At 42.3% G+C, this 72089-nt stretch overlaps 1 long non-coding RNA gene across 1 annotated transcript; it reads left to right on the forward strand.

Annotated features, from left to right (window-relative positions):
* Positions 1-6847: 6847 nt before the first annotated feature.
* LOC120247939 lies at positions 6848-33343 on the forward strand. The gene is made up of 4 exons (XR_005532448.1): positions 6848-7017; positions 18762-18932; positions 20496-20611; positions 33195-33343. It is a non-coding gene; the product is annotated as an uncharacterized LOC120247939 (long non-coding RNA).
* The last annotated feature ends 38746 nt before the right edge of the window (positions 33344-72089 follow it).

Genomic DNA, 72089 nt, shown 5'->3' on the forward strand with positions numbered 1-72089 from the left:
CACAATTTGCACCAGTTTGTATTCCCACCAAGAGTGCAAAAAGGTTTTTTTTCTCTGAGGTCTCACCAATCACTTGTTGTTTCTTGTGTTTTTTATTCTAAGCAATCTGACAGGTATGAGGTGATATCTCATTGTAGTTTTGATTGGTATTTCCCTGATCATGAGTGATGTTGAGCATCTTTTCATGGGTCTCCTGGCCATCTTGAATGTCTTCTTTTGGGAAATCTGTGTTCTGGCCTTCTGCTTATTTTTTAAATGTGTTTTAGTATTTTGATAGAGAGAGAATGAGTGGGGAGAGGGCAGAGAGAAATAGAGAATCCCAAGCCAGCTCTGCATCACAGTGCAGAGCCCGATGTAGGGCTCTAACTCTCAAATCCCGAGATCATGACCTGAGCCAAAACCAAGGGTCAGACGCTCAACGGACTAAGTCGCCCAGGTGCTCCTTCTGTTTATTTATTAATTAGATTATTTGGTTTTTGGGGTGTTGAGTTTTATAAGTTCTTTTATATTTTGGATACTAACCCTTTAGCAGATACATCACTTGCAATTATCTTTTCTTGTTCTGTAGGTTGCCTTTTAGTCTTGTTCATTGTTTCCTTTGTTGTGCAGAAGCTTTTTATTTTAAAAAAAATTTTTTAATGTTTTATTTATTTCTGAGAGAGAGAGAGAACATGAGCAGGGGAGGGCCAGAGAGAGAGGGAGTCACAGACTCTGAAACAGGCTCCAGGCTCTGAGCTAGCTGTCAGCACAGAGCCCAACGTGGGGCTCGAACCCATGAACTGTGAGATCATGACCTGAGCTGAAGTTGGATGCTTAACTAACTGAGCCACCCAGGTGCCCCAGAAGCTTTTTATTTTGATGTATTCCCAATAGTTTATTTTTGCTTTTGTTCTCCTTGCCTCAGGAGACATATCTAGAAAAAAGTTTAGGTGGCTGATGTCAGAGACATTATTGCCTGTGCTCTCTTCTAGAGTTTCTACGGTTTCAGGTCACACATTTAGGCCTTAAATCGGATTATTTTTGTGTATAATCTAAGAAAGTGATCCATTTTCATTCTTCTCCTTGTAGATGTCCAGTTTTCCCAGCACCATTTGTGGAAGAGACTTTTTCCCATAGGATATTCTTTCCTGCTTCATCAAAGATTAATTGGCCATATAATTGTGGGTTTATTTCTGGGTTTTCTATTCTGTTGCATTGATTACTGCAAGTCGAGAATTGTGATACCTCCAGTTTTGTTCTTCTTTTTCAAGATTGCTTTAGCTATTTGGGATCTTTCAGAGTTCCATGGAAATTTTAGGATTGTTTGTTCTAGTTCCTTGAAAAAATACTACTAGATTTTGATAGGGATTGCATTAAATGTGTGGATTTCTTTGGATAGTATGAACTTTTGTGCTATCTTCAATTTCTTTCATCAGTGTTTTATAGTTTTCAGAGCACAGGTCTTTCACCTCTTTGGTTAAGTTTATTCCCAGCTATTTCATTGTTTTGGGCACAATTGAAAATGGAATCATTTTCTTAATCTCACTTTCTGCTGCTTCATTACTAGTTTATAGGAATACAGCAGGTTTCTGTACATTGATTTTGTGTCTTTCAACTTTACTGAATCATTTATCCGTTCTAGTAGTTTTTTGGTGGAGATATATAGATATATATTCATTTTTTGGGTTTTATATATAGTATCTTGTCATCTGCAAATAGTAAAAGTTGTACTTCTTCGTTACCAATTCAGATGCCTTTTATTCCTTTTCTTTGATTGCTGAGGCTAGGACTTCCAGTACTATGTTGAATACAAGTGGTGAGAGTGAACATCTTTGTCTTTTTTTGACTTTAGAGGGAAATCTTTCAGCTTTTACCCATTGAGTATGATGTTATCTGTGGCTTTTTCATATAAGGACTTTATTATTTTGAGGTGTGTTCCCTCTAAACCTACTTTGTGGAGGGTTTTTATCATGAATGGGTGTTGTACCTTGTCAAATACTTTTTCTGCATCTGCTCAAATGATCACATGGTTTTTATCCTTCCTATTAATGTGATGTATCACATAAATTGATTTGTGAATACTGAACAACACATCTTGAAAATAAATCCTATTTGATCATGGTGAATCATTTTTTTAATGTATTATTGAACTCATTTGCTAGTATTTTTTGAAAGATTTTTGCACCTATGTTTATCAGAGAGATTGGCCGCTAATTTTTTTTGTGGTGTCTTTATCTGGTTTTGATATCAGGGTGATACTGGTCTCTTAGAATGAATTTGGAAGTTTTTCTTTCTCTTCTATATTTTTGAATAGTTTGAGAAAAATAAGTATTAACTCTTTTTTAAGTATTTGCTAGAAGTCACCTGTGAAACCATCTGGTCCTGGAATTTTTTATTGGGAGTTCTTTGATTATTGATTCAATTTAATTATTAATAATCAGTCTGTTCAAATTTTCTATTTTTGCTTCAGTTATGATAGGTTACATGTTTCTAGGAATTTATACATTTTTTTCTAGGTTGTCCAATTTGTCGACATATAATTTTTCATATTTTTTATAATATTCTCTTACAATCGTTTTTATTTCTGTGGTATAGGCTGTTATTTCTCCTTTTTCATTTCTGATTTTGTTTATCTGGGTCCTTTTTTTAAGTGAGTCTGGCTAGAGATTTATTTTATTGATGTTTTCAAAAAAACAGCTCCTGGTTTCATTGATCTATTTTATTTTTTTACTTTCTAAATCATTTATTTCTGCTCTAATCTTTATTTACTTCCTTTTTTCTATTGGTTTGGGGTTTTGTATCATTTCTTCTAGCTCCTTTAGATTTAAAGTTAGGTTATTTGAGATTTTTCTTGCTTCTTGAGGTAGGCCTGTGTTGCTATAAACTTCTCTCTTAGAACCATTTTTTCTGCATCCCAAAGATTTTGGACCATTGGGTTTTCAATTTCTCCTTTATTTCTTTGTTGACCTATTCATTGTTTAGTAGCATATTATTTAACTTTCATGTATTTGTGCTCTGTCCAGATTTTTTCTTATGATTGATATCTAGTTTCATAGCATTGTGGTCAACACTATGATTTTGATCTTTTTGAATTTGTTGCACCTTGTTATGTGGTCTACTATATGATCTTTTCTGGAGACTGTTCAATGTGAACTTGAAAAGAACATGTATTCTTCTTCTTTAGGGTGGAATATTCTGAATAGATCTGTTAAATCCATCTGGCCCACTGTCATTCAAAGCCACTATTTACTTGTTGATTTTCTGTTTAGGTGATCTGCTCATCAATATAAATGAAGTGTTAAAAGTCCCCACTATTATTGTATTACTATCATTTATTTCCTTTATGTTTGTTATTAACTGTTTTATGTATCTGGGTAGTTCATGTTAGGTGCATAAATATTGCTATATCTTCTTGTACGATTATTCCTTTACTATTATATAGTGCTTCACCGCCTTTTTTTGTGGTCTCTTGTTACAGTATTTGTTTTAAAGTCTATTTTGTCACATATAAGTCTTGATACTCCAGCATTCTTTTGACATACATTTGCATTATAAACGTTTCTCCATGCTCTCAATCTCAATCTGCAGGTGTGTTTAGGTCTGAAATGAGTCTCTTACGGGCAGAATACAGATGGGACTTATTTTTTTCATCTACTCTGTCACCCTGTGTTTTTTGATTAGAGAATTCAGCCCATTCCCATTCATAGATAGGCATTTATTGCCATTTTGTTCTTTGTTTCAGTTCAAAATATTTCTCATTTCCCTCATGATTTCCATTTTAATCCATGGATTGTTTAGAAAATCTACTGCTAAATTTCAAAAAAATATATTGCATATTATAGTTACCTTTTTTGTTATTGATTTCTAATTTAATTATGTTTTGGTAAAAGAACATACATACAATCATTTAAAATGTATTGAGACTTAATATTGCTAACAATGTGTCTGTATCGTTCCAGGAATACTTGAAAAGAATGTGAACTCTAAGTGTTAGATGAGTGTTCTATAAATATCAATTAGATTAAGTTAGCTGACTGGATTATTCAAATCTCTTATAATCAGTAAACCTATACTGTCAAGGGCTGTTTCCAGTTTTGTAGGCTGTATACTCTCTGTGACAACTACTCAACGCTGCCTCCTTAGTGCAAAATAGCTATAAACCATACATAAACAAATAGGATGGCCAAATTTAGCCAAAAGGCTGTAGTTTGCCAACTCCTGTTCTGTACTGTTGCTATTTTTCAATCTACTTGTTCTTTGACTTACTGAGACAAGAGTATTAAAAACTGCTAATTATGGATTTGTTTAGTTATTAATCCTGACTTCTTAATGAATTGACTTTTATTATAAACATCTCCCTTTATTCTTATTATTGCTATTTGACTTGAAGTTTATCTTGTCAGATATTAATAATATCAGCTTTTCATAATTAGTGTTTACATTATATAATTCTTCCATCCTTTTATGTCAACATTTTTGTGACTTTATATTTAAAATGCTTCTCTCATAAACAACATATGGTTGGATTTTAACTTTTTATTCCATCTAATGTTCTCTACCTTTCAATGGGAGCATATAGTCCATTTACATTTAATTGTGTGGTTGGATTTAATTTTATCATCTTGCTACTTATTACATACCTTCTTTCTTGATTCTTTTATTTTTATTTGCCTCCTCTGGATTGAGAATTTTTTATATTTCATTTTACCTCACCTATAGGCTTTTCAGCTGTACGCCTTTGTTCTATATTGTTAGAAGTTGCTCTAGGAAATACAATGTCCATCCTTAACCCATTTTATCTTGATTAATTTAAATCACTTCATATGTAATGAAAGACATTTTAACAGTGCTAGTTTGGGCTCTTTGAAAAGCAGACACCAACATAGGATTATATGTACAATATTGTAGGGAACATCTGTGAAGGATAAAGGAGGAGAGATCGGGATGAGGTAGAGATATCCTTCAGGATGTGAAAGGAGAATGGATAAGAAGAATTGTGGAGGTAGAGTCTCAGATTGCAACACATTTCTAAGAAAGCTAAGCTGCTGTGTCTGGCATTAGGCCAAAATGCCTTTAGTACTCTTCATGATGCTGAGTCATTGGCTAGTAGCAGCCAGAGAAAGTACGACTTTGGCATGAAAACTACAGTAGATAGGAAGGGGTAATAACTAAAAGTTATCTGTCAACTGAAGACCCCAGTAGGCTCTCCTGAAGGAAATTTGAGCAGTTCATCTTCATGCTGCCACAGACCACCTCTTGTGCTGTACAGGTCCTTTTCTCCCTGTATGTTCAGGAAGCAACTCCTTCATGATTCCTATAGGCCTCTCTCCTTCAGTAGAAACTTAGAAGACAGAGATTAATGAGACAGCCTGTTTTCCTTCCAGGCCCCTAACCAATCAGCCAGGCCATTGGACACAATCTAGAGTTCCGCATATATAGTCTTAGTTTTAGCTACTTCTTTTTTTTTTTTTTTAATGCTTTATTTATTTCTAGGAGAGAGAGAGACGGCGCGAGCAGGGGAGGGTCAGAGAGAGAGGGAGTGACAGACTGAAACAGGCTCCAGGCTCCGAGCTGGCAGTCAGCACAGAGCCCGACGCGGGGCTCGAACCCACGAACCGCGAGATCATGACCTAAGCGAAAGTCGGACGCTTAACCGACTAAGCCACCCAGGTGCCCCTTTAGCTACTTCTTTTATCACTCAAAGTGAAAGCCTAGGTGTGTCACTTGCAGCTCTGCATCTGAGGAAGATTTTCACTTTTCTGTGCCTTTTAAGGTCACTCTTGAATGTGGATATAATGTAGCACTCTCTGTTTCCATATACTGAGTCAACTCAGTGGTACACCAAGTTCAGGTTTTTTCTTCCCCCCTCAGCTGATGATATGAGATCCTCCCTACAGCCATAGGTGTGATCTGGGAGATGGGTGCTGATACAGCTATAGTGAATGATGGAAGTGTAGGCAACCTGCTCCAGTTAATTTGGCTCTTTAGCACTTGGGCTTGAGCCTATAACATTTCCTTTTTCTAATAGACTAATGCTGGGCTTATCCAACTTTATGACTTGCCAAATCTGATAGACCCCAGATCAACGGGGATAATTCTAGGTACAGGGTCATTTGATGATCCAAATAACCAAGCATTCTATCTCTACCAGGTCCCTATTGGCCAACAGCTATTTTTCAAAAGGCATATATTTCTCTGCTCCAAATGTCATGACCTTGCTCCAGAACCCCAGAGGCCTGCAATGCCATTCTCCCATAGAGGCTTGCTATCAATTACACACTGCATCTTTTCCTACCAGAGATACCTCTAACACCTATATGGCAAGGCTGCTTGCACTATGGCTATGACTCACTGCAGAGGTCTTTTCTATTCTGGGGCCCCCTTTGAAGCTGATGGCCTTCTGTGTCACCAGGTATATGGGCCAGAACAATATTCCTACTTGTTCAATGTGTTGTCTCTAGATCCCAAAGTGGCTTACCAGGCACTGTGCTTCCTTCTTTGTGGTAGGAAATGCAAGATGCAATCATTTTTCTTTTACTTTGGCAGAGATATTTTAGCACGTCCATGACCACTAGATGCTAAAAACTTCACTAATGTGACTGGTTCCTGAATTGTCAAGAGGGTTTCTTCCACTCTCTGGAGCCATGGGTCTTAAATTGACTTCAGTGTACTACCTCCCTTTGCTCATTCGTGCCAGTCAGCATGATGTAATAGATCAATGTGATGTTCTACAGGGTGTCTAGACAGTCCAGATCTCTTTGAAATATATTATATCAGAGGGTGGAAAAGTTAACATAGCCCTACAAATGAACATTCATTGTCCATTCCATATATTAATATGAACTCTTTCTAATCTTTTCTGATCAGAATAGAAAAAAACATTCACGAAAGCAGCTGACCTTATGCCATGTGTCTAAAGCCTTATTGATAGACTCCAGCAAGGATCCTCAATTCTAACACAGCAAGTGCAACTGACAGTCCAGCAGTTACAAGACAACAGGAGAGAAATGAGACAAATAGAAAACAGACACCAAAAAGGTATGCCTAAATACAAACATATCGATTATCACATTAATGTGAATGTACTAAACACTCCACTGAAAAGATAAAGATTGACAGACTGGATACAAACAAATATCCAAGTATATATTGTCCACAGTTCTTCAGGGTGATAGAAATATTTTTAAACTTGATTGTATTGATGATTGGTTTAATCACTTCTGGGAAAATGTATATTTTCCAAACACTTAAAAAGGGTGAATGTTACTATATATAAATTGTACCCCAATAAAGGTATAAAAGAAAACATTAAAAAAGAGGATATCCTCCAACTCATTCCATGAATCTGGAATATCCATCACCTAGCTAGTCAAGAGGAAGGGAGAAGACCGCAGACAATATAACTGATAAAAGTAGATGCAAAACTCCTGAACAAAATATTAAGAATCTCAATTCATCAATGTGTAAAGAAAGATAAGATATCCTGACCAAGCTGGGTGTGTCTCAAGAATGGAAGCCTGGGGGCTCCTGGGTGGCTCAGTCAGTTGAGCCCCTGACTTTGGCTCAGGTCATGATCTAATGGTTTGTGGGCTCAAGCCCTGCATCAGGCTCTGTGCTGACAGCTCAGAGCCTGGAGCCTATTTCGGATTCTGTGTCTCCCTCTCTCTCTGCCCCTCCCCCACTCATGCTGTGGTTCTGTCTCCATAATAATAAACATTAAAAATTTAAAAAAAAAAAAGAAAAAAAAGAAAGGAAGCCTGGCTTAACCTTAAATAGCTGGGTTATGCAATTCATCATACTAATAAATTCTCAGAGTAAACACATATGATCCTCACAGGAGATGAAGAGCATTTAATAAAACATAACATCCATTCAGCTTTAACAAAAAATGTAACCCTTTTTAAATTTGGAATAAAAAGAAACTTCCTAAACATGAGTTACAATAAACAGCATACTTAATGATAGAATGCTCAAGATCAGGAAATGTACAAAGAGATCTGCTTTTGCTACTCCTTTTCAATACTGGACTAGACATCCTATCCATTCAGAATGAAAAGGGGGAAAAGCATAAGTATTTGAAAAATATATGTAACCATCACTATTTGTAGGTACTGTGATTGTTCATTATAAATCCCAAGAATCTATAGATAAATTACTAGAATTAGTAAAACTGCTAAATTAAAAAAATGTATATTCAAAAATCAACGGCATTTCCACGCATTAGCCAAAATAAAAGGTGTATTTATTTAAAAATCTTACTTACAAAACAAAAAAACCAATACCAAAAAAGAAATTTTAAAATAGATGTACATGCTCTTTTTGGAGAAAATTATAATTGTAAGAGTTTACTGAAAGAGAAGATGTAAGTAAGGAAACAATATTCTACGCTATTGGATAGGAAAACTCAGTGTCCTAAAGATATCCATTCTCTTAAAAATATATATCTCTAAAATCAATGCGAATCCGATCAGATTCCCAACTAGGTTTTTTATGGAACTCAACTGTGTGTGTGTGTGTGCGTGCGTGCGTGCATTTATGTTCAAAGAGCAAAAACTAATATTTCTGAGGAAGAAAAAGGTGGGGACAGGGGACCAGCACTACTCCCTAGCAAGATTATTATAAAGGTATAGAAATTTAGACTCTATAGTATAAAGAAAAAACAAATAGATGGCTGCAACAGACCAGAAAGCTTCAAAACAGACTCATGTATATATGGAGACTGGATTTATAACAACAAATATTGTGTCAGCAGGGAAAAGGATGAGTTATTTAATAAATGGGATGTGGACAGTTAATTTTTCATACAGAAAAATGAAATCTGATCCTTACCTAAATGTGCATGGTTAAAACTAAAGGATCGTTAGACAGCAACATAGGAGAAAGTCTATGAACTCAGCACGGAGAATTGTTTCTTAAATACAAAATATAGACCACAGAGTAAAGCACACCCCTCTCAGCAGAGTCGGCCTCAGTGGTCTCATTGACCTCTAGTGTCAGGCCAGCACCTCCTGCCTCTTTTCCTTCAGCAGACCTTTGAGCAGGGCAGTCAGCGCTCTCAGGAGGTTCTGGATGGACAATAGAAACATGGCTGCTGCCTCCTTTTTGCAATCTCATATGAGACTGGCTCCATCTTCCCACAGAGAGAAAAAGTGTTCAAGATGCAGACACACTGGTTTAATTTAGAAAGCACCTTTCAAGAGACAAGCAATTAAGCTTTGAAACGTTGCTTCCCTGGTGTAATACCCTCCAGCGGGGCAGCACATTTCTTTGCCTCAGAGCTAATGAAAATCAACAACAATGTGTTTGGGGAAAGGGCAGGATGCTATGATGAGGAGTGATGAGGGAAATGGGCATGTGAAATGGGTGGAGACAAGGATGCCAATCATTTTAGCGTACAAAAGGGATGCACTATAAGTGACAAAATCACCGTGCTGGAAAAATATGTGTATCTTATCTGCACAGCCCTGGTTCTAGAACACCAATAGCAGACGCCCCTCCAGCCAGCCAACTGGGAGGATCTGATCCTCTTGGCTCACATGGGCCAATCCCAAGGGAGGGCTCTGGTTACATCTCCTTCTTGCTTCCCTCTGCTAAGGGAAGAGACTAAGCTGTGCAAAGGGACCCAAATGTTAGAAGGAAGAAATAGATCAACTCTAAAAAACACAACAGTTGCTAATTATTCTACCATTGATTTCTACCAAACTACTATTTATCCTGGAGAGTCCAGAGTTCTGCATTTAAGTAACAAAATAAATCTTTTTGTTGTTTACATGCCTCCAAAGTCATTGGGATCGTTTATATCAAACCCTCTCAGTAAAAGTGAATATTCCATCTGCTGTCTGGTGGACATTCAGAGCCAGTTTTAAATCCTGTGACCATTTATCTTTGTTTTAAAGACTAGCACATTTTTACCATGGCTCCATCTCATTATAAAGAAGTCTTTGGAAGATTATCAAAGCATTACAGGTATTTAAACTTGCATGTGTACTGTAAGTCAGTCTAGGTATGGGATGATAACTCTGGCTGCTAAAAGGGAAGTGCAATGACTATACTTACTCAGTAGACTTTATTTTTCACGCTGCCTAAGCTGCTTCTGGTGATAAGCTAGCCACGTATTCAGGCATTTATGTTCCTTGGGCTTTTGTGCTTTTGTCTACCCTGTGTCCCTATCAGAAACATGACTCTCTCTGTCTGTTCAATTAATCATCTATAAGCTGGTCATATATTTTATAAATTTATAAATTTTATTTATAAAATCTCTACTATGTGTCAGTCTCTTTAAGCATCTAGGCTACAAAATATAAAACAAAGAGTCCTTACCACGAATCTGAGAGGTTGGTGGAGAAGAAAGACACACACACACACACACACACACACACACACACACACACATTGGTTAAGAATATGAGTTTTTTGTGGGGGGGGGCACGACTGGGTGGCTCAGTCGGTTGAGCATCTGACTTTTGCTCAGGTCATGATCTTACAGTTCATAGTTTCAAACTCTGTATCGGGCTCTGTGCTGACAGCTCAGCTGGCATTTAGATATTAACAGTTATTAAAAGTGAAATAATACATAAAACATGTATTAGGTCAGGTAGTGATAAATGCTATGAAGGAAAACGGAGCAGGGGGATACAGTGAATGCAGGAGATTGCTGTATATTAAATAAGTCAAGGAATACTTGTCCAAAGATGTCGTGTGGGGCAGAGTCCTGGGTGCCTCAGCAGAGGGCTCACATGACAGTCCGGACAGAGCATTTCAAGCCAAAGAGCAAGGCCCTGGGGTAGAAGCACACCTGGTGTGGCCACCCGACAGCAAGGGACCAACATGGCTGACAGCAGTGAGCAAAGGGAGAGGAAGGATGTAGGAGGAGCTGAGGCCAGGGCCAGGCCACAGTGGTCCATGTAGACCAAGGTAAGAACAACATAAAATGGGGTCCATGAGAACAGCTTCCTTTAGGGTTGGTATTTGGGTAAAGCAAAGTCCTAAATGTTAGGGGTGTGATGTAAACACTCAGTACACATCAGCCATTATACCCATGGGAAAAAGGTGATAAGGAACCTATGAGCCAAACATCGGGAAAGCACAGCTGAGGACTCTGAGGAAAGGTGAAGTTTATAATCCAGCAGGAGAAATAAGAGGAGAATCCAAATATATACCCTCGGTAGATAAAATATGGCATGGGCGCCTGTGAAAGCTCAGCCCTCTGCATTTCAGGAAAAAAATCATAAGTTTTGAAGAGTATTGGCACATCCGTGAGAGACCATGGACCTTTCTTACTCCCTGAGCAATGTCCCCAAGGCCTAACACAGGGCCTCACACACAGTAGGTATTTGTTCAAACCACATTCAAACTATATTTATTGAATGGTTCCACAAACTAATTTAATCAGAGTATCCACACATGTGGAAACACTTTCAGCTTCTTGGTACTGACAATATTATTTTAATTTCTGGCACCTGGGTGGCTCAGTCGGTTAAGTGTCCAGCTTTGGCTCAGGTCATGATCTCACTGTGAGTTCGAGCCCCACGTGGGGCTCTGTGCTGACAGCTCAGAGCCCTGCTTTGGATTCTGTGTCTCCCTCCTTCTCTCTGTTTTTCCCTCCCCCACTCACACTCTGTGTCTCCCTCAAAAATGAATGATTGTTTAAAAAATTTTTTAATATTATTGTAGTTTCTTAAACTTTCAGACAAAGTAAAATGAGTTTTTATGTATTCATGGAGCCAGTACATTGAATGTTTCACCAGGTCACTGAGATTCTTGGCAACTGATGACAAAGAATCTCTTTAAAGCACTAGAGTAGTTATAAGGAAATATCAGTTGCCCTCTTTCAAAAAGGATGGCAGGGTTTCTTGTGAAATATATCCTAATTATACCCATAGTCCCTGGCACTGGTGTCCCCATCTGGTTCGCTTTGTTTGAGGCCAAGAGTCATAAAACAAAAGGGCAGCAGAGGCCATCAGAGGTCACTCTGGCCAACGCTCACACACAGCATGCTTGTATTGTGAGATGCATCAATCTGAACATTAAAAAAGCAAAAACACAACTTGTCCTATATAATTTCCCATCCCTACCCTGGCTAAAAACCATTATTCTTTTTCTTTTTTTAAGTTTTTTTTTTTTTTTTTTGAGAGACAGAGTATGCATGCACCAGCTGGGTAAGAACAGAGAAAGAGGGAGAGAGAGAATCCTAAGCAGGCTCTGTGTTGTCAGCACAGAGCCCAATGCAGGCCTTCATTTCACAACCCATGAGATCATGACCTGAGCTGAACTCAAGAGTCTGATACTTAACGCAATGAGCCACCCAGGTGCCCTGTGGACCATTATTCTGACTCCAGATGCAGAACTGGAGATTAGTCTAGATGTGGCTAGTGGTGACAGGGCACATGATTTTACTAAATCATTCAGTAGAGATACTATTCATTTTTCTGTTGGTCAGGAGCAGCTGCTGGGGGCCTCTTGGGGTATCCAGCAGTGAGGGGCAGAATACAGGCATTTGTGGTACTTAGGGCAAGGTATGTCTTAGGTACTCACATCACTGGGAGAAAAGTTGCTCTAAGGGAAAAGAAATGCTGGGAGGAGGGTGGAAATGTGGACACTGATGAAGGAGGAGATCAACCCAGCAGCATCAGCATCAAACAGAGTTGCTAGGAAACAAGAAAATCTTGATACAGTGGGATCCTGGGAATTGAGGCTAGGTGAAAGGAGAAAGGCAGGAGAGGAGAGAAAACAGTAATGACTTCAGGAACGTAGAAGGGAAATGCTTAAATCATGAAGGCAGTAAGCTCATTTTTAAGAGCAATACCAAAAAATGAAAGGAATGTGGCATTTGTAAAGAGATGAGAAACGTGAACAGCAGAAATGAATGAAAGGTCAAGCTAAGCTAGGAGAAGAGTCTCCCACTTCAAAGGTGGTAACAGCTGCCCTCACTGTCCCCTGAGCAGCCTCCCCCGCTCTCACCCCTAAACTAGAGGTCCTCATAATACTGCCATGAAAATCCTTGCGATCAGCTTTAGAGTCTTGTGAATCTCTGGGATTTGTGTTCAGGAAAAAAAAAAAAAAAAAGATACTGTAATGAACTGAGGGAAGCTTAGCTCTGGAGCAGAAGACCAACCTGAACCTGAAATCTCTCCCACAACACTCCCTGAATTTTCTACTCTGTGAAATAAATGCTTATACTGCCTGAAATGATGCTGCTTAAGGGTGCATATGTATCACTGCATACCTTTTCAAAAGACAAAAAATTTTCAGATATTATGAGAGGTGTTAGCTGGTAATTTACACATTAGTATAAATTAGCCTGTCCACTTTTCTTTCTACTATCTAGCTGAGATCATTTGCTATAGGGGAAAGGAGGAGTCTCAAAAGTTAATAAATGATTCTTTATATTTATTCATATTTTATTCTACTTTATGTTACTGCTACTTCTTTTTTTCTCTTATTTTTTTTTAAAATAGTTTATTGTCAAGTTGGTTTCCATATTAACACCCAGTGCTCATCCCCACAAGTGCCCTCCTCCATGCCCATCACCTCCCTCCCCGCCCCCCGCCGGCCCAACCATCATCAGCCCTCAGTTTGTTCTCGGTATTCAAGAGTCTCTCATGGTTTGCCTCCCTCCCTCTCCCCAACTATTTTTCCCCTTCTTCTCCCCCATGGTCCTCTGTTAAGTTCCTCCTAATCCTCCTATACTTGCAAACATACAGTATCTGTCCTTCTCTGCCTGACTTATTTTGCTCAGCATAACACCCTCAAGTTCCATCAACCGCAGCAATTTCTTACTTGACACATCCCCAAAGGCAAGGGAACCAAGAGCAAAAATGAACTATTGGGCCCTTTTAAATGATTAAAAGCTTCTGCACGGCAAAGGAAACAATCCATAAAACTAATAGGCAACCGATGGAATGGGAAAAGATAGTTGCAAATGACATATCAGATAAAGGGATAATATCCAAAATCTATAAGGAACTCACCAAACTCCACACCCGAAAAACAAACAATCCAGTGAAGAAATGGGCAGAAGATATGAACAGACACTTCTCCAAAGAGGGAATCCAGATGGCCAACAGACACATGAAATGATGCTCAGCATCCCTCCTCATCAGGGAAATATTACTGCTACTTCTAAAAAGGTTTTGAGGCAGCAAACATTTTTAATTCTGTGGAATGATTTTATGAAACAAGATACACTTATTCTGCTCGCCCATACACACATAAAATAGCGATGGTGTCTAGTTGAAGGTATACTCAGAACATGGTAGGGAGGAGGTTGGAAACATTACGTTAAAGCTATTCTTGATAACATAGAAAGTAAGTTGTTTCCTGCTAGTTAAACTACAAAAATCCATACATGTTATATAAGAATGGAGCAAGTGATACTACATCAATTTTAAAGGATCGGAATGGCTTCCATGCCTACAAATGTTGGCTCTAATCTAATTGAAGGTAGCACTACAGTTAGAGCAAGAAGGTGTCTAGCCAAGAGCCAGATGGTCTAGAAAAGGGAGAATGAAAGAAGCAAGCCCTGAGCCTTGATTTTGCATGCTGTGCCTAGAGGAGAGAAGAGTGGGGCCTAAAGACGTTTTTGTCAAATCCTATAGCAGTTGATGCCCTGATCTACATGAAGCTTACCACACAGCTTTCTAACTGCTCTCTAACTTCCTTTGCAGATTTGCTTCAAAGGAAGAAATGCATTGTTAGCAACATGCTTATCCCGAGGGTTTGATAGCAAGCAATGTTGTTGTGTAAACTGACGTTCCTTTAACATGGGTCAGTTTAACTGTTTCTTACTCTAAGACCACAAGAGGCTTTGTACATAGGACCCAATTATTATGAACTGTGGCCCTGGCCCAGAACTTCATTAACAAAGACAGAGAGGAAAATCTCCCTTCTTCTCCCATTTTTCCTCTTCCTTTCCCTCATATTTTCTTCTGTAATACGTATATATTCTTTCTGTTTCTAGATCCCTAACTTGCGTTACCGTTCAGCTTGTATTATGGATAAGAGGGCTTCAGAGGCATATCCAGAGCACCCTCCACCACCATTGTTTCTAGGAGAAAAAAAACATTGTTAATTCCAATAACTGATTCTTAAATGAATTTTGGACCATGACCCAGTGATAACACGCAGACACTTTGTTCCTGTAAATTGGTCTTTGTAGCCAGTGGAGCTGGCTGGGAAATGCATTTGGTAAATCATTCCCAGTATTTGGGAAGGAAAGAGAAGGTTCTAGAAGAGATGAGTCAGGGGAGGAGATGGGTAGCGGAGGGGCAAGGAACAAAGAGCCAAGCAGTATTCTGAAAATGGACTTTAAATCCAGCCAGAAATAACTGTCTGATCAGGCCTCGCTAAAGATTTTCTGAAATGATGAAGCAAAAATTAACAGAAATCTTTAAAAGCCTCTCTCAGTGAAGATTACATTCTCATCAGTGATAAGCTAGTTGGGTTTATAAATAACACACGTTCTGCCAGGTGATCTTGATAAGGCCTGATTCTCCCCTCCAGAGTTGGAAATTGAAGCTTTTTATGTCTGTAAGAACACAGCATCTGGTACAGTGTCACACCTAACTGCTCTTGCCCAATGGCTTGATATAAACATGATGATCATGAGTCTAACCAAACAAAAGGACAAAGGTTAGCTTACTTCCAAGTACCTAAATGGACACAGAAAGCTGGGGTGGGAAGAGCCGTATACTCATCAAGCTACATCTTACCTACTTAGTGTGTGGGTATAAAAGTGTGTGGGCTTCTGTTTGGCAGGCATGGGAGAGGTCTGGTAGGAACTAGAAGCTATCAAAAAAAGACAAAAGTCAGTATGATATAGTTGCCGCAATCCTTCTCTCCTGAAATTAAGCACATGGCTCTTTTCCAAGGGGAACATAACAGCAGTTCTGTCAGAATTCCATAATTCTACATATTGAAAGCTTCAAATATTTATTTGCTCGTTCAACAAGCATTTGTGGGCTATCCACTAATTTCCAGGCACTGCTGGTCTACAAGAGGCAACAGAAGGCACACAGTTGCGATCTGGTAAGAAGAGGGAGTGTGCCTGAGGGGCTCTAGAAGTACAGAAGACCGGCATATTGTGGGAGTGGAAACGAGAGATTACCTCAACTGCATTCAGTCCTGACTGGTTGATCACTTGTAGGAAAAGAAGACCCATGCCTCCAAAAAGGAATGGGATAGAAGGACTGGATATGATTCTGTCGGGGGCCAAAAAGAAATGAAACACTCAAAACTGAACCCAAACAAGACACACCAGATAGACTCACAGGATAACCATCTTGCAATGTGTACGTTCTGGAAGACTAGTCAGTGCCCCAGAGTGACAGGGAGCCGGAGCCTTCTCATGGAGAAGGGGGTTTGCCTGACAGGCCAGAATGCACTGCCATTTTGACAGTGACTGTCAATGTTGATTTACTCAAAGTGTCCCTTCCTCTTGAGAGCCCTGATGCAGTGTCCCAAATAATGTGACAACTAAGAAGACATTGCCAGGGCAGTCCCAGAACAGCAGTGACTGGTTTCAGCTTGGGGCTAGGGCAAGTGTTCTAGTTCTGGGGTCAGAGTTGGGTTTCTAGCAGAGCTCTGCCACTTCTTGGGCCTCCGTGACCTCATCTGTAAAATAGGACCCACCTCTCAGAACTTCTTCAGAGCAAGGATTCAATAAAATGATTGCTGTCCTGAGCTTAGCGCGTAATAAACAGTCCACATAGGTCCGCCATTATGGTTACCGACAGTAAAGAAGGGCTTTTTCTGTCCGCTGTCTGGAAATGAAAGAACACTTCACCTACCTCCGTTCTGACCTCAAACTTTCTAATTGAGTAGTTCTTCTTTGCAGCTTATCTCTTAACTTGGGCAAAGGACCCTGTAGGCAAAGCCTCCCCTGAGGGGAAGTGAAACTACCCCTTCGAGCAATGAGAACTGCCCTGAGCCAGCAAGACCCCCAAGTGAGTGACCCCAAGACCATGATCCACCTAACCTTCACTGTCCTCTCGCACGTACCCACCCATCTTTGTCCCACGTTTTCCTCATATAAACCTGGAAGTATGCTTGACACTCTGGAGACAGTCTTTGAAAGGCTAGTCTACTGTCTTCCCAGTATTGGCCTCACTGCATTAATTCCTTTCTTGTTTCTTGTTTCTTCACCACTTGTCTCTCTGTCTTTGGATTTTGTCATTAGCAAGTGGCTAAACCTTGTGTGATTGGGACCCCCCGGGCTGGTGCTCTTGCACCCTTGCGTTCTAGCTATAGGAAGGCAGTGCTGCCCTGGGATTCAGGGGGAGGTATAATGGCAGTCTTTAGACAAGGCAGAAACCAGCCAGGAACGGAGATTGTGTTCCCTCCTCTGGGGCTCTTCACCTGCCCAAGCCCCTTCTCCTGGAGTCACATTAAGTAAGCAAGAAACGGTCAGTGTTTAGTCCTGTATCTTGCATACACTTTCCCCAAAGTCTACCCACATACACACTTGCAGATGAGCTTCCAGAATGCTGCAGACAGGAACTAAGGTAAGGGAGGAAAGAAAGAAAAGCATTCAGGAGACTTTTTCTGAAGTAAAAAAAGGGTTCTTGCTAATACAGGGGAAAGAGAAGGTGGGATTTAGCAAGAAAATGCTTTTACAGATCTAACACATTATCACAAACAAGGGCAAAGAGACTTTCTAAGGTCTCTGAGTAAAGGGGAAACCGAGGCTTAAGAAGGAAAAGGCCTACAGACACATTAAGGGGTCTGCCAGCTTTTTGGCCAACAGGAGCTGAGGGCTTCTATCCTGGCAAGGACACATCCAGAGTTCCCATAAAGAGCCAACAGCAGGAGGTCAGGAATTGTCTGGAATGCAGAATTAGGAACGTCAGAGATGTCATGAAAAGAAATGCAGAGGATCTGAAAATCATTCAGAGATGCAAGCCAAAAATAAGAAGGGAGAATGGGTGGTAAATGGCAGGACAGAATTATTGCCCTGCAGGAGTCAAGGTGGGCAGGGACAATGGCAGTGAGAGCATCCACTCTGATTTAAAGGAACAGTAAAACAATCCACACTAATCTGGGGATATTCTTTGGAATTAACTCATTTGAATAAGGATCTCTTTGAGGGTCTGGAAATTAATGTCAAACAAAAGATTGCAGTGGAAATGTAAGAACTAACTCACATGGAGCATCTCAGTCCATTACCTTGCTGACAGCTTCTGGTCCCCATCCCATTCCAGGGATCAGACCAGACGTGCCCAGGCAGAGCCCTCTTAGATATTGCCTGGCTGTTCCAACCCCCTGAAGGGAAGGAAAACAGAGTTGGTTCAGATTTACAAGGCCTTACCAGGTGTACCTGAAGGTTAGGACTAAGAACTTTTGCCCTTCCTCTTCTATCTTCTAGTAATTTAAAGACCCTATTAGAATCGATCTACCCAAATGGATCTGGCCAAAATGTCAAAAAGTTAGATGCCCACAGATGATGGTAGGGTTACAAAATGAAAATAAATAAATGCTATGGATGGCCCCAATTAAGGTTTTTAATCATCTCTCTCAAATTCCTAGTTTCTAACTTAATTCAAAGGATGTCAATCAAGGTAAGCATCTTGGCATAGAGATTCCTAGAGTAAAAACCTCTATATTAGGATAGAGTGATCAAAGATAAACCAAATATAATCCTATTTTCTCCCCCCACACACACACACACACCCACTTCCCTACATCCACCTCAAATCCTAGGTTTAGGGTATTTCTTAGAGCCAGGGCTCTGCAGATTTAGGGAAAATTTAATGTAAAAAAATGATAAATGTATTGGATTCTTCTAGAGCCTATCCTGAACATCTGACCTTTGCTCGGACCCCATAATCATTTATCCTGAGGGAAATAGAGCAAGAATGGGAATCTGGGATGCTCAAGACATTAGTGACAACTAATTTGCACAGGACTTTGATGCCTCTGATTCTCTTCTTATGGATAAAGATGAGAAAGAATTCCAGGTAAGTCAAATCAAAATTTTCTTCATAGCTGTTTGTAAATATTCTCCCCCTTCTCTTTGTGTGTGCATTTTGGTCTCAGGGGGAACTTCTCAGTCCCTTCCTATAATACCTGCATCTGGCTCCAGAGGAATGTGTGGACATGCCACAGCGGCTGCTTAACTTTAATTGCCACACTAGAGCACATGGCCATATGTGGACCATTGGGAGCCCCAAAGCTCCAGGAGATGACCTAAGTAAAATAAGTGGTAAAGACCTTCTTAACATCATTTTTACCATTACATCAAGATTTTCAGAAATGGTAGAACAGTTGGTTGCACATTCAAAACTGACATGTTCCAGGGTGCCCGGGTGGCTTAGTCGGTTAAGCATCCAACTTTCTCTCAGGTCATGATCTTGCGGTTCGTGGGTTCGAGCCCCGCATCGGGCTCTGTGCTGACTGCCAGCTCAGAGCCTGGAGCCTGTTTCAGAGTCTGTCACTCCCTCTCTCTCTGACCCTCCCCTGCTCATGCTGTCTCTCTCTCGCCTAGAAATAAATATTTAACAAAAAACCTGACATGTTCCTTGGAAACATCTCTTCCATCTCATGCACCATAAAACAAAAGCTACAGTCTGCAACCTGAAAGAAGATATTGCTAAGAGCAGTATCTTTGTGACAGAGAATTCAAGAAACTGATTATTTTAAATGAATAGGACACCTCAGGATTTCTTAAAGATATGCATTATCAGAAAATATTCTGGGCCAAGAACACTCTGCAGAATCCCCCAGCAGAAGATGAGGCATGTCAAACACCCACAGACTAAGAGCAATAAAGTGTAAATAATTTAGAACGCCTTGATATTATCCTGCCTACTCATCATGCACATCTTCAATAATTAATTCAGCTCAATCTTTAAAGAAATTCTTTCTACGTAACAAATCATTCTTTCTGTGTTGCCTGTTAACAACAGGAGATCATTTCCTGTTTGGGATTTGTCCTTCCCAAGTAGGGTGCATTTATTTGTACTGGAGGCATTTTCTTGCTGTTGCTGGTTTCCATGGACATATTCTGCACATGCTCAGTGAGCAACATGGTTCTGATCAGAATTTTTCTTAAGGTACTCACCATTATCAGGATCTGTTTTACTGCTTTATAGATGTTGACCCTAAGTCCCACAGAAATTCTATTACCTATTTTACAGCTGAAAAAATGGTTAAATAATTTGAATAAGATGCTCCTATCATACCTATCTACCCCCAACAGTGACAGATCATTGCCTGGCATATTCACCATGGGAACAAGACTATATAACTCATACACAGTGTTAACTGGGTTAATTTTGTGCAGAAAAAAAAATTGTCTTGTTTCACAAGAAGCTGGTCCCTTTAAATATCTAATTACTGAATCCTGCTAAATCATTCACACACAGAAAGCCTTGGAGGATGGGGAAGTGAAGTGACAGGGTAATTGAAAATAGCTGAGAAACAGTGATATCAAGTGTTTCCAATATAAAAGAGGGACATCAGCTGCAAGAGAAGATTTACAGGTGTAGGGAGGGGAACTGGAGCATGTTTATATTTTGTAGGGTGCAGTTTGCTCCAGAAATGAAAATTATTCCAGGAAAGTCAGAGTCAAGACGCTGCTATAGATGGAAAGGACAGTTGAGCAGAAACCCCAAGACCCAAAGAAGAATCAGATCAGGTAAATTCAGGACACTGTGACTCTAAATAATGTAGCATTAGCAAAGTGGGATTTACATAGTATTTATGCTTTAAGGCTTTGTCTCCTAAAAGAACTAAGAAGGTTGGGGGCGCCTGAGTGGCTCAGTCAGTTAAGTGTCTGACTTCAGCTCAGGTCATGATCTCGCAGTTTGTGGGTTCAAGCCCTGAGTTGGGCTCTGTGCTGACAGCCAGCTCAGAGCCTGGAGCCTGTTTCAGATTCTGTGTCTCCCTCTCTCTCTGACCCTCTCCTACTCATACTATCTCTCTCTCAGAAATAAATAAGAAACATTAAAACAATTTTTTAAAAACTGAGGTCAAAGCAGAGGTGTTACATATTAAGGAATGATGTCTTTTTTATTGTACATTTTCATTTTTTGTTTCACTTGCATATGCTATTTGGATTTTTAAAAATTGAGATCAAATCCAAGAAAGTGAAATGTGTAAAGTATATGGATCTTTTGTGTATAGCTTCATGAATTTTTACATATATATGTATATATATATATGTAGGTGTGTATACATATATATGTGTAAATGTAATCAAATTCCAGATCTAGATACAAAATATTTTCTACCACCCAAAAAGCTCCGAGGCAATACCCACCAACCTCTACCAGAAGTAAGGACTATTCTTACTTCAAATACCATGAGTTAGTTCTGCCTTTCCTTGGTAAATCATAGAGATGAAATCAGACAGTATATGCTCTTTGGGCTCCGGCTTTTTCACTCAACATAATGTCTGTAAGATTCATCCACATTATTGTATATATCAGCAGTTTGTTCTTTCGTATTATGGTTTTGTATTTCATTGTATGACTATACTCCTAATTTATTTAGCTCTTCTGATGATGGACGTATATGCTGTTTCCAGCTTGAGACTATTATGAAAAAAGCTGCTGTGGATTTTTTTTATATCTTTTTTTTGTTGTTATTGGACAAATGCACTCATTTCTTTTCCATCTATACCTTAAAGTGGAACGTCTGGGTGATAGGGCACGTATATGTTTAGCTTTAGTTGATGCTTTTGGTGGAGTTTATAATAATTCCCTCAGATTCTCCTTCAGGACATTCCTCTTAGCTGCTGGGACTGCTGCCAGCTGTCAGCCCTCTTTGGGAATTGCTTCAGCAGAAGAGTGCTGACTCTTCAGCTCACACCTATGGACACCTGGGGTCTCCCTTAAGACCTGATGATAGAGGAGGGAAAAAGCCTAAGTTCAGTTCATAGATGGGTTGGTTTGAATGTTGAGCACAGGTCAAAAACAGATGGAAGTTCATACTCATGGATGAACCTAAAGACAATGGTGAGGGGGGATCCTCTCAACGAGCAGAGCCTTGGGCTTTAAATCTGGTCATCCACTTTGTGTGATAAGAGAAGTAGTCAGGGGGTAAAATATACACAGATCCATGGACAATAGCAAATGGCTTATCCAACTGATAAAGGTTTGGAAGGAAACGGGAAGGTTAGAGACAACGACGTGTGGAGTAGAAAGATGTGGATGGACACATGGGAATGAGCTTATAGTATGGAGATCTTAGTATTTCATGTTAACACTCCACCATGGGAAAAACCATTAAAAATCCAGAAAGACATCATTAAAAATACAGTTGACATTAGCCCCTATCATTGGCCATGCCAGTGCTGGCACAATGGACATATGAATGGAGTAATCATAGTAGGGATAGCGACTATCTGTGGTACCAGCAGCATACCTCCCACTTACAAAGGTTGATGTTGCCCATGCTGCTGTTGAATGTCCAACCTGCTAGCAACAGTGACCAATCAGTGATAAGTCTCTGATACAGCACCATCTCTCAAGTAGGTCAACTAGCTACTTAGTGCCAGGCTGATTACTTAAACCTCTGTCATCCTAATGACACAGTGCCTCATTTTGACAATACTAAAGACATATTTAGATATGGGTTTGACTTTCCTGCCCAGAGTTTAAGCCAACTCTACTGTCTGAAGTTTACAGGGTGATCCACCACTTTATAGCAAAACATCTCTGTGATTGGGCACATGACTATGGGATTCACTATTTCTATCAAATGCCATATAACCGAGAAGAGTGATGAAATAACCTGTTGAGGAACAGCTCACGTGCCAATTTGGAGGTGGTATCTTGCAGGATTGGGTGTCATCCTCCAGGACACAATGTACACTCTAAATCAGTGACCTTTATATGCCTTCTTTGGGACCTTCTTTGTCCCCAGTAGATTGAATACATTGGTCTAAGAACAAAGCAATAAAAGGAGGAAAGGCTTCACAATAACATGACTCCCAATGATGGCGAGATTTTGTGCGTCACATCCCTGCAAGTCTGGGTTCTGTAGGTTTAGAGGTTCTGGTTCCCCAGAAGGGGAATCCTTCCACTAGGGGACTCAGCTATAGTACCACTGAAATATGGCTGCTGCCTGGGCATTTTTTGCTCTTTCTGCCAAGAGACTTAATGTTAAGAAAAAGAACCACTGTTCTAGCAGTAATGAATCATCAGGAGGAGAGCAGGGAGGAATATAGTTCATATCCAGGTGACTCAGCTGGGTGACTCTTGTGGCCAGTTTTGGTGGTAAAAGGAATCCTGGCCTGAGAAGAGCATTGTAACCAGGGACTCAGCTCTCAGGAATGAGGCTCTGGTTCATACCGTCAGGTAAGCCTCTGAGACCAGTAGAGTTGGTTACTGAGGGTAAAGGAAAGCCACCCTGGGTCATAGGAGATGTGAAAGGTATCTGCCCCAGCTTAGATAGCAGAGACTACAGTTTGTCCAAAAAGAGTCCATCAGAATTTTTAGATGAGCTATTCTTGAACCTTTATGAGGAAGCAAACCTGGGTAGTACAAGCAGTGGACTCTAGCGGAGCTCTGATGTACCACGCTGATCCCCTCTTTGGATTGATGTGCCATTTCCCTCACTTCTGAGAGTGTGACTGGAGGACAGCCCTGGGACTGCCTGGGCTGGGGAGAGGTGCCTCACCGCAGGTCACAACTCTGTCCCAGGCCAGCCCACATCCAATGATTGTTCAGTCTTCAGTGACCGATCTGAGGCATAAAACCAAGCTCCCCAGTCCCAACCCAGAACAACTCTAAATGGCCATCCCAGCTTTAGTGCTCCTCCTAAGGTCTTTCCTGAGACTGCCCTGTAGCCCAGCTCTGCCCTCTGCCCAAACCTCCTTCCTCTTCCTTTCCTTTCCCAGGTGCCAGTCCCAACAGTACTACCTAATAAACTTCCAACATGCTTATCTGCATCACAGAGTTTGCTTCCTGGGGAATTCAAACTCTCCAGAGTTTTCCAGAGTGGCTGGACCAATTTACATCCCCATCTGCAATATATGAAGACTCTAATTGTTCTATATCCTCACCAAACTCAGTATTGTCAGTCTTTTAAATTTTAGCCATTCTAATGGGTATGTGTAGTGGTACCGCACTGTGGCTTTAATTTGCCTTTTCATAACGCATAATGATGTTGGACACCTTTTTAAGTGGTCATCAGGTGTTTAGATACTGTCTTTTGCCCATTTTTATTGAGTTCTTTGACCTTATTGACTTATTTATAGGAATGATTTACAAATTTGTATTTGAGCCCTTTGTCACATAAATGTATTGCAAAGAGTTTTTCCCATATGGTGGCCTGGTCTTTCCACTTTTTTTTTTTTATATTTACGTTTCATGCATGCACATGAGCAGGGGAGGGACAGAGAGAAAGGGAGATAGTGAATCCTAAGCAGGCTCCACACTGTCAGCACAGAGCCTCACACAGGGCTCAATCCCACAACCCTGGGATCATGATCTGGGCCAAAATCAAGAGTCAGACACTTAACTGACTGAGCCACCCAGACATCCAACATCTTTTTACTTTCTTAATCATGGCATGCTGGTTTTATAAAAACAAACAACCAAACAAAAACTCTTTTCACTTTGAGATAATTTTAGATTCATAGCTATTTTGCTATTGGCAAAAATAGCATAGAGAGGTCACTCGGGTTCTCCCAATGGCTGTAACTTACATAGCTGTAACATAGTAATAAAACCAGCAAATTGACATTGGCAAAATGTGTTTATAGAGTTATGCCATTTAGTCCGACTGCAATCAAGACACAGAGCTACTCATCGCTCCAAAGATCTCCTTTGTGCTACCCCTTCATACTCATACCCATCCCCTTCCCGAGCCCCCATCTGTAACCTCCAGCAATCACTAATCTGTTCTCCATCTCTGTAATTTAGTCATATCAGGAATGTTATATAAATGAAATCCTAAAGTAAACAATGTATATGACCTTTTCAGACTGGTTTTTTTCCACTTGGCATAATACCCTTGAGGTCTATCCAAGCCCTTTTTTGTATTTAGAAAATTATGTTACTTTACTACTATTATTTGAGCAATTTACTATGTTTGATAAGGGAATTAACTACTTTTTGTTATTATAAAGAAATTCTCATCTTGCATATAAAATAGTGGAATGATAAGTCCCTGGGTTTTAAATGTCCAGGCCTAATTGGAGAGGTCCCATCCCTGCCCATGTGGTTTGGACCAGGGGGAGAGCACCACATGTTCCTGCCCTACAGGTCATGGTTAAGGCCTCCAGGACTGACCACAATCCACAAGGCCCCCGACTTCATGTCAGGTGTATAGAATAAGGATGTATAAGGGCCCACCTGAAACTTCTCTTTTTATTGGTCAGAGGTGGTGAGAAAAACAAATGACTCATTTGGCTTTTAAGAATGATGAAACAGTTTTTTCAAAATGGAACAAACATATTAGTAACCACATTTGTTCTTATAATTTTCAGAAGAAGTTAGACAGCCTCGCCAAATGAGAAAGTGTTGGTGGTGCTCACTTCACTGCATATAACATTATTTCTCTGAGCATCGTGTCCCTTTCTGCCCCCTATGCCTTGTAGCTTCCTCCTTGAGGCCACCAGGACCTCACACCTTCTCTATCATATCTGCCATGAGCATGATCTTGAGCTCGGTTCTGTGGCTGCACATGCTAATCAACAGCCTGCAAATCATCTCCGCCCTTCACTCTGAAAGGGACACACTTGGTGATGTTTTATTTCAATTGATTCTCTTTGCATTTTCAACGGTATAGTCAATATCACAGAAGGTCATCAAAACAACACAAAATGTAGTTGCTGCCTTTCCTCTCTCAGAACCATAAAGGTGGGAGGAAGAAGAACCAAGGGCTTTTCTAGGGTGACTGGTAAGTGTGCAAGGAATAGATTGGCTTGGGGCTCAGCTAGAGATTGTGTATTGAGCAGTAATGGAGAGATATCTCTGGAACTTCATATAAGAAGTGCCTGGGGGCCAAGCTTCATAAACAGCGGAGCTGGAGGGCAATTCTGGACACAAGACAGCATGGGGCTCCCTGCAGGTAGGGCTTCATGGATCTTCACTCTATAGCTGTTGAGTCATGCTTTAAGGAGACTGTGCCTCTCCTCTGTTTCTACCAGTTTTTCTCTGCGTCTCTACTTACAGTCTTCTAAGTTTCTATACTCCCTAATTCAAATTGTGGATGGATTTGATTGGCTGAGCTAATCACTTTTTTCGAGCCAGCCTATGAGTCAGCTGCTCTCAGGTCACCCTGGCTGTAGTCCAATCAGAGGTAGCTGGGAGAGTCTGGGTCACATCTATGTGACTTCACACATGGCTGTCTAAATCTGTCCCTGTCTAATGCCATGCATTTTTTCCTATGGCAGTCATCATGGTTAACATGTCTAATATAAAAGAAACAAAGAGAGATGTGTATAAGTGGTTGGTTTCCTTTTCTTCAAAGATTAGTTCCAAAGTAGGGCTCCTGGGGGCAAGACAGTGGCTGTTAACCTGCACTGCTGTGAACTGATCTGTTCCTAACTCACATATAGTTACTGCGTTTCAATTTATTATTATAAGATGGTAACTAAATTTTCAAAATACATTGCGATTTTTCAATCTACATTTCCCAAGTGGATTAATCAACTACTGTATAATAATGCTGCACAGCAACTCTGACAACCTGAATGACTTAAACAACAACTATTTATTTCTCATTCATGGATCTGAGTTGTGGCTCTGTTGAGCTCAGCTGAATTCAACTGGGGAAAGCTAGACATGGCCCTAGGCTGCAGGCCGTTTGCTTCCCGTGTCTCTCATTTTGGGACTCAGACTGAAGGAGCTACGAGGACATGTTCCTCTCCTGGTAGATGGAGGAACTACAAGAGGCCAAGCCACACCCCACAGACAGACTAAAATATCTGCTCATATCAGATCTGCCAATATTGTAATGGCCAAAGCAGGTCAAATGGCCAAGCCCAAGGTGGACAGGAAAGTGCACTTGTTCCCTGGGTTGGAGAAAGGGGAGAGTGGGTATTTGTTGAACAGTAACAACTGACTAGACCTACTGCCCTGAATCACAGGAGAATTGCCTCACAAGACAGTTGATGGTACACTGGCTGCCACTAAAACCTCCTTGAAAGAATAAACCACACCTCCACTTCTTTTGTGCCTGACTTCAAATTATGTAACACTACACATCACTCCCAGAAGGTGCTCAATATTATCAGAGTTCTGGACTTTTACTGATCAAAATTATCAGAGTTCTGGACTAGGATCAGCATCAATCAACACGTGACTATGGTCGGGTCAAGTCGGTTGTTATCTCTGCTTGAAAGGCTGGGTCTATAGAAGATAAAACGGCAAAATGTAGTTAAGAGCCTGGGTTCTAAAGTCAAAACACCTGGGTTCTAATCCTACCTCACAGCTTCTTAGCTCTGTGATTTTGGGCAAGTTGCCTAGCTTCTCTGTTTCAATTTCCTCCTCTATAAAGTGAGGGTAATAATAGTGACTGTCTGATGGGGTTGTTCTGAGGAGTACGCAGTATATTCACAGAAAGCCCATCAAAAAGGGCCTAACCCATGATAAGTATTTAATTGTTGTAAGGAAACTTGAAAAACTAAAAAAGCAATGTCTGCCATTTAAGAGAGGTAGGATGATAAAGTAGAAAGAGCTGAGACTTGGAGCTAAAAACCTTGTGTTGAGTCCCAGCTCCTCTATTCATACCATCACTGACCTTGACCAAGGCCCCATTTTCTCAACTGTGAAATAATGGCTCCCGCCCCTGCTGGTGTGAGGATCAGGTGACATGTGTGAAGGCACTTCTGCAAAGTGAAAACCATCAGAAAAATGTGAGCTGCTTTTATCAAATTATTCCATTTTTGCCTTACTTCTCTGATGACAACTAATGGATGGTGAAGGAAATCTCTGCTAGACATTCCTATTTCATCTTTAGAGATGTGCCAATAACATGCATTTCTCTGAAGCTCTTTTTTCTATAAATCATCACATTTCCTAATGTTACAGACACCTAGCAAGTTGGTCCTCACGGATGACCATGGACAGAAGTGTGTCCCTCATTTCTGAGTGAATACTTGGGCTTCTCAGAATTCCACATTGACAATGAATATAGAGATTTTTCTTGAATATTTACTTTGTGCTACTATTTGGCCAATACCTGTGGTCTCCACTCTCTGTCTTCCAGGCCCCTAGTGAACCCCCTGCACTCCCAGTATTCCACTGCAGCTGCTCTTGTCAAGGTCACTGATGACTTCAGCATTGCCAAAGCCAATGGTCATTGCTCAGCAAATCTTAGTGAACCTATCAGCAGTTTTCATTTAGTAGTTGATTACTGCCACCTCCTTGAAAGCTTTTCTTCAAATGACCTCTGGGACACCAGCCTCTTGGTTCTGCTCCTCCCTACCCAGCTGTTCCTTCTTGAGCTCCTTTGTCATCCTCTAAATGTCACAGGCTCAGTCCCAAAATCTCTTCTCATCTCTATGTACTCTCACTCCCTGGGTGATCTCATTCAGCCTACTGGCCTCAGATACCATCTCCATGTTGACAACTCCAAAATTTAATTCTGTAGCCCAGACATCACCCCTAAACTCCAGGGTTACAAATCCACATGTCACCTTCACTTGGATGTCTTGTGACATCTCAAATGTGATGCGTCCACAGCTAAGTTCCTGTTGTCCTCACTTAAATCCACCACTTTTCTTCCATCCTCCGTCTTCTTTTATACTCCACATGCAATTTATCAGTGATGCTGTAGGCTCCACTTTCAAATTACATCCAGAATGTAACCTTTTGTTTTGTTTTGTTCGTTTTTGTGGTTTTTTACCACCTTTACCACTTGCATCCTTGTCTGAGCCAGCATCATCTCTTGCGTGAACTGCTGAAATGGCTTCATGTTTCTGTCTTTGTGCTATTCTCCTCTCCTCTCCCAAGAAGATAGAGCCTTTTAGAAGATTACTCATATTATATCACTCCCTTGATGAATCCCTCAGTGGCTTCCTACTTCACTCAGAATAAAACCCTAAATCGTTATTCTCACCTACAAGAGCCTGTAAGTTCCAGCCCCCCATTTCTCTCTCTGACCATCTCTTCTAACTTTCTCTCCATTACAGTTGGAGAGAAACTGTATCCTTCTCCAGCCACACCAGCCTCCTTGCTCTCCCCGGACACACCAACTTGCTCTCATCACAGGGCCTTTGCACTTCCCAGCAAGCCCTGTCCCTCCTTCAAAACACTGTAGGTATAAACACATCAGACAAAAGGAGCTGTTACCAGGGTGTGTCTCCAGTGCATCTTTAAAAGCTATTATTTTCTCCTCTGGAGCACCTGGGTGGCTCAGTCGGTTAAGCGTCTGACTTCAGCTCAGGTCATGATCTCAAGGTTCATGATTTCGACACCTGCATTGGGCTCTGTGCTGACAGCTCAGAGCCTGGAGCCTGCCTCAGATTTTATGTCTCCCTCTCTCTCTGACCCTCCCCTGCTCACACTGTCTCTCTCTCTCTCTCTCTCTCTCTCTCTCTCAGAAATAAATAAAACATTTAAAAAATGTTTAAAACGCGATTATTTTTCCTTGATGCTTTTTAAAACTTTTCCAAATATTTTCAATGAATGTTATGTATCTATTTCATAATCAGAAAATAAATGTGATATAAATTGAAGTCAAGATCACCAAGGACAGTGCTATTGCTTAAATACAGTGTAAAAAGGCTGCCTTGTCCCCAGTGCAGGCTCCTCATGCAGCTCAGAGAGTATGTCCACAGACAGGCCTAACAAAGCCCCTGGTCCCCTGTGGATCTGGTCCTCCCCATCCTCTTTGCCTCTTCCACAGCTCCCCCAGCTAATGAGCTTCATACTAGGATGGTGATAACTGATCTCTGGGTACAGATTCTGACTCACCAGATTAAACTGCAATGAAATGCTTTTTAATAAGTAATCTGTGCTAAGTAAATTGTTATTTTCCCCTCGTGAGTGGCATTTCCTGTCATTCTAAAAATTAATCTTATTTAAGAGATGCTTAAAATATGGGGTAATATCATGGTTCTTCAGACCAAGCAGTAAATGAGTAATTTAATCTGTTTGAATTACAAATCTTGATTCTTTTAATGCTATTTTCCTTGAGATCTATTCCTCTCTCTTCTGTGGCTACTGGGATGGACATTCTGATTTTACAGAGTTCTCTGTGTAAAGTAGAGAAAATACTTTTAGCCCACCTGAACTTAATATAAACCACAAAAAATCCTTTAAATATAGTAAATGATAAAGGTCAGGACAGCATGATTGAGGAATCTTCCTAAGGTTCGGTAGGTAAGTGTCAAGAGCATACAAAATAAATGACCTCAACTTTGTCCGGAAGAAGAATGACTAGGTGTACCAGGCATCGTAGCATTGCTGGAAGTACTAGTTTCACCCTCATTTTTAAACTTCAGACGTTCCCTGGAAGGTAAGTGGACAAAGGCTTGTGGTGTGAGGTGAGAGACAGATGGGGAAATTTATCATGGATTTTATTATGTGTTTCAAACCTTTTGTGTATGTCTTTGAGGCCCTTGAGAAATATTACATTGAAATCTGCCTTTAAATATCAGTCATCTTTATACTGCTCTGCAGTCTCTTCTCTTCCTCGGAGAGATCTCTGGAGTGGAACAGACTTCCTAGCCTTTGTTCAGCTCCAGGTTCTGTCCTGTGTTTGCACCTGTGGCTGTCAGTATGTTGCCCCATCCAAGGCCTGAGAGTCTGTGACATAAAGAAGGCAAAGCTTTTGCCGGAGTGAGCCTAACTCAGCTTGTCTTGTGTGTAGAAATGAGATAGAATGTATATCATAGGACTAGCCCTATGGTTTAAAGAATTCAATGAAATGTCATCAAAACTGACTGATTCTGCTTAAGATAAACATCAAATTTGAATTGTCTCCTTTTCTATGGAGAGATTGACCTCTCCACCCCTGTAGGTAGCTCAGGACCTCTAGTTCTCTTCAAAATTGGTCAGTGCCCCCACCTCCACTACCACGATGCCTACCACCTACACTGCAATGGCCTGTCACCAGCCCAGGAACAAGTCTGTCTTGTGCATTCTTGTAATTCACAGCCCAGTACAGAGCCTGGCATATGAAAATACTCAATAAATATTTGTTGAATAAATGGGTAGATGACTCAACAGATTAAAATGCTTCCTTCCAGGCCACCAGCAGCCCCATATGGTGTTCATACACAAGCTGCTTGGAGGAGGAGGCCAGGGACTGCTGAATTGCTCACCCTGGCTCCCCATCACCCCAGGCTTGGTCTCCACATTTGCACTGATCAGAAAGCACTGATGCTATCACTGCTGCCCAGGCCCTGGAACTTTTGCGTTGTAGTTCTTGATGAAATGGAAACAAAAGCAAAGGCTTCGCCTGGGTGGCTTAGTCGGTTAAGCATCCGACTTTCGCTTAGGTCATGATCTCACGGCTCGTGGGTTCGAGCCCCGCGTCAGGCTCTGTGCTGACTGCCAGCTCAGAGCGTGGAGCCTGTTTCAGTCTGTGACTCCCTCTCTCTCTGACCCTCCCCTGCTCACGCTATTTCTCTCTCTCCTAGAAATAAATAAAAATATTAAAAAAAAAAAAAAGCAAAGGCTTCATAATTATATAGGCAATAGGTTGACTGAGGACTCAAAACCTACGAGACATGTACCCCAGTGCTGCCACTGAAGTCTTCCCAGTTGTTCCTTTTGATCCACACAGGGGACTGCATGAGGATGGGGCGTCCCTCAGCTGGTATGAGAGCTGCCCAGAAAGCTTCATATCCTACTTTTTCTTCCTTGACCCCATTCACAGCTGAGCTCTACTATCATCGTGTGTTCCTGAATTTTTGTTGCATCCTAGACACTGATGCTTCTCCTCTGGTATTCATTTAGCAACCAAGGTTGCCCTTGGAACATGACGTAAATATGATGAATATCCCAGCCCTTATTGCGTCAGCGTAGCGGTATGTGCAGACTGCTCATTTCAGCAATGCTCTTTACTCCTGCCTGGGCCCCTCAGGCACTTGGTCATGACTTGTGGTTGCGCACGGATTACTTTGTCAGCCAAATGCTCTTAGGTTGGATTCTCTATGTTTATAATTAAAAGCCATTACAGGTTTTCATTTAGTTCTAAGTAGGAAACACTTTCACTACTTCTATGCAAAACAACAACCTAGCAATAGTATCAATAATAGTACCCAGTACTATCTAACACTTGCACTGTTCTAAGGGCTTTACATATTAACTCATTTACTTCCCATAACAATCCCAAGTGATGGGTATTACTATAATCATGTCTGTTTACAAATGAACAAACTGAGGCACAAAGAGGCAAATAAGTTGCTGAACACAGGTAGTAAGAGACACAAAGACTTTACTGAAGGCACCTACCATACCTCTCTCCAAACTTGACTGAAAGCTACTCTTCTTCAAAAGGGAAAGTCCTAGAAAGAAGCTCTAGGCTCCAAGTATGCAGAAGAAAGCCAAATTCCACCAGTGTCCCCCACTAATAAGTACAGAACCAAGCAATACACTCCCAAACAAATAACTATGGAGCATCCACAAGAGACCTCTGTGGCAGTGGTGTTTCCAACAAGCCAAAGCCAACTCCTTTAGGAAACTTCCTATTGCAGACATTCCACACTAGACACAAGGCTGGGTTTCAAGCATGTCCACGTACATAAGTTTGATTTCCTTCTTCTGATGCTGCCATGACTGTGCATAAAACCAGGTATATATAAGGGTCAACCTGCCTTTATGCTGGACTTTGATCTTCAGTTCATTTAGACAATTTGATAAACTTGTCAAGTCTCACAGCCTCATGTTTGCATTCTGGGACCCATCCTATCATCTCCCTGTAAGTGATCAATGGTTTATATTTTCCTTTGTTGCTTGTTTAGGGAACATGCACCTGCTATATTTCTAAGATACTCTCAGTTAATCTGAGCTACTTTTACTGAAATACCATAAAAATAAAGTCACACAGGGGCGCCTGGGTGGCTCAGTACATTAAGGATACAACTCTTGGTATCAGCTCAAGTCATGATCCAGTGGTTCTTGAGATCAAGCCCCACATCGGTCTCCATGCTGACAGAGCAGAGCCTGCTTGGGATTCTCTCTCTCTCTTCCTTTCTCTCTGCCTCTCTTTCACACGTGCGCTCTCTCTGTCTCTCTCAAAATAAACATTTAAAAAATAAAGTCACATTCCATGTCCTTCCTCATGACTGTCTTACAAAGATTTTGCTGTTGCAGATGAAACAAGGTGCACTGGCTGATACTCTGCATGCCTTGTGTGTGTCATCACACTGAGGATGGGGACCGCCTGGAGCATTCAGAAGAAGAATCATCACCCCAGAACTGCCTACGTATCTCAGCTTTAAAAATAAATATTTGCCCACTAATATGGCAGGTTTATGAGCTGCATTTAATACTGTAATGAAATAGTCTATCACTGTGTGTGTGTGTGTGTGTGTGTGTGTGTGTGTGTGTGTGTGTATGAGAAAGAGAAGAGTTAAGGTTGCCATGGGAGCCCTTGGCACTTCTGAACCTTTATGATTATGAACAATAATTAGATGTAATGCTTTATGGTGGTGAAGCACCTCATGGGCTCCTCATAACTGTCAAGTGTTTGGCAATTAACTCACCCTCCCTGAGATTCAGGTTGGTGTAATTAACCCCACAAGGAGAAGCAGCCCTAAAGAAGGGGAGTCATGTGGGGAAAGCCAACCTGTTTTGCAGCGGCATAGACAAAGGAGGCCCCACCAGTTCCTGCCCTGCACCACCTCCATCACAAATCTCTGCCAGCCACCCCCTTTTTGGCCCGAGGCACTTTGCTCAGACAGCTGGGTTGGGTTTACGGGAAAGCTTGCCCGCACTGTGGAGAGGCGGGTAGGCCCAAATCCCAGGTGTCAAGCCCTCAGCGTTCCGTCTCACCGGGCGTGGATACACAGCCCTGTGCAGCTGTAGCAAGAGGAATTCAGAATGCCACCTGGGGAAAGGGAAGTTAGAGGAACACTGCTCAACTGTAATCAGCTCAACCTTCACGAAATCAATACTTCTGTCCTCTTCCCCAAGCGACTGCAGCGTGGAGTTGATCCTTAGCCTGCCAACTTCTCTACTTATTGTCCCATGACACAAACATGCTCTTAAGGATGTATAGAAAGCTGAGGGTGGATATTTTTAACACAAAGTGTCATTGACGTTTTATACACACACATTTTATACACACATACATATATATGTATTATGCAGGGGTCTCCTCTATGTATTAGAGAGAGAGAGACATATATTGGCCCATATATTATAGAGACACGTGTCACAATATTTTATATGTATTCTATAAACACAGACAATTATAGTACAAATGTATATATCTCAAGTAAATCCATGAAATAAGGGAGTCATGTGCTTTGGCCCTGTCATGTTGATCAAAAACTGAATCTGCAGCTTCTCCAAAGGAAAACAAAATATAACTCTTGAAAATTTCAGCCAACACCCCTTTTTGTTTCAATTTGAATTTCCATGGACTACTTCAAGCATTTCGTGTTTGTGGTGGAAGGCAAATGCACTGTGGATTGCTGACAGATCCCAGTGTGGGAACGTGTTGGATTGATGCCACTGACAAACTTTACCCCACTTCTCATGCCCCTGCCCAAAGTGCCTGCGTCGCTCTGAGGGGGGCCAGGAATGGATCACAGCATCAACTCAAGACTTGAGGGTGACAGATACGTAAGGCTAGCAAAGAGGACCATCTTTGCTGGTGCTCTGCTGAGTGGGAAGGTGTGTGTGTTTTCCCTTGATGTGGTGGTCTCGTTAATACCTGCCCCCAGCAAGATTAGTACCTGATCCCATTAGTGCCGTGCTGGTCTCTGAGCCAGAGACAGAGGAAACAGACTAGGTAAGCTGTGTCTTTTGCTTCACTCCAAGGGAGAATCTGTACAGCACAAGGCCTCTAGCACATTTTGAAAGAATGTTTTGTACCAGAAAAACTAATTTGCTATGATTAGTTCCATTACATTTGTGAGATTGTCACTCTATGTTTATTTGGAAGGTAGGTTAGAGTCCCTTTTGGTGATTTTAATCTGGATGCCGAAGGAATGACTCTTCCAAATTTCTAACAAAAAATAAATCCAAATGCAACTATGAATAATACCTCCTGGGTCCTAGGAAGTAGAAATGCTCATGTGCCATGAAAAGAAGAGAGTCCTGAGTCATTCGCAAGTCATCCTGGCAGGAATCCAGAAAGTGGAGGAGGGAACTGGAGGACCACAGAGAAAGCAGGAAGGGGAATGAAGTCTGGAAGAAAGGCTAAGTGGGGTCATTGGCTTTCCACTTAACATGCGTCTGTGCTGTCTCAAACTCTTATTTCCTTTTGTTGGTGACAAGAAATGTTGGTTATTTGTGGTCCCACCACTTATGAGCTACTCAGGGTCAGGGTGGAGGATAATGTTTGCTGAGCTGGTGTTGAGAGAGAAGACCCAAGCTGAAGGAACAGGGCATGAGCCAAGTGCCCAAACCAGACAGAAGAAACAGAAAAGTTGCCCAGGAAGTTCTCAAAGCAGCAGAAAGGACTTAGGGGAAAATTCATGGCTTTGTGCAAAAGGAATGGAGAAGGAGGGAGATCCCATGGCCAAACACAGAGAAGTAAGACTTGGGAATAGCAAAACTTTAATGGAGGTTTCTTGCCCTCTCTCCTTCCCTCCATTCCCCTTCTTTCCTCCTCTCTGTCTCTTGTATGAAATTCTGTGTGCTCATACAACACAGACCCTCTCTAGCCGACTAAAAACCATTGGTTAAGTCTACATTTCCCACTAACCCCTTGTGGAATTAGTTTCCTTTTTGAGAAATGCAAGAAAATGCTCAATCTTGCTTTGGAGCGGCATGAGTGAAAGATAGCGACCAGCCACATGTTTGAGTCTGACGGTCATAAAAGGTGGTTGGTGCTCATTGATGGGAGTATGGAAAGAACACTACACTCCTTTATACCACTCAGCTGTCCTGGCCTCTGTCCTGCACATTCTGCAAACCCCCCCACCCAGCTCTCCACCTCCCCTCCCCCAAAGGAAGGCCACCCACATGGTCATTCTCAGGGGCTGGTGCTCAGGAATGGGAGGAACCACCAGGCCCAGCATGCCAGCCCAGGCCACTAAGGAGCCCGAGGTGGTCAGTCCTGTCTGGCCCTTGCTCATCCGCACAGTCTCCTCTGCTTCAGAGAAGGCCAGTGAGGCCTGACCCTTCCAATTTCACACCAACTCCTTAGGCCCAGGCTCAGGTGGGAGCAGGAAGTAGGAAAGCTATTGTAAGTGGAAGCAACAGTCGCGTGGGCCAGCTGGGAACCCGGAACAGAAGACAAAGCGCTCTGAAGCTCCCTCCCAGGGTGTGCAGGGCAGGTGTCAAGGGAGGCGGCACCTCCTGCATAGTCTTCACACGTCTTTGCAAGACTCGAGACCTTGCACATCTACTCATGGTGCTGATCAAAAGAGCTTTTTTGAGAGATTAGAAAAAAGAAGAGCCAAGCGTTCGCGCATGCAGTCTTTCTAATTAACACTGCAGGCCCAGAGCGGGAGAGAGAAGGCACACCAGAGTTTTTTTGAAGCAGCTGTTCTCTCAACAGCAGGCTCTTCTCCAGGAAGCTGTGGGCTAATGCTCTCTGATTCTGTGAATTCAGACAGGGGCCTCTGACCACTTCAGATGGAGGGCCGGCTGCCATCTGGGGCAAGGTCATCGTTCCCGCCGCCAGCCACATCGTCAGCTGGAATCACATCACCTGGAGTTCACATGGGCCAAGTGTAACACAAAGCCTGTAATGATCGTTTACTGTGTGCCCTGTGCTAAATGCATTTCTTACATTCTCTCATTGCATCCTCCCAACCAGTCAATGTAGTCCTTGACTTCCCTTACCAATGAGGAAATGTTACTGCCAAGGTCACACAGACAGGACGTGGTAGAGACAGAGTTCAAACACAGGTGTGTCCGAATCAAAGCTCATCCAACAATGGTCTCCACCAGTGTGCTAGATGCCCCCTCCTAGCTTCCTCTTCTTTGGATCTTGGATTATTTCCAGTGCCTGGCATACATGAGATTGGATGTAAGCATGATAATTATGAAAATGACAAGTTTTTATTGGCCTTTCTCCATGAAGCCGTCCCTCACCCCAGGTCCCTCCTGTTTGCTCACAGCACACCAACAACTGACCCCGATATGTCTGACACTGCATTTATTTGCAACTATTTATTGAATCTGCCTTTCCTGTAACACTGCACAGGCAACTTGGAGTGGGGAGAGGATTCCTAGCACAATGTCTGATACATGGTTGACCTTTATAGAATGAGTGAATGACCTAAAATATTTCCTGAGTAAATGATATAGCAAAATAACAATGAAGCAGCTTTATGGAATGGAAAGAGCACCAGATGCAGAACCACAAAACCTCCGTTCAAGTCTGGCTCCCTTACTCATCAGCTATGTGCCTTGCACACATCACTTAGCTCTTCTTGGCTTCTGTTGCCTTATCTACCAATCAGGGCAATTGGATTTGACCTCCTCAGGATCATATCCAATACTGACAGTATATGAGTTCAGAGTGAGCAGAGTCCATAGGACTCCTTCATGAACCAACCTGCTCAGGTAAGATGCTTCATGCTCAGCATGAAAAATTGCCCTTCCTCAGACCCACAGTTCAAGGACTTATTTCCTGAGCTGGGTAGCCCCACAGCTCTGTGCCACTGCCACCACCACCACCCCACCCCCCAGTCCCCTAGCTGCTTCTCTGCCCAGATTCCAACATGCCTACCACATCCCTCTGGCTTGATCCTTACTTTAGGCTCTTTCTAATTCAACTTCCTCCTTAACTACTCACCCATCTCTTCCTGGTCCTCCATACAGACCTGGTCCTCAAGGTTAACACTCTTCCAACTGGTCCACCCTGTGTGCAGGACCCACTCAGAAGTTCCCATGCCTCTTTTTAGAATGTCAGTCCCCATCTTAAAATGATTCCCTAGACCTGTAGCATATAGGAGAAATTCATGAAGGGTTAACATTTGACTTTCCACTGTGAGGTACTGTTAATGTATTTGAGCAAACAGATTGGAGGACATGTCGCAATACTCGTGTAACTAATTAACACCATTCCCACATGCACACTATTAATTGGGCACTTCCAATTCTTGAATCCACTCCTTCCATCAAGTGGACTTGACAAGAGAGTGTGAGGGCAGTCTGGGAATTAGATCAGAGGGCCACGCCGTCACTGCCCAGCACACACAGACAGGCAGCTGGAAAGGCAGGTATGGAGGGCTTCAGACAGAGAAATGCCCTTTCTGTTTCACATTGCTTGTGAATCTCCCTAGGCCAGAAACAGATGATGGCAGGGATACCAGCTGAGCCAGCAATAATATGGGAATTGCAGCTTCTTTTTTTTATTTCTAAATTTTTATTTAATTTTCTTAATGTTTATTTATTTTTGAGAGAGAGAGGAACAGAGCATGAGCAGGGAATGAGGGAGACACAGAATGCAAAACAGGCTCCAGGCTCTGAGCTGTTAGCACAGAGCCCAACATGGGTCTTTAACTCACAAGATCATGACCTAAGCCAAAGTCGGATGCTTAACCAACTGAGCCACCCAAGCATCTGGGAATTCTGGTTTCTGAACCTGACATACTCAGAAGGAAATTATTGAAATTTATCTTTAAAATGAGGGGATGGGGTTGAAAGCCACGCTGAAGTTCATTTGCAAAGGGCTTTGTGCTGCAGGGATACGAGAAACCCACAGAGCCGAGGATACAGAACCCCCTCGGCAGGGGATGCCAGGCCTTCCCATATAAGAGTGGTGGCATGAGAACAAGGGACCTGTGTGTGCCCCCCAAAGGGCAGAGTGGAGCAGGGGTAATATTTGAGCTCTGTATGAGGAAGCATTCTTTAATGATTCCAGCTCTGGAGTCATGAGCTTCCTGTCCCTGTCCGTTTCAAGTTGAATCTGCATGGCCACACAGCAGGACTGTCACAAGTGGGCTTCAACAATATGCATGGGCTCAGATCAGGTGAATTCTAGGTTCTGACCCTGCCATGTGACCAGATCTGCTAGGCCTCCCAGTAGTGAGAGGACAGTGCTGAGCCGATGGGCAGCTGGCACTCAGGAGTCTATCCTGGGCCTGGATGTTTTTGTTTGCTTTTAAAGTTCTTTCCACATTTTTCTTGTTTGTGGTAGATATTTTGGTTCCCAACACCCTTCCTCTTTACTGTCTTTCCTTAGAGAGATTTTGAGGGAACTTATAAGCAAGGATTAAATCCCCACTTTCCCAGCCTCCCTTGCAGCTGGAGGTGACCATGGGACCCATGAACATAAATGGATGTTTCAAGGGAGGGAGGAGGCTTGTGTGGCCAGTAGGACTCAGGTCCCATTAGGAAATGGAGGGAACACTCAAATTAGGCCAACTCGATGAGGGTCTCACAAAGGAACGATTTACAAAGATGTGGGTGGGGGTAGGGAGACCACAGGGACGGTATGGTACCCCAGACTGTTCCACCCCTAGACACAGGTAGCCGAGAAGAAGGAGCACTTAGCTGACCCAGAAGGAAAGAGCTGTGTGGAACAGGTGGCCTGGACAGGAGCCATGGCCTTGGGTTGACAAGCAGAGCCAGCCCCAGGCAACTCCAGGACCCTGACAGCAAGGACATCTCAGAGGCCCCTACAGAATCCTCTCCCTGGCTGGGGACACTCACTGAGTGTTGGACAGCTCCATGGAGGCTGTAAGGCAGAGGACCCGGCCCTTCCCATGAGAGATCCTGTGGCATCTGTAGCTATTCATCATTTATGTCCTTTGTTCACAGATAACTCTCCACTGATCAGTGTCCAACTACAACAATGTATAGGAAATAATCTTGCCCTCAAGTGGCTTAAGGAGATAAACAAGCACATATGCAGAGAAGGATTAGGAGATATTCAAACATTAAACTTGAGGGCAACAGCCTTAAGTGCTGTAGAAATTAAAGGTCAGTATTGGTCAGTAGGGCCAGGCAGACCAGAGTAAAAATTCCAGTCCCACTACAAATGAGCTGAGTACATAAATTACTATATAGGGATAACACTCTGATAATGTTTATTGTACACCAAGTACCGTTACATGGATGAACTCTGTGAGGTAGGTACTATGATCATCCCCAATATATAGGTGGGAAACCAAGTCACTAAGATATAAATCATTTACCCAAGGTCAGCAGCTAATAGGTGACAGAACCAGAATGTGTACCCAGAGAGAATGACTAGAAGCAGTCTCACCCAGCACACTATACTGGCTGACACAGTTGGTGCTTAACAAGCTGTCACTGTTCCTTCTAGGACCACCTTCTCCACCACCACCACCAGTACCACCATCACTAGTGTGGGCTAGACTATTTGGCAAAGTTTCCATCAAGAGTAGCATCTGCGCCTAAAGGTCCGAGTAAGATTGTTAGTTAAGTGAGAAAAAGAAGAAGAGAGGACATCCTAGGTGGAGCGAGAGAAGGAACAAATGTGGGAGTGGCCCTGCCCCCAAGAGGGACCAGCAAGCCTGCCTGCTGAAAGCACGGCACAGGCTGGGGAGTGATAAACAGTGCCCAGATCGGTGGGGCCCGGGGCCAGGCCTTGGAAGTGGATGAATGCTGTGCAGCAGAGTCTGGACTCATTTGCAACAACCTGGATGGAACTGGAAGGGATCATTCATGCTAAGTGAAATAAGTCAGTCAGAGAAAGGCAGATGTCATATGATTGCACTCGTATGTGGAATTTGAGAACTTAACAGAAGACCATGGAGGAAGGGAAGGAAAAATAAGTTACAATCAGATAGGGAGGCAAACCATAAGAGACTCTTAAATACAGAGAACAAACTGAGCGTTGATGTAGAGGGGTGGGGAGGAGGGAAATGGATGATGGGCATTGAGGAGGGCACTTGTTGGGATGAGCACTGGGTGTTGTATGTAAGTCGTGAATCATGGGAATCCACTCCTGAAGCCAAGACTACACTGTAAGTTAGCTAACATGACAATAAAAAAATCAATAAAATTTAAAAAAATAAAAAGAGTCTGGGCTCAATGATGGACATGGGACACCAGGCCAGTGCTTAGGCCAGGCAATGAGACCTCCTGGAATGGAAGTACTGTTCTAGAAAATTAGCTAGAGAGCAGAGAGACCAGCAGGAAGGCCAGCAAGGACACCATTGGTAATAACGAGGTCTAAAGTGACAAGACCATGACTTAGGGCAGGTGTTACCTTAGGGTGCAAATTTCGTGAAGGAGGCAGAGGAGTAAAGGAGAGGGAATGAGGAAGGAAAAATTAATCACTGCCTCCTCGCTTTACCAGGAATACCCCTGAGAAGACCTATAGCAGATTCCTCAACATTCACTTCCTCGATTGGTCTCCTTCTGCTGCACATGGCACAGCAAGCATTCATACGGCACATGTGAAGGGAGGGGCACCTGCCGGACATGCCCTATCTAGGCTTCAAGTCTCCTGACACTGACGAGGAGGATTTTTCTCCTCTTGGAAAGCAGACAGAAGTGTCACACTGCCCAGGACTCTCTGAAGCCCTCCCTGGAGCTGGGCTGCTTCTCTAACCCAACACACACATACTCTCTGAAAATCCTTTGTTAACAATCCCTTTGTTTAGAAATCAGTATAGCTCACTCTTTTGATACAACCCACACACCCACACATTTTTTTAAATGAAAAATGACGGGAAACCTTGTCCATTGGCATCCAAATAAGGCAAAAGATGGTGGAAAGTAAACGTCACCATGGCTCCTGACCTGTGCCCTTGGTGAAACAAAAAAATATGGGTCAGAACATTCCCTACCCTCAGAAGCCAACTGCAGGGTCCACTGTTGCCAACTTGGAGCTTGTCGGCAGACCATTTTGTTGCAAAACCCTCTGTAGTCTGTCCCTGTCACCAACTGAGACACCAACTTGAGGCTTTTGAGACTATTTGAAGGATTGACTGATCCTACCTTGAAGGAGAGGGCTGAAATGAAGTGGGAAATACCTGGCATTAAACAAAAGCCAATAAAGAGGAACTGAAACCCTTTGTTCAGATGCAACTTCTTGATATCCTCTACCCTCCATTCCCTGTGGCTACATCCCCCTTGCACGGAACCCCACTCCTGGGATGGCAGAGGCTGGTGGAACCTTCCTCCAACCTGGCAGCAGGTTCTAGAGATAACCAGGCCAGAGATGACAAGAAGTCTCCCCCAGCAGAGAGGCCCTGCCCAATGCAGCAGAACCCCCTCCCCCCAACCCCAGTAGTCTGTTTCCCCCTAAACAACCAAGCCCAGCTCCCAGGGCAAGGAGAAATTAGATTAGTCTGACAAGATGTGTACTGTCAGAAAGCAAGTCTTATTTTTACTCCCAAGCCCGTGATCTCCTAGGTGTCTGCAAATGGAGGGATTATTTTTATCCAGATGTAGAAATCAAGTTATTCCACTTTGCCTTCCCGCCTGCACTTGCCACACAGTACTGGCTCTGTGGTTGGGGCTGGCTGACCTCTGTAGTGTCTGAACTGAGGTGGGACCTTGCCTGCACCACTTTCAAAGCAGGCTAATCTGAGTGAGAGTTTGGGGGGTTATTTTCGTTTTTAACCCTTTTTGGATCTCAATTTCCTTATCTGTAAAATACACAGGGCAAGACTAGATGATTCCTGTGGTATGAAAGAAAAAAATGGACAAAGGTTTTTAAGAATGTCTATTTTAGTGCAACCTGTTTTGTCTTTTCTCCTCCCTGCTTATAAAAAGGGAGATCTTATTTCTGTAGATCAAGAACATTTGCCACATTTTGAAAAGGTGTGCTCTTACCAAATGGAGGGAATGAGTAATGGAAGGAAAAATAAATAGAGAGTACAAGAAATGAAACAGTCTGACTTGCAGAGACAGAAACATCCGGCCTTTAGCTTCTAAGCCATCTTTGCACACCCTTAGCTCAGCTCCCCCACTTGCACCTGGCCGGTGTACCCCTCAGTCATTAGTCTCTGTGGGAAGCACCATCTGAAGCCTTCTCTTTCTGGCTCTGCGTCCCCCATGACTGGATGACTTCAGGGTTATGAGTGTATGCTGCAGAGCATATGGGCCTCTGAGGTGATCTTGCTGGGCCTTCTGAGAGACCCAGGGAGTGGCTGGACTAGAATGCTTCCCTCCGGGCCACCACATATGTCAACAGTATGACAGAGGGACTTGCAGTAAGTGCTGATCACCAGCCATCTAGCAGTCCAGAGGAGAGAGGCCAGAGGGTGTGGCACAGGGAACACCTGCCATGCAGGACACTCCAGGAGCCCAGAAAGAAAGAGTGTGTTACCTCTAGCAACCACACTAGTGGTCTCATTGTTCATTCATGCCTTTCATCTAATAAGACTCACTCAGACATAGTACTTCCCAAAAAGGAGGATAAGGAGATTAATAAAACAGGACTCTGCCCTCCTAGACACTCCTTCTGACAGAAAAGCGGACAGTTTAATATATGACTACAGTTCAACTACTCTATACAAGTCTACCGAGATGTGTAGCCATCACTAACATTGAGCTGTAGAACAGCTTCATCTCAATAAAATCCTGACTTCTCATTTGCAGTTAATACCTGTTTCCATCTGCAGCCAATCACGTGTCTACTTCCTATCCCCATATTTGCCTTGACTAGATATTTCCTGTAAGTGCTGTCATACAATATGTACTCATTTGTGTCTGGCCTCTTTGACTTCACATAATGATTGTGAGGCTCATCTAAGTGATATTAGCACCTCCTTCCTTTTTGTGAGTGAATAATATTCCATTGTATGGACTTGGCGCATTTTATATATCTGTCCACCAACTGATGGACATATGGGCTGTCTCCAGTTTGGGGCTGTATGAATAACGCTGTGAAGGATATTTGTGTGCAAGTCTTTGCGTGGACATATGCTTTCATTCCCTTGGGTAGAGACCTAGTAGTAGAATTGCTACTGTATGGTACTTATGTTTAACTTTTAAAGAAATGGTCACACTGTTTTCCAAAGTGACTGTTCCATTTTACATTTCATAGCAATGTACAAGGATTCCCATTTTTCCATTTGTTATCATCTGTCGTCTTGATCATGCCCATTCTAACGGGTGTGAAATGGCATCTCATGGTGGTTTGAATTAGCACTTCCCTCATGACTAATGATGTTGAGTATCTTTTCAGGTCCTCAGTGATAATTCATGTATCTTCTTTCCCCACTGAATTTCTTTATGCCTTTATCAAAATCATCCAACTTTAAGCATAAAGGCTTATTAATGGATTCTCAGTTCTACTCTGAGAATACTCATATTGATCTATATGCCTATCCATATGCCAACTATCACATTGTATTAATGACTGTAGCTTTATAGTAAGTTTTGAAATTGGGCAGTGAAAGTCCTCTGACTTTGCTCTTTTGTTTTTCCTCTTCATAAAATGGGTTGTTCTTGGTTTTTGCTTTCCATATAAATTTTAGGAATGGCCTGATACTTTCTATATTTAAAAAAAGGCTGGAATTTTTATAAGAATGGTAGATCAACTTGGAGAAAGCTGACATGTTAACAATATTGAGTCTTCCAAAGCATAAGCATGAAATGTATTTCCATTTATTTAGACCTCTAATTTCCCCCAGATCTGCTTTGTAATTTTCAGTGTACAATCTTGCACTTCTTTTGTTAAATTTATTCCAAGCATTTTTTTCTTTTTAATGATACTGTGAATGGAATTGTTTTTTCTTCTACTGCTCATTGCTAATATATACAAATACAATTGATTTTTATCTCCTGACTTTGAACTTTTTAATTAATTCTAGTAGTCGTGTATGTGTGCATTCCTTATGATTGTTATCTAATCATTCGTATGACATGTGGCCTAACAGTAAATAAGACAGAAGAGGAAAAGTAGGGGGAAAAAATACAAGAACTCTAGAGGCTCACTTGGCTAGGACCATTCAGGAGAGGGATGGGCAGTGCCACACATCTCAAGATACATCACGGTATTAGCAGCCTGTGATACTTAGCCTCCCAAAAAAGAATAAATAAATTAGGTTCAATGGCTGCTATTCAAGAAAAATAGAGATATGTGTCTATCCACCTAAAAATACTGTCTCTGGTATTTTTAAACTTGGCATTTGCTAGAATACATTTGTCTCTTCTAGAAGTTTCCCAAAGAGATGCTCTCTGAGGTATTGCTAGATTCTCTTTCGCCTGAATTTAGGATCACCCTGGCTGCTGTCAGGGCCATTAGACATTTTCCCAGTGGCTTCTAGGGTCTCCTGTGCCTTGGAAACTTCTAAAGTTAATTTGCCTTTGGAAATCAGCTCCTGCCAGTGTGAAGGAGTTTACTACATCTGAGTGGAAGTCTGACACTCCCTGTCTGTGTTCTCAGGACAAGAGCCTGTGAACCAGACCCAGGGAGAAAATAATACAAAGGAAATGAACACTGTGGAATGACCTCCCAGCTGAGGAGAGAAGGAAGCAGGTCTGGAGCCATTAAAGTGAGTTAAGTACTCAGATGCACAGCACTGCCCCTGTCCCTGGGGCAGGCTTTCTCTGTCTGCTGGCCTCCCATCAGCTCGGACAAAACAGATGGGCAGGGCCCGAGGGACAAGGAAGCCCGAAGTGTGGGAGAAGCAGATGCAGAGGCCCTGAGAGACTGCTCACGAAACAGCCCGCGGGTGGGCATGGGGAGGGCCAGCGGTTCCACAAAATCCAGGGATAGTTCAGCCATGTGCCTCAGAGGGGCAGGGAAGAGTTGATGGAGTCCCTCCTCTTTCCATCGGTGACTTTCAGGGTATGAATAGGGCGCTGCTCTCTGTCACTCTGCACTACAGCCCTCTGAAACAGATAAATAGGAGTGTGTGCACAGACACGAGAATAAAGATGCCAGGGCGTCGCTGATCCTCCGGGCAGGACTCTCAGCTCCTGCTGGCTCCGAGGTCCTGGGAAGATGCTCATGCCTCCTCCAGTCTCCTCGTCCCGCCTGACCCCTATCTCCCTAGGCCCATTCTTACTCTCAGCTCCCCCTCTGCCTCCTCAGAAAATTTGCTTTAGCTTCTCACAGGCTTCCCTACAGCAAACAGCCAAAGTAAATACCAGGTCGCAGTTCACAGCAACCCATGTGAATCTGAGCCGCCTACCCGCAAGGAGCCGCTCTGCCCCCCTGGCTCCTTGTCAGCTGCTGATCCAGGTTCAGGCAGATCAAACAGTAACACTTGACTCTGGGCTGCAGGCTCCGGCGGCGCCCAGCCCAGGCGCTGGGGAACTGCATGCCATTTTGTCTCTTAGTAGGGAGGAGACAGTCCAGCAGAGGGGAGAGCCACTGCCTGGGCCCTGGCAGCCCCGGCAGCACACTACCCGCCCCACCCCACTCCCCGCAAGCCACGTACCCACCCCCACCCCACCTCCACCCCATCCAGCCGCCCCAGGACGCTGGCTGAGCATTTGCTTATTGACAGCCCTCCCTCTTAACATCAAAGCAGGGTAACGAGAGGGCAGGAGGGGGTGTCGGTGCCTAGGAGAAGAATCAGAAACAACCAGAAACAGAGCCGGTCTAGATTCCCACCCAGAAGGCGTTAGAGACAACCCGAAGCTAAAAACAGGCTTGCAAATAAGGAACCAGGCTGACAGGTGGACGGGCTTCCTGAGTCATAAAACTATGGCCTCGGTCCCTGGGTGCAGCGAGCACTGAAGGAGTGGGCTGGTGAAAGCTCAGAACCTTTGTTCTCACGTGCTTGACAGTGAGTGGATAAGCAGGACTGAGGCAGTGGGACCAGGCCCATTGGGGGCGGGGCAGATAAAGCACTAGCCTCGGGCATCTGTGGAAGAGCTAAATATGGGAACCCCAAACAAGAGCACAGCTTGTCCCCTGCCAGGCAGCCAATCAGAGTTGTCTGAACAGCAGCTGTTTCCCTAACAGTGTAGGAACCTTTCCTGCTTCCAGCATGCAAAGGACCAAGTTGTTCTACATAAGTGCATCTCCCCGCAAATGGCAAAACTTTATTTTAATAATCTCATTATTTTTTAAGTTTAGTTATTTTGAGAAAGATGCATGCCCATCTTGGGGAGAGGTGGAGGTGGGGTGGGAGGGAGGGCGGGAGAATCACAAGCAAGCTCCATGCGATCCGTATGGAACCCCACACAGGGCTCAGTCTCACAAACCATGAGATCATGACCTTAAGGGAAACCAAGAATTAGACGCTTAGCTGACTGAGCCATCCAGGCACTCCTATTTTAATAACTTTAAGTAATAACACTCAATAACACTGTGGCTCCTGCCATTAAAAAAAAAAAAAAAAAAAGATAAGGGACACCTAGTGTCTGACTTCAGAGCTCAGGTCATGAATTCACAGTCCGTGAGTTTGAGCCCTGCGTCGGGCTCTGTGCTGACAGCTCAGAGTCTGGAGCCTGCTTCAGATTTTGTGTCTGTCTCTCCCCCACTCGTGCTCTTTCAAAGAAAAATAAATAAACATTAAACAATTTTTTGAAAGAAGATAAGCATAAAGGCTGTGATCACAACTCATTTATGCAAACAGTAAACACACAACAGGCTCCTATTATGGGCTAGGCACCAGAGTGGATATATAAATGCCTCAGGCATGAACTCTGCTCTGTAAAAGTTTGGGAGGTGATAGAAAATGTAAGGTGTGTACACCAACCACTTTAAAGCAAGGTAGATGATGGCATCTCACAGGAGGTTTCTTTTAAGAGAGACCTAAACCAAATGCTATGAGGATACATTCTATGTGTAACTATGGTTAGTATACATCCATGTGTTTCCTAGCTCTGTCTGCTGGGAGAGCCTATAAACTGTGACATCTCAGTAGCCACAAGCATACCCAGTGCTCAGTTACTGGTTTCTAAGCAGGATCCACTGATAAACACTAAAATTAGTGGAACAAATTTAAGGGAAAACATACCTCCAAAATACTTATCCCCAAATTTTCTAATTATTATGATGGTTTTTTTTTAACATATGATCACAAATTCTTTGATTCCCTGACCTCCAGGAAGTAGTGCTTGATTCCCTTTAGGTGGAGGCTAGAAGTACAGACTTTGTTATAATGAATTATATGTGTAAGCAGAAATATAATAACATCACTATGGAGAAACCTGGCGAATATCACCTTAACAAAATGATCAAGGTTAAATGATACTTCATGTTGATGTCATGTGCCCACTGATATCGCAGGATGAGAAAAGTATTTCCTCTCTGTGATTTTTTTCTAAAAATCCATAACCTCAGCCTATTAGTGAAAACATACCAGATAAACCTAAATTGAAGGACATTTTATAAAATATCTGACCACTACTCTGCAAACATATCAAAGTCATGAAAGCTAAAGAAAGACTGAGGAATTATTGAAGTCTGGGGGGACTAAGACGACATGATGACTAAATGTAATGTGCTACCCTGGATTGGATCCTGAAACAGCAAAAAGACATCAATGGCAAAACTAGAAAATTAGAATAAAGTCTGCAGTTTAGTTAGTAGTATTTTATCCATGTCAGTTTCTTAGTCTTGATTAATGTACCATGGTTATATAAGATGTTAACATAAATGGAAGCTAGGTAAGCATATACATTTCTTTTGTTTTTAATATTTAGTTTTGAGAGCTAGAGAGAAAGAGAGAGAGCCCATGCATGAATGGGGAGGAGAAAAGTAAGGTTAGACAGAGGATGCCAAGCAGGCTCTGCATTGACAGCAGAAAGCCTGATGTGGGGCTCAAACTCATGGAACTGAGAGATCATGACCCAAGCCAAAGAGAGATGCTTAACTGATTGAGCCACTCAGGTGCCCCAGGATATACATTTCTATGTTTAAGCCAACACAAATGCTGAGCTCACAGCCAAGTGTGAACACATCCCAAGAAGCACAGAAGGGTCTTTGAGAATTAAACCATATAAATCACTGCTCAAGTTCTAGACTACCTGATTGGAATATGCAAAGCATATGCACAGAGAGGCTTTTGAAAACTGTATGGGCGATGGAATCACTAATCTCAGAAGACAAGACAGCACTTGCAGTCTAAACCTAACTGGCATGATTGTCTGCTAAAACAAAAAGCTCCACATTCTTTGGAGGATTTTAACATGACCCAGAGTGTCACTACTTAATATACAAACTGTGCTGAGTATCATCTAAAATCCAGCATATCAAGAACCAGGAAAATCTGACCAATTCTCAAAGAAAAGAGACAATCAACTACTTCCAAATCCAAGAAGATCTAGTCATTGGAATTAGCAAATAAAGACCTTAAAGCATCTATTGTTATCACTGAGGTAAAAGTAAACACTCTTGAAATGAATGAAAAGTTTGCAACAAAGAAACAGAAAAAGAAACAGGTCCTGTAACAAGAGAACTACATGGAATTTTAGAATTATAAATACATTATCCAAAATAAAAAGTTCACTAGAGAGACTCAAATATTTGGAGGCTGTCTTCAAAAAAGTAAAAAGAACCCAAAAAAAGCATTTCTTAACTTGAGGGTACATAAACAGAAATTCTCTGATCTAAAGAACAAACAGAAATGCTACCAATTTCTCAGTATCAACTTTGTTTTTTTTTTTTAATTTTTTTTTAATGTTTTATTTATTTCTAGGAGACAGAGAGAGACAGCACGAGCAGGGGAGGGTCAGAGAGAGAGGGAGTCACAGACTCTGAAACAGTCTCTGGGCTCTGAGCTGGCAGTCAAAACAGAGCCCGATGCGGGGCTCGAACCCACAAACCGCGAGATCATGACCTAAGCGAAAGTCGGACGCTTAACCGACTAAGCCACCCAGGCGCCCCTCTCGGTATCAACTTTGTATCCTGCAGTTTTACTGAATTCATTTATTACTTCAACTAGTTTTTAGGTGGAATCTTTAGAGTTTTCTATGTATAGTATCATGTCATCTGCAAATAGTGACAGTTTAACTTTTCTTTTTACCAAAATAGATGCCTCATTTGTTTTTCTTGTCTAATTGCTGGAGCTATGACTTCCATAACTATGTTGAATAAAAGTGGTGAGAGTAGACATCTTTGTCTTATTCCTGATCTTAAAGGAAAAACTGTTTTTAACCAATGAGATGATATAAGCAGTGGGTTTTTTATATATGGCCTTTATTATTTGAGGTATGTTCCCTCTAAACTTATTTGTTGAGAATTTGTATCATGAACAGATGCTGAATTTTGTCAAATGCTTTTACTGCATCTATTGAAATGATGATTCGATTTTTATCCTTTGTTTTTTTGATATGGTGTATCATGTGGATTGATTTGTGAATACTGAAGTATCCTTTCAACCCTGAAATATATCCTACTTAACGTTGCTGAATTACCCTTTCAATGTACTGTTGAATGCAATTTGATAATATTTTGTTCAGGATTTCTGCATTCATGTTCCTCAGGGATATTGGCCTGTAGTTTTATTTGTTTTTTTCTTTCTTTCTTTTCTTTTTCTTTTTTTTTCTTTTTTGTTTGTGTGTGTGTGTGTGTGTGTGTGTGTGTGTGTGTGTGTGGAGTCTTTGTCTGGTTTTGGGATCCGGGTAATTCTGGCCTTATAGAATGTATCTGTCAGCTTTCCTTCCTCTTCAATTTTTTGGTGTAGTTTGAGATGAATAGGTATTAATTCTTCTTTAAATGTTTCGTAGAATTCACCTGTGAATCTATCTGGTACTGAACTTTCACTTTTTGGTAATTTTCTTTATCACTGATTCAATTTTGTTACTAGTAACTGGCCTGTTCAGGTTTTCTGTTTCTTAATAATTCAGTTTTGAAAGACTTTATGTTTCTAGGAATTTATCAATTTCTTCTAGGTTGTCCAATTTGTTAGCGTATAAATTTTAATTATATTCTTATAATCCTTTGTATTCCTGTGTTGTCAGTTGCTACTGCTCCTCTTTCATTCTTATTTTATTTATTTGGCTCCTTCCTTTTTCCCTTGATGCATCTAACCAAATTTTGTTTATCCTTTCAAAGAATCAATTCTTGGTTTCATTGATTTTTCTACTGTTATTCTGGATTCTATGTCATTTATCTCTGCTGTGATCTATATTATTTCTTCCTTCTATTCACCTTGTACTTTATTCTTTTTTTCTAGTTCCTTTAGGTGTAAAGTTAGGTTCTTTGAGTTTTTACTTGTTTCTTGAAATAGACCTATATTGCTATATGTTTTCCTTTTAGAACTGCTTTCACTGCATCCCAAAGATTTTGGGCCATTGTGTTTTCATTATCATTTGTCTCCATGTATTTTCGGATTTATTTATTTATTTCTTAAGTATTTATTTTGAGAGCAAGAGAGTGAGCACAAGTGGGGGGTGGGGGGGGGGTCTGGCAGAGGGAGAGACAGGAGACAGAAAATCCCAAGCAGGCTCCACACTCGTTATAGAGGCTAACATGGGACTTGATCCCATGAACTGTGAGATCATGACCTGAGCCAAGATCAGGATTCAGATGTTTAACTGACTGAGCCATCCAAGCAACCTATGATTTCTGTTTTGATTGCTTTACTGATCTTTTGGCTATTTAGCATCATTTTGTTTAACCTCCATATGTCTGTAGGGTTTTTTCCATTATTTTCTTGTGACTGATTTCTACCTTCATACCATCGTGGTTGGAAAAGATGCATAGAAAACTTACATAATACCAAAAAAAAAAAAAAACCCAACAAAAAACAAAAACACAAACAACCCAATTAAAAAATAGGCAAAGGACCTGAATAGATGTTTCAATGACAGACATATAACCAAAAGACTTATGAAAGCATGCTCAACCTCATCAGGGAAATGCAAATCAAAACCACATGGGTTATCACCTTACACCTGTCAGAATGGCTAAAATCAAAAAGACAAGAAAAAACAAGTATGGTGAGGATATGGAGAAAGAAGAATACTGGTGGGAGTGTAAAGTGGTATAGTCACTATGGGAAACAGGATGGAGGTCCTTCAAAAAATTAAAAATGGAAATATCATATGAGCCAATAATTCTATTAGTGGTTATTAACTCAAAGAAATCAAAAACACTGATTTGAAAAGATATATGCACCTTTAGGTTTATTGCAACATTATTTACTATAGCCAAGATACGGAAGCAACCTAAATGTCTATCAACAGACAAATGGATAAAGAAGATGTGGTGCACATACAATGGAATATTATGTAACCATTCATAAGGGATTATGGTATTTGCAACAACATGGAAGGACCTAGAACGTACTACACTAAGTGAAATAAGTCAGACTGAAAGAGTCAAATGCCATACGATTTCACTTCCATGTGCAATTTAAACAGCAAAACCAGTGAATACACAAACAATAAGAAGAATGAGACCTGTAAATACAGAGAACAGACTGATGGTTGCCAGGGAGGGGGACGCGGCTATGGGCAAAATGGATGATGGATACTGGGTGATCCAGTCTTCCAGTTATAAAATGAATAAGTCATGGGAATAAGAGGCACAGCATAGGGAACCCAGTGAATGACGTTTTAATAGAAATGTATCTGGATAGATGGTAAATACACTTGTGGTGAGCACAGTATAACATAGAGAGGTTGAATGACTACATAGTACCCTGAAACTAAGGGAACATTGTGAGTCACCTTACTCAAAGTTAGAAAATACAAAAATAAAGCAAAAAGTACAGAATATAGGTTGAAAAATAGACAGAACCTGAGGACCTATGGGATCATCTAAGAAGGTTTTTATGTACCTATGATTGGAGCCCCTGAGAAGAAAAAGATATTGGTATGGAAAAAAATTTTTGAAGAAATAATGACAAGAAATTTCCCAGATTCAGTGAAAGACATAAATTTACACATGCCAGAAGCTTGGGGAACATCAAACATGATAAATTCAAATAAAACCATCATCATCAAACTGCAAAAACCAAAGGAAATAAAGAAATCTTGAAAGCAGCCCGATAAAAATGACATGTTACAAGTAGGAGAATAAAAATTTGATTGCAAATTTCTGACTGTGACCGTACAGACCAGAAACAAAAGAAATGTCAACTCAGAATTCTACCTCCCATGAAAATATCCTTCAGGAATGAAATAAAGACATTCTCAGATAAAGCCAAACTAAGAGCTCTTACTGCCAACAGACCTGCTCTAAAATAAATGTTAAAGGAAGTTCTTCAGATGGGAGGAAATGATCCCAGAGGGGAAATTTGGAACTATAGAGAAGAAGGAAGAACAACAGAAATGGTAAACAGCTGAATAAACATAATGACTTTTTTCCTCTTAGGTTCTCAAAATATATATGACTAGGGGCACCTGGGTGGCTCAGTCGGTTAAGCCTCGACTTCGGCTCAGGTCGTGATCTCATGGTTCATGGGTTTGAGCCCCGCGTCCGGCTCTGTGCTGACAGGTAGCTCAGAGCCTGGAGCCTGCTTCAGATTCTGTGTCTCCCTCTCTCTCTGACCCTCCCCTGCTCACACTGCCTCTCTCTCTCTCTCTCTCTCTCAGAAATAAATAAAACATTAAAAAAAGTATGACTATTAAAACCCAAAATTATAACATCATTGGGGAGTAGGGGGCTCTTAATATATGCAGATGTAATATTTAAGACCCACTATGTATCATGTAAAGGAGGAAGGGTAAAGGAACACAGGTGGTTGTGAAGTTTCTACATTCTACTTGAAGTGCTCAAATATTGAATTTAAATACAATGTGAAAAGTTAGGCGTGCATATTATAATCTCTAGAGCGACCACCAGAAATAAATACAAGGAGATCTAGCCAAGAGCAGGGCTGCCTGACCACTTACCAGATCCGACCTAAACAGTCTTCCCATCTGAGGCTATGGGGAGTGACTGTCCCCACGGCTCCCCCAAACCATCATTCAGAGGGGCTCAACCAGAAGCTCCTCCCACTGCCACATTTTGTAATTTCCCCTATAACTGTGTGACAGAGGCAATTCATAACTCAATCCACATGCCAGTATTGTAAGGCAAGGAAGAATATGAGTATATTCAGGCCCTTTCACTCCTGTCCTCTGATCTTGCAGATGAAGGAGACTAAGGAAAGACAGGAAAGTTATATGACTCGCTCAAGATGCCACAGCAAGCCACTGTTAGCACCAGGCCTGGAACCAGATCTCTGAACACCAGACACACCACTGAGAAACTGGAGGTCCAGCCGGAGCTCCTTCCCAGCTACCTGAGAGTAAGTTTTTGTGTCTGGCTATCCTCCAGGACCATTAATAACTGACAAATATGCAGTCTATGTGTGAGGCACTATTCTAAGTTTGCTGTCTATCTGTCTATCTCCTATCCATTTATCTATGCACCCTAAATCCTCATCTTGCCTCAGTTGAGGCAGACACTATTACTCTCCCTGTTTTATATATGGGGAAACTAAAACATTGAGGAATTGAGAAACTTGTGCAAGATTACACACCTAACAGGTGCTGGCTCTGGATTTGAACCCAGATCTGGCTGTAGCATGTGAGTTCTCAACCATGCCTGTCCTCCCCTCGGGAAAACCAATCCAGAGCCCAGCTCTCTAAGACATTCCATGATGCAGAAGAAAATGTGCCCTGGCTGCCCCTGACCCACACCCCACACCCCTAGGAGCATTTTTAGCCAGGTGAGATCTGATGGAAAGGCATATGGAGTGCAGCTCTGAAGGAACAGAATGAGAAGTAGCAGCTGACAAGGGGCCCCAGCAGCCTGAAAGGTGTGTGAAGAGAGGCGCTGGCACGGTTACTAGGCAACCTACCTCCTGCCTCCCGTCCTCTCAGGACTGGATGGTTTCCCCTCAGGCTCCTCTGTTCTTTCCTAACAACAGCTGATGACACCAGCTCCTTCTTCCCTCCCAGCTGAGTCACTGCTGTCCCCAGTCACATGGCAAGGGCAGCTTGGCTCTGCCCCAAGACCTCTGGTTGGGGCCAGATAAGGAGCCTCCAGTCACACTGGAGTCTAACCTCACTCGCTGGTAAAGTCCAGTCCCCTGTGACCACCTGTGAAGGGGGGCTCCCATCCAAGAATGGCATTTTGCCAAGCATCAGCAAACCACTTCACAGCTCAAGCTCAGGCGGACTGGGAAGCAGTCAGTGAATGACAGCTTGCGGGTGGGGTGAAGAGGGTTCTCCTCATCCTGGTTCCCTTTCACTTTCCTCACAGGTATTTGTTTCACTAGCAGTTCTGTCCAGGGATCAGCAAAGTGTTGCTGCGGGTGGGGCCTCACAAATGTGTCCCTCCACCTCCCCGGGAAGCCCAAAACGAGGCAGATGACTCATACTGCTCTCTATACTCCTTGTCTGGTTTAAATGATTCTTTGGAGGTGAAAGGCTATTTTCACAGCCGACTATGAAAAGCCAAAAAAAAAAAAAAAAAAAAAAAATGAGATCATCTTGACCCAGTAAGGAGGGGCAGACACTACTTCCTCCCCCAGGAAAGCCACTGAGCACTCTGAGTACTTTCTCTGCCAACAAGCCCACTCGTGTTGCTGTGATTCATGGTCCAGCCTCCCTGAAGTGGCCTCCCTTAGCACATCTTACTGCCCCAATGACATAATAGAGGCCACTCTTTTCCACCGCACTGCTCCATTCAGCTCACAAACCATTCAGCCACCTTTTAAAATATCAGATCTTACCACTTTCAGGAAACAGCCTCCCTGGATACCTTGTATAGGCTAGAGTCTTGACTTTTATAAACCCGTGTGTGTGACAGCCAGCAGCATGTTAGAAATCACTTCCCAGGGGCGCCTGGGTGGCTCAGTCAGCTAAGCATCTGACTTTGGCTCAGGTCATTATCTCATGGTTCGTGGGTTCGAGCCCTGCTTCAGGCTCTGTGCTGACAGCTAGCTCAGAGCCTGGAGCCTGCTTCTGATTCTGTCTCCCTCTTTGTCTGACCCTCCCCTGCTCATGCTGCCTCTCTTTCTCTCTCAGAAATAAATAAAACATTAAAAAATTAAAAAGAAATAAACATCTGACTTCAGCTCAGGTCATGATCTTGTGGTTCATGAGTTCAAGCCCCACATCAGGCTCTGTGCTGACAGCTCAGAGCCTGGAGCCTGCTTCGGATTCTGTGACTCCTTCTCTTTATGACCATTCCCTACTCATACTCTGTTTCTCTCTCTCTCTCAAAAAAAAGAAATAAACATTAAAAATTTAAAAAAAAAGAAATCACTCCCTACGGAGTTAATATCATTAGGAAACATGGTAAAGTTTCTTCTTTACACAGGAAGAGCTAAGAGAGGGAGACAAGGAAAAAAAACAGGAAACTCCCCTTTAGTGCCTCTTGATTACAAATTGCTCAAATACCACTTTGTAGAGGTGAAGGTAGGAGGCGGAGTCTTCTTACCAACCACGCCTAGAAAGGCACTGAGAAGCCCACTGTTGCTTTCTGTTGAAAATAAAAGCACCCTTCAGCCACACTGTAGCATTTCTCCTAACCACTTCCAAAGTAGGGCTCCAATGCCATGGTTACTAGGAAATACTAAGGAGATCTCAAGTCCACTTCCCACTGATTTCTTTTGAGCCCGTCTTAGAGTGGAACCCAGAGCTCTTCCAAGGGCCTTTCAAGGAAGGAGACAGAACAAGGCATGTGAGACTTTCAGAATGGTACACTTCTCCCACTTGATGCAAGAGGAAGTTGTGTTTCTAACATAATGTCATTTTTCCAGAAACTGACAGATAACTGTCTGCTCTTTTCTCAACCTGGGATCCCGGGTTTGGACACCTGCCCCAAGAAAGCTGGGGTCATTTCTACCAGTGTATGAGTGGAGTTCCTGTCGGGGTAGCAGACAGCTCATTACTATTCCATCCTTCTGGCAAAACACAAAAAGGGCTTGATTGTCTTGGGTTCTCACCTGGCCCTCACCCCTCAAAAAGGTATCTTGCTGTTCAGCCACCTGCTGGGTCTAGTAGTCCTGAGGCTCTGAATGGTCATGCTGGGGAACTTTCCACTGGGGTAAAAGAGGGAATTCCCAACAACTCCTGTGCTCAGGAAACAGGGCAGGGAAGTTCTTGAACTTCTCATTTCAATAGCACTCTCCCCTGCCCTTCCAACTCACACACACATGTACACACCATAGTTGGTATCATAAATCGGTTTGCTTTCCTAAGGACATAGATCTTCTTTAGTTCATCATCAGACCCTGTCTTCTAACTTCGCCTCATATCCTTCAAAACCATAACTGAGGCAAGGAGGACTGAAGGAGGGGAAAGGTCATTCCTGACTCCCACACTCATGGCAGAAACCAAGGCAGACAGAAGGAAAAAATACTATGAGTAGACGCTCTTGGGAACCCTTATCTACAAGCTATATGATGATGCTCAGGCCCTGGAATTAATCCGTTCCCACAAGAGAGTTGTCGAATTGTGTCCCCAGATAAACCGGCAGGTTCCTGGCTCTTCATCTATCACAGTCACAGTGGGCGGTGGCAGTGATCATCTTCTCCAGATATCCTGAAGAATCACCGATTTGGGGAGAAGGAGCAACATTTCCTGCTATGTCTAGTTTTCTTCCCAGTGTGGATGTTGAGGCTGAGATGGTGAAATGGAGAGAAGGAAAATTTCTTTCTTGGAGATTAATAAAAATAACACTGTTCCAGTTACTATTGCTGAATAAGAAGCTTTCCCCGGGAGTGTCTGAGTGGCTCAGTGAGTTAAGCGTTGAATTCTTGGTTTCAGCTTAGGCAGTGATCTCGCAGTTTCATGAGTTCAAGGTCGGGATCTGGCTCTGCACTGGCAGAACAGAGCCTGCTTGGGATTCTCTGTCTCCCTCTCTCTCTGCCCCTCCCCGACTCATGCTGTTTCTCTCTCTCTCTCTCTCTCTCTCTTTCTCTCTCTCTCTCTCTCAGGATAAATAAGTAATCTTAAAAAGAATTTTTTAAAATATTCTTATGTCTTTATTTTGAGAGACAGAGACTGAGAGCAAGTGGGGGAGGGGCAGAGAGAGAGAGGGAGACCCAGAATTTGAAGCAGGCTCCAGGCTCTGAGCTAGCTGTCAGCACAGAACCCAACACGGGGCTCAAACCCACGGACTGTGAGATCATGACCTAAGCTGAACTGGACTCCCAACCAACTGAGCCACCCAGATGCCCCAGAAATTTTTTTAATTAAAAAAAAAAAAAAAAAAAAAAGCTGTCCCCAAGTTCAGTGATTTGCAATGATGACAATCATTTATTTTGCTCATGAATCTGCAATTTGGGCAGGGTTCAGCCAAGCCAGCTCTTTCCTCTCCATTCAGTATCAACTGGGCAGCCTCACTAGAACCGGAGGTTCCACTCGTACAATGATTCATTCGTATGTCTGGCAAGGTTCACTCGGTCTGTCAGATCCTCCTCAAATGGCCCTTTCCGTGGGGTGACCTGGGCTTCCTGGCAGCATGGCAACTGGGTCTCAAGTGTGAGCATCCCAAGAGAAGCAAGCAGAAGCTGTATCACTTTTCTATGGCCTCGCCTCAGAAGTCACAAGGTGTCACTCCCCTCCAGAGCCCTATGTCCACCCACGTTCATGAAAAGACAGCCCCGCCCCTTGTGGAAGGGGAATTACTACGGCACCTGGGGAGAGACACTGTGGCTCCATTGTGGGGAAATACAACCTGGCAGAAAAAGTAGCTACAGCTAGTATATGAGGATTCCTTGCGATATTCTACACTCTGGGTAAAATCTCACAACAAGCCTATAAAGCGAGTGCTAGTGTTGTTCCCTTTTATAGATTTGGACGCTGAGCCTTAGAGGGAGATTAAGTAATTTATCAGCTTTGAAAGTAACAGAGCTGGACTTTGAATGCAGGCCCACTTGGGCCAAGTACCAGGGCTCACAACCACTACAGACATCTCAGAACTGATGACTAGCCCTGGTTGGGACTCATCCAAGTGATAACAATGGAAGGAGAAGAGAACTTGGGCATGAGAGCCAAGCTTTTAGCTCTAGCTCTGCGACTCATAATTAGAGGTGTCATTTATTATATGCCGCATGCTATGTTAAGGACTTACAAGCGTTATCTCACACATTCCTTGAAATGATGCTATAAAGGAGTTATTATGTGTTGCCCATTTCATAAGCGAAAAAAAACAAAGGCTCTGAGCAGTGAGGCAACTTGCCTAAGCTGCACAGATATTAGCTCCCTCAGCTGGGACTTAAAACTATTCTGTCTTATTCCAAGGCTTACTCATCTCAATTTAAGGCCAGAGTCCCTGAACAAGCCTCTTTGCTCTCTGAGACTCTAACCCCTCACCTATAAGAGCAGGAAAGCTATGCAAAGCTTTGGGCTCCAATGGGTGGCCCTGGGCACTAGGCATGGAGGCCTCCAGTGTTAAATTGCTTTAAGGCATGTTTTCCCAACTTCAGCACCACTGATATTTGGGGCTCGACAATTCTTTGTGACGGGGGCTGTTCTGTACATTATGGGAATTTTAGCAGCATCCCTGGCCACTGCCCACGGGATGCCAGACACACCCCTTTCCTCATGATGTGACAACTAACAATGTCTCCACACACTGCCAAATATCCCAGGAGGGCAATCTTGCTCCGCCCTCCCCCTCCCCCGTCATTAAAACCTCTGCATTAAGGTAATACTATAGTGGCCCAGAAGTCAATCTTTACAGAAGGCCTTGTGGTCAGCATCTCCTTCCTTGAGGTCCCTGTCCTCTTACCAGTAAGTCACCAGCTGGGGAGATGAAGGGGGGATCTGGATAGTATAATAAATTCACTTTTATCTCCTGTTGGGATATTCCTTCCCTTTAGACTATCATCGAGTCAGGAAATCGGTGGCACTTAGATGCCAGCAAGTGGCAAATGCCAGACAAAAGCACAGCGCCTACCCCTTTTTCCCTCCCTTCTTCCTTTTCCTCTCCATCCCTTCTGCTACCCGACTCTCTTTCTTTCTTCTAGTCTCCCCAAACACCACATCCCTTTTTCATCAGACATTGGCAAAGCAAGGGAGATGCTGTTGCCAGGAAATTGTTTGCATTCTCGCGCACACTGCTTCCTAGCAGGCTCTTCCTCTGCGTGGAGCCTCAGGAGAGCCAACTATCCATCCCCCAGCTCCAGGCAGCCAGGCACCGAGGGTCCAGGCTAAAAACGGACCTTGCTAGGCACTGCCTTCAGTAGGTACTCAAGCCTGCAGAGATCCAACTCCTTTCCCCAACCCTGTGTGCTCTGATCACAGAAGCACTGCTGCTGTCAACACAGCACCCCAAGGGAATTACCTGCAGCAATTTGCAATACACTCAGGACTTCTCCCCTCCAAAGCACACAGCATGGAGCAGGGAGACACAAGGAGGGAACCCAAGGCCTCGACCCAAGTTCTTACCAGCTCACAAGGCATCTGGGACACAGCTACAGGTCAGAGGTGTTTGTGTTTGGAGGTGGACAGCATCCACCCTCGGGTCCCACATCTACCCGTGAGAATGAGACTAATTCTCCTTCTACATGAGAGCCCATCAAAACATCTGATACATTATCATACAGTCTCTCAAATCTTTTCTTCTCTGGACTAAATAGCTGAGTATCATACAGACTGAATTCCATCCTGGGATATGACTTGCAAACACAGCACTAGCCTGGATGTGTTTCTTTGCCAGTGACCCTTCAAAAGAAATGTACTCAGAATTAAATCCACACATTATTTATTTATTTACTGTCTCTCTGTTGCAACTGATTCCAGCAGCCTATAGGATAAAAAGCCTAGGATGGTACTTTTTGCAAGCATCAGCTCATTCTATGGCAGTTGCCCTGACATAATTACATCAGGTTTGTGTCATCATTGGGACATTAGGACTTCTCCCCATGTCCTTAATGGGTGGGATAATTCATTCTCTTAATACGGAGTCTGTATTTTTGTCAACACAGCCTATAAAGACATTAGCTTCTTGGTAGGAAGCTACCTACAGCTTCACATCAGTGACCTACAGCGAGCTTACAGTTAACAAAAGCTTTAAGGTGATTTTCGCATTAACTCCTGTTAACATGGTCAAGGGTCCCAAAGCCAGGTATGGGTAGTTCATTTATTTTTTTAACCTAAAGACTGGACTTCACATTTGTCTCTACTAAGTGTTACCTTCTTAGCTATCTGTATTTTTTACGTTTTTCTTTTTTTTAATGTTTTATTTATTTATTTCTAGGAGAGAGAGAGAGACAGCATGAACAGGGGAGGGTCAGAGAGAGAGGGAGTCACAGACTCTGAAACAGGCTCCAGGCTCTGAGCTGGCAGTCAGCACAGAGCCAGACGCGGGGCTCGAACCCAAGAACCGAGAGATCATGACCTAAGAGAAAGTCGGACGCTTAACCGACTAAGCCACCCAGGCGCCCCAACTATCTGTATTTTTTAATCTGTTTTCCTTTCTAATATATTCTCATCCAAGATTTATATGATCAGTATATTTGAAAATCCAAACTTCTGTGTCTTCCTCCATAATTAATATTAATATTTTAAAAATACTGGCTTAGGTTGGCAGTAGTTTTTCAATTATCTACCAGATATCTGCCCATAAAAGAGTAGTCGTGGGCATATTTGTCTGGGCAGCTATGCATTCTTCTAAGCAGAGGACCAGTGATCCATCATTTCAATCTCTGATACAGGATAAGCAGAGGAACTTTGGTAGGAGTTTGTTGGCACATGGAATGGGAGTTCAGGAGTTACTATGGTAAGAACTGAGCTGAAAGACGTCGCTGAGACATCAGAACATGGACTCGATAGGCAGAGGCGTGCCATTTGAGAAAGTGGAGTCAAATAGGAAACTGAAATTAGAGAGACATGGAACTGAACACCCAGTACAATCTAGGAGACAGAATAGATCTCAGTGCCAGGATCTGAAGCCAGATGGAACCTTGTCCCCATGGCAACTTCCATGAAATACACAAGAAATGATGTGAATCTAAATGATGTGGAAGAGGGAGAGAGAACACGAGAAACCACCTGGGTCCAGAGGCCAATCTAAGTGGTTGGGTTTCTGAAAAGGCCCCTTTCCAAGGGTGGGGTCTTCTTTCCTTAGAAGTGGCTTACTGAGCAGATGCTCAGGATATAGAATCTGACAAACATCATGCATTTCTGCAGAGCCTGTGCTGGCCCCTGGTGACCAGGTCATTTTCTCTGAGTTTTGCCAAATTGTCTGATTTGTTACCTCTTCTAGGATTTTGCAGGGGATTAACATCTACGGTTTCCAGAAACAAACTTCAGGAAAAAACCAGGAGGTTTTCTTGCCTCTGGTCACTTGGCACCTCTTTCTCTGTATACTTTAAAGAAAACCAGTAACAGGGTTATAACTCCAATGCCAACTTTGGGTACCCAGAGATATGACTCATCTGGTCTTGAAAGCTGCATTCATTCTGCCACTAGGTCTTCCTTCCCACCCCCTCTCTAAACTTTGGATGATGTTTTCTCTAAGTCAAGTTTATTCTGCAGATTTTCAGTTTGGAGATCCTTCTCCCTGATGGCACAGGGAGAAAAAACAGGAAATGAAGACCGCTGTCCTGTCATCTGTCAACATGACATCATCTGCTCCTGGCCTTTATTTCTTCATTGTTTTTGATCCCTTTGTAGCTTCCAAAAAGCCCTTGCTTTGCCCTTAGCATTTTCCGCGAGCCTCAGCTTGTTCTGGGATCTCACCTTTCTGGCATGATTCTTTCAAGTTTGTGTCACTCCTTCGAGTCTGTCTTTGACTATATGCCCATTTTAGTTTCAAAAAATAATATGTTACCACTAATATTTTATTTAGCAGCCTCCTTTACCCCCTGACCGAGGCATTTTCACTCTTACAGCTTCTGGCTATGAGATCTTACCTCTGTTTTTCTGGCTTTATTGCTTGCTGAGCCTTTGTAAGCCCAGACCACCTACTAACAGTTCAGTTCTAGAAGCGCAGAGAACCAAAAAGCATGGCTTATAAAAGAAATCCCAACCCCAAGAGGTTTTGAGATTTAAAAACACACAACAACGCAAAAAAAGAAAATAAGAATAACTAGGAAAATTAGGGTACTTAAAAACTCAAACTTCCCTGATCATCTGGGATGTTGGTGAAAAATGAAAAATCTTGACCTCACCTCAGAACTCCTGAATCACTAGGGTGGAAGCCAGGAGATTTGTTTTTAAACAATTACTTCAGATGTTTCTTATATATACCAAAGTTAGGTAGTCACTTCACTAGAAGCCAAAGAAAGGAGAGTAGAGTAAGCTTTGATGGTTGAAATATATTGGAAAATCAAAGCCTGCCCATTTTTCTGTACACTCACATCACTATGAATTGAAACTACTAATTTCAGAGGGAATTTCAGCCTGAGTAAGAGGGTGTTGAACATTATGAGAAATAAGACCCTGACTTGAGTACCAAAGGAGCAAGTTGTAGGGCTCAGTTATAGAACTAAAATTTCATGCTGACATTAGAATAGCCATTGTTACATTGTCTTTTTTTTTTTTTTTAAGTTTATTTATTTTGAGAGAGAGTGAGCAGAGGAGGGGCCAAGAGGGAGAAAGAGATTCCCAAGCAGTCTTCACACCACCAGCACAGAGCCTGGTACAGTGCTCACCAACACAGAGCCCATATGGAGTTCGAACTCACAAATCACAAGATCATGATCTGAGCCAAAACCAGGAATGAGATGCTTAACAGAATGAGTCACGCAGGCGCCCCACATTATTTGTCTTCTTAAATCATCCCTGTTCAGTTGGACAAGAACTTGGTATGCACAAACTCTGATTAATAATCAGGTCACTGGACGGTAGAAACACATGAGTTTTGGAGCCTGGGAGTCCTGCATCGGAGTACTGTCTTCCACTTAATAGTTGACTTATTCAAGTTGCTTACCTACAGATGCAAAATGGGGCTAATAAAACTAACCCTAAGTTGTGAGAGTATGTAGCTGTAAAGCACCTAATGCATATTAATTATCCAACTTATATTCCTTTCTCTTCTTCCCTTAGGAATATATATGCCCTAAAATGAACTATTTTTCCCATTTCATGGAGAGTTCTTAAAAAAAAACTTCACATCCAATTTAGTGCAATACAAAACTACTGCAATCAAAAGTTCCAGAACAAAATGGACTGAATATGTCTTAAGTGGAGTTCTAATTTAAGACTCGTCTTCAATTAATTATTCATTACCTGATCAGATTTATTGTTGCTTTATCATAATTTCAGAGTGAGTTTTCCCAATAAGGATCTAAAAATTAAAAACCTCTCTGTTTTACAACATATCTTGGAATTCTCTTCAAGAGAAGATATTTGTGGAATATGAAGGCTATGGGAATTTGGAATTCTCCCTCATACAAAATTCCTTTCTTTTGAATAATATTTAATCTTTGTAACTACAGTGGGAGGTATACTGGGAGATTATGTATCTATGATTATGGTTCTGTTCTTTTTAACAATGCTGACCCAATGACAATCCAGGGCTTTTCCTGTCCATCTACACATCTATTTATGAGCTGCATAGCATCTAGTTTGACTTGATGGACCATTCCCCTAAACTCCATCAACCTGTTAGTACTCCTCCTGACACCTATTTTCAGCTTGCCAGAACTTTTCTTGGATCCCTTATGGAGAAACCTGCCTGCGTTCAGGGAACCCAATAAGGAGTTTTGCCTTGTGGTCTCATCTTATATTTACAGAATGCCTTCTACAGAATACCTACAGAATTTCCAGAAGGCCTGGAAAATAACTTTTTCAGTCCCTGTTGCTGGAGTGATGACCAATGAAGTGACACATATTTAAGGAAGCATCAAGGTGCTGCCCAAGTGTGGAACTTTTTTTTCAGACCCCAAGCAAGAGGTGACATTCTCTTCCAAACCAGAGGCTTCAAACTTTATTCTTACCACTACTGCACAGAGAGAGCAGCCAAAGGGCTCTGGTAAGTGAGTCATTTGCATTAATAGCCAACCATTTTATCAAGAGATAAAGGAAGAAGCCAATATTTCCAGATACACTGGAGAAAAGCAGAGCTGTCTGGAAACATTCTTTTTTTTAATGGGTTTTTTTGACATTTATTTATTTTTGAGAGACAGAGTGAGACAGAGCACGAGCGGGGAGGGGGCAGAGAGAGAAGGAGACACAGAATCCAAAGCAGGCTCCAGGCTCTGAGGAACCATTCAGCACAGAGCCTGATGCGAGGCTCGAACCCACACACTGTGAGATCATGACCTGAGCTAAAGTCGGACACTTAACCGACTGAGCCACCCAGGTGCCCCAATGTTTTTCTCTTTTTAATTTCTGAGAGAGAAAGAGAGACAGAGACAGAGTGTGTGTGGGGGAGAGGTGGAAAGAGAGGGAGACACAGAATCAGAAGCAGGCTCTAGGCTGCAAGCACAGAGCCTGATGTGGGGCTCAAACTCACAAGCCATGAGATCACGAACTGAGCCGGTCAGACACTAAACCAATTGAGCCATCCAGGTGCCCTTGTCTGAAAACATTCTTCAGCAAGATTCAGTATATAAAGCAAGTACATCAAAAGAGAGAGAAACCAGGGGAGAGGAGGAGTGAGGGGAGAGGGGGAGCGAGGGAAGAAGGAAGGGAGACAGAGAAAGAAAGGGAGGGAGACAGGCAGAAGGAAGGATGGTTGTTCTGGCACCAAGTGACCTGGGACAATAGCCATGGGGGGCCCACAGAAGAAAATGCACATTACCCCAGAGCAGAGACTCATTCCTCAACCTCATGTGTTAAGGGTAATTATGGTGAGCAGGAGCTAGAGACTGATAAGAAACCCCACTGCATGTTCTTTAAAGTTCTTGCAATTAACTATGTGTGTGCCAAACTGTGTCAAATTTCCATAATGATTTCAGTCATTCCCAATTATGCCTTTATTTTCATGAACCCATCTGAGTATGTTCATAGGGAGGTACATGGTTAGGTCAACACTACTTGTTACAGTTAAGACTCTGATGTCAAGAATAGTAAAATCTAGGTAATCTGAGCCCTCCCACATCCACTGTCAAAACTGGGTCTTAATGAAGTTTACCTCCCAAGATTCCTGGGTCTTAAAAAATAAAAAGCAGAAGTCATCCATAAAATTGGTACAAGTCCCTGGACGTACGTTTCGGTCAGTGAGGTCCCTCGAGAACATTTACACTGTAACTCTCTTTTACTTAGTTCAGCAATTTTAAGTAGGAAATGGGCAAGAAAGGAATATTCATTAAGGAAGGAGGTGATTAAGATGATGCTAGGATTTTGGAACTAGCTTCTGTAACAAATAACAAAATACAAAGTGGTACAAACACCACAGAAGTTTATTTACCTGAGTCCAAGGTGGACATTCCTCCTCATTGGAGGTTGGCTTAGCTCCATTACTTAGCTGTCATTCAGTCTCGGACCAAAAGGGACTCTGCCACCTTAGACCTTGGTTTCTAGAAGGTCATCTTAATCATCTCCATCCCAACATAAAGAGCATGGAGGGGTGTTTATGGGAAATTTATATGGGCTGGGCCTATGAAGTGGAATACATGAATTCTGTTCACATTCAGTTGGCTACAATTTAGTCATATGGCATCACCTAACTGCAAGAGAAGTTGAGGAATGTGGTCTTAGCTGAATGCCCAGGAACATGAGAAAATAAGTTAGTCCATACTTAGCAGTGTCTAACACAGAATGTATGTATATTTATTCCCCCGCCCCCCTGCAAATTTAGAATAGCAATGCTTCATTTCCAGGACCATTACAAAAAGTCAAAAGATGGTTATGTGTACTACATTAAGAGTAGGGTAAGAGCTACTGTTCAGTAAACAGGACCCATGTTCAGTTCTAGGACCCATGTTAAATTCACACATTATCTCACTGAATCCTCTTATCAATTCTAATCTTGCAGATAAGAAGACAGCCTGGGAAAGGATAAGTCACCTGCCCAATGTCTCACAGACACTCAGTGACAGCTGGGATTTGAACCCCAGGCTGTCTAACTAACTCTGATGGCCAAGCCCTTTACTGCCTCATTATACATTCATCACCACATCACAGAAGGACCAAAATGTAAATCACAATCTGCTCCACAGTTAAGCCAGGGTTCTTCTATTTTCAACATTAGGAAAAGGAAGAAATGATCTTCAGATTTTGAAACCCTCACATGGATGAACTTGAAATAGAAAATCAGGAAAGCCTTTGGCCAAGTTTAGAAATCCCTTCAACTCCTTGGATTCTGCCACTGAAACCTTGCTTGAGCCTTTCTGCTTTATTTTTAGTTTTCACCAGCCACCATTTCCTGGATCCGTGAAGCAGGTTTAAACATTCTCATAAGTGTTTCAGACCTAAGTGAGATTTTTTTTTAACTGAACATGAAAGAAATGCAGATAACTATGGGATGAGCATATCTAAGATAAATAAGAGCCAAACACTTAAGCAGTACGAGACGTATCTACCAAGGCCTGTTGGGCCTCGCTGTGGGGGGCCCTCCTGGAACCTCTCATGTTCCTCCAGCCTGTTGTCCTTGGCCTGAGTCTGGAACCTGAAGCCTCTATGATTTACTTAACACCCTTTCCCACAACATCGGAAACCCTAACAAGGACAATGCAGATCCCTAAACTCTGCAAGCACTCTTGTAATCTTTGTGGTTTGACTTTAACTGCCTGTATGGAATTCAGCACCTAGTTGATCACCTAGGCCAAAATCAGGAGATAGAGATCCATGTCAGAAAGCCCACGTGAGGTGGATTAGTGAATTCTGCTCACTGCTTTCCACTGGCAGTGGCTTTTGGTACCTTTTGGGCCAAGCAAACCCTCAGGTTTATCTTCCCCATGTCTTCACGGACAGTGGTCCTAATGCAAGACCATCTGTCCTCAAAATACACACCTCCTGTGAGCCCCTGCTCATCTTTTGAGGCTATTTGGGGAAAACAATCACCTTTCACCTTTCCTGTGAGTCTTTCAGACTCGGCCTCTCAAGCTACATGTGATAACATGCATCATGCTATGTATCTTGCTGTGAATGGAATCTTTGCCTCCCGTTATAATGTAGAAAGAAAAGAAGATGAGATGAACAAACTTGCCCTGTTATCTATGATGACAAGAGCATCCTTTTCTGCCACATATGTGTTTACTCATGAAAGTAAATAAGAGTGAAGTAAAAGCATTCATGGAATGTGGCAAACTGTTTATAAAGCTGGGTGGTATGCAAGGGTGTTCATTACACTATTCTATGTAATCATTTCATGATTTTTAAGTATTTCATAATAAATCAGATATTAAAGGGAAATAATTTAGATTGAGTTTCTTGTTTTTGTTTCCATTTCTACTACTCACCACTGGCTCCTAGGCCAAGGACCTAAATCCTGCCAGCAACCATGCGAGCTTGTAAGTGGATCCCTCCCCAGTCAAGCTTTTGGATGAAACCACAGCTCTGAATTGATACGTTGATTACAGCCCATGGAGAGTTCTTAAAGCAGAGCCTCCCAATTAACTCATGCCTGCATTCCTGACTCACAGGAACTGTGAGATAACAAATCTGTGCTATTTAAGCCACTGAATTTGTGATAACATTATTATGCGGTGATAACTGACACAGTGCTTATACCTGGAAATGGCAAGCCTCTTCTCCTTTTAGGTCATCAGTGTAAGGGAGCTGGGCAGTTTTAAAGAATACTTTTGCCTAAGTTGCCACCCTGAGAGATTTAATGGGTATTTAATCTATTAAGAACTATTTAATCATTCTTTCATGTTTCCCTTCTTTTTCAACTGTCACTTTTTGGCATTCTCGGATTTCCTCCCACAAATTACCTTACTTCATACTCACTTCAGACTCTCTGGTTTGTCTGGGTGTGTACAATCATTACTTCTCTTGCATATACTCGCTCTTTGGCACTTTGTCCCAGTCAAATATCATTGACAAACCCAGACAGTTGTAGAGTATCCAGAGATAGAGGCCTTCAGAAAAGGATAAGTCAGTCTCTGTGACTCCTGAATCTTGTCCTAATGATAAAGGTACCCAGCTGGTGAAGTGTAAGATGGCAGCGTCTGCCATGAAGGAAGGAAAATTAGGAAATCCAGGATGGATAATATTTTTGTTCCATTAGTGACACACCCTGGCACTGTTTAAGAAGTTGCAGTAAACCATCAAATATTCTAGCGTATAAGTGGAATAAGTAATGGAGTAAGAACCACCATAATAAGAATCTATGGTAAATGGTGGGTATGAATTTTTTTTTTTTTTGAGAAAACCATAGTCTTGCTCCTTCCTTTCTTAAAACACCACAGAATGACTGTCACTTCCTCAGTGTCTGTATCTGAGGGCTTATCTCTGGGCACGTCTGAGTATAATATACAGAAATATCAATTGTTAACTTATTTTTACTAGTTCAAATGAATGGTGGCTGACTCGTTCTGACTGATAAATGTGTTTCTGATTTGTCTTTGCAACATAACACAGAGGACACTGGGCAGAAATCTGCCCAGAGCAATGTGATTATTATGTTAATGGTTTGGGACCTAGAGGCCCCCAAACCACAAGGGCACAATAACCTGACTGGAGGGAGAAAATCCTGCCCTGGCTAGAGGCCAGGCGGACAGCTGACAAGGAACATAGTTTGCGTGTGTCCAACTGGCTTCATGCTCTGTTCCATCACATCATACTCTACTGATTCCCTCCCCCCTCCATACAGACACCCCCAGAACACCAGCCTTATTGCTGGTCTCCAGACACTGTGCTGACTATGAATGATCATTGCCTCCTCTCCCTGACCCTAGCTGCTAAACTATGCTAGAGGTCAGACATTGATTTATTACTTGTTTGCTGTTAAAGTTGGCCTTTATAAAAAGAAAAGCAATTTTAACAGTGCCTTGCTGTGAGAATTTTTATCCTTAACCCTTCCCTTGGACAAAGGAACCTCAAAATTAAGGCAGCAGTATACCTCACCCCCACAAAGAGTTAAACTGCTTTGTGCCTTACTTAAAGTGCCACCTATCAGAGGCACTAAAGCAGAGTAGATGGGAGCATACACTTTGGCATTCATAGAATAAGGTTTCCCAGCTTTGTCTTTTACTACCTTCATGGCCCTTGGGCAAGATACTTAACCTCTCCAGACCTCTGCTTTCTCATCCACTCACCACAATACCAGGCACATGTTAAGTGTTCAAGAAATAGGAGCTATTATCATTGTTATTTATACTTTTCCACTTATAAGTTTGATCAGTCCAGACACATGTTCACAAACCGCGTTACAGTCCACTCGGGTTGGAAAATTATTATCCTATCTCCAACCATTCCCTCAAAAAGGAAGTCAAGCCCAAGATAGTGGCTTCACTCATTCTTAGTCATACATCTATGTATTTCCGTGTATGGAAGTCAAAAATTCCCATTTTTCTTAACAAGTACCTATTGCATATACAAAACATAGTACCTGGTGATAGAGGGGACAAAAACACGTAAGACTTGTGAGCTCAGAAGTGGATTCTTCTCCCATTCAAGCTTTCAGAGGAGACCTCGACTCTGATGATGTATTAATTACAGTCTCATGAGAAGCCTCGAAGCAGAGCCCCCAATTAAGTCATGCCTGGATTCCTGACCCACAGAAACTGTGAAATAAAAAATATGTGTTGGTAGGCCACTAAGTCTGTGGTAATACTGTTACTAGAGGCACTTGCCTTAGTAGCTTATAATTTAGTTGGGGAAACACAGCATGCCTACTGTGTTAACCAAGAGTAGGAAGTAGCATTTGACTAATGTTATAAAAAATAGTTTAATACCCAAAGTGATCTATGATTATTCTACATGTAGAACTCTTTAATGATAATAAACCTTAAAATGCAGTGTGTGTGTTTAAATATGGATGATGACTGTTAAAAAATTTTTAATTTTATAACAAGTATTGTGCTATTTTTAGGCATTGTGCTTATCTTTTTTTTTTTAACATTTGCTAATTTTTTGAGAGACAGAGTACAACAGGGGAGGGGCAGAGAGAGAGACAGAATCCAAAGTATACAAGGGGCTCGAATTCATGAACTGTGACTTAAGTCTGAAGTCAGATGCTTAACTGAGCCACCCAGGTGTCCCAACATTGTGTTTATCTTTATCCATTAAACATACAAAAGAAGGAGATGCATAAGGTAAGATTTAAAAATTCTCTACCTGGAAAAAATGTACTGTATCATAGTGTTAACTCTGGCTACCCACACTCTAGAGCAAAGTAGATTTTCATTTGTTTGGACTCACCAACCAGTTTTTTTTTTTTTTAATGTTTTATTTAATTTTGAGAGAGAGAGAGAGACAGCATGAGCAGGGGAGGGCCAGAGAGAGGGAGACACAGAATCTGAAGATAGTCTCCAGGCTCTGAGCTAGCTGTCAGCACTGAGACCTACACAGGGCTCGAACCCATGAACTGTGAGACCATGACCTGAGCCGAAGTTGGACACTTAACTTACTGAGCAACTCATCAACCAGTTTTTAGACTAAGTAGATGCCTGGGTGGATTGAACCATGGTGTTATGGATTCCACACTGAGGCATGATGAGGGAAGAAGTTATCTAAGCAGCTATAAAGGTTTTCCTGGCCTCCCATAATCCTCTGCTAACTGCATTATGGAAATGATGGTAATTATTTCAACATCCCTGGTGATTCCTGTGTCTTTGGTGCTGTTCACTGTCAGTTCACCTCGGCCAACCAGCTGTCTCATGGACTTGCCTTTTGTACCAAACCTTTAATGAAACTGGCATTTGTGTCAATAAACTTTAAGCCCATCTTGCTGAGATAATTATCTAGGTCACTCAAATTTCAACTACTTCAAATAATTATAGCCTTTTAGCCTTGAATATAAGGTGATGATTAAAGGAGAAGGAATCGGGGTCCCCATGCCTAAGTCAATTAGATGGAAATGCAGGCAGGTTTCGGCTCAGGACTCTGATTTGAATGCACAGGCCTCTGGGCCATGTCAGGGCCTCACAGAGAGTACGTCACTCATAAAATACACATTTGTTTGGCCGCACCACGATCTCAACTGTGGTCACAATGATTTTACCCAGTTTAACACATTAACAGTTAACACATTCGCAGTTCAGGGGAAAGGCTATCTCTCGAACAACCATCCTAAAGACTGCTGTGTGGGGCGATGACACTAGGCATCAATGACCAGAGTGCAATTCCATTTTCCCTAAGAACAAAGATTATAGCAGAAACCACTGTATAGATGTCCAAGCTATCCACATCCAGGAGCTAAAGACTAATTTTACAGTATCACTAGATTTCTTTACCATGGCTTGGTAAAACTTCAAGGGACTGACTTTCGGTCATTTCATGTTCTGCCCTATAATCTTAAGGTGA

This window comes from Hyaena hyaena, unplaced genomic scaffold (genome assembly GCF_003009895.1).
Source record: "Hyaena hyaena isolate Hyena2069 unplaced genomic scaffold, ASM300989v1 scaffold_558, whole genome shotgun sequence".
NCBI classification, from domain to species: Eukaryota; Metazoa; Chordata; class Mammalia; order Carnivora; family Hyaenidae; genus Hyaena; species Hyaena hyaena.